At 47.9% G+C, this 70,444-nt stretch overlaps 1 pseudogene; it reads right to left on the reverse strand.

Moving 5' to 3' along the window:
• Positions 1-8,219: 8,219 nt before the first annotated feature.
• LOC116474337 (TBC1 domain family member 3I-like) lies at positions 8,220-21,804 on the reverse strand (annotated as a pseudogene).
• Between the last annotated feature and the right edge of the window lie 48,640 nt (positions 21,805-70,444).

The following is a 70,444-nucleotide window of genomic DNA, read 5'->3' on the forward strand; positions in this document are numbered from 1 at the left end:
GTTGGGAGGCTGAGGTGGGTGGATCTCTTGAGACCAGGAATTTGAGACCAGCCACGGCCAACATGGCAAACCCTGTCTCTACTAAAAATTCAAAAATTAGGCATGGCGGCACACGCCTGTAATCCCAGCCACTCAGGAGGCTGAGACACGAGAATTGCTTGAACCCAGGAAGTGGAGGTTGCAGTGAGCCAAGATCGCGCCATGGCACTCCAGCCTGGGTAACAGAGTGAGACTTTGTCCCAAAAAAAAAACCAAAAATTAAAATCAAATTTAAAAAAGAAGACTCCTAGGTGTCTGGCCTTGGCAACTGGGTGGACGGTGGCACTGTTTACTTAGACGAAGATTAGAACAAAAGCAGGTTGGCAGGGTGGCCAAAAGCCAGAGTTGAGTTTTTGACGTGCGATGTCTATCAGATGAAGGTGCCAAGGAGGCAGTTACATCCCCAAGTCTGTGCTCAGAGGGAGACCAAGCAGGAGAGAGGACATAGGAGGGGCACACAAAGATGCTTTATATAGCCAGGAGCATGGATGATGTCACAGGAGACAGCGTAGACAGAGAAGGGATGAGGAAGCAGGACTGACCCTCATCAGGATTGAGCCTGCGGGAATCCAGTTTTTCTCTGTAAATATTTATGTATTTATGTATGTATTTATTTATCTATTTGAGACACGGTCTTGTTGTGTTGCCCAGGCTGGAGTGCAGTGGCAAGATCTCAGCTCACTGCAGCCTTGACCTCGCAGGCTCAAGTGATCCTCCCACCTCAGCCTCCCAAGTAGCTGGGACCACAGGTGCGTGCCACCACACCTGACTAATTTTTTATTTTTTGCAGAGATGGGGTCTTGCTATGTTGTCCAGGCTGCTCTCCAACTCCTAGATGCAAGTGATCTGCCTGCCTCAGCCTCCCAAAGTACTAGGATTATAGGCGTGAGCCACCTCACTGGGCTTATAAATACTTATTGAGTGAATGAGACAATCTTCAGCACTAAGTAAAGTTGATGGCCTCCTAAAGGATTAGATTAGAAACTCCCACAGTCAAATGTGGGCAGAAGATGAGGAGGCAGCCTCAGAGACTGAGAGGAGCTGCCAGCGAGGACAAAGAAAACCTGCTGCACTGGGATGAACCCTACGCTCCTCAGCAGAGCGTGGGCTAACCTGGGCCATCTGCCTGCCGCCTTCCTCTCCAGTCTCACCTCTTCCTGCCATCCTTTTTGGGCCAATTTTAGTATTTCCCCAAATGCATCCTATTGCTTCAGACCTTCACACATGCTGTCCCCTCTCTAGGATTACAAAAGTCACGTGAGCTCATTATCAGTAAGTCGAACACAATGGAAACACATGACAGAGTAGAAGCTGGCCAGCACCCCGCTCTCCATTAGTAAACATTTGCGCTATGCGTTCCCAGATGTGTTTTCTGCGCATATCATAATGCACTCACTCTCACACGCATGCACACCAGATTTTCCTCCCTGCCTCCAAAATGGGAAATACCTACTTTACCGCATGATTTTTCCTCTTAATGCATTACGGACTCTTTCCGCATACATAGAGAGTACATACTTGCTTATGCTTATATTTCAGTACAAATGTACATGCAGCGCATTTCGGTACACAGAGAGGTGCCTTGTTCTTTAAGATAGATCTTTAGAGTTTGAGTGTATGGATTAATCACAATGTATTTAAACAATCTGCATTAATAAATCTTCCATCCCTTTTTTATTTCTTTCTTTTCTTTTCTTTTCTTTTCTTTTCTTTTGAGATGGGAGTCTTGCTCTGTTGCCCGGGCTGGAGTGCCATGGCACAATCTCAGCTCACTGTAACCTCCACCTCCCACGTTCGAGTGACCCTCTCACCTAAGCTTCCTGAGTAGCTGGGATTACAGGTGCCCTCCACCACGCCTAGCTATTTTTGTCTGTGTGTATTTTTTTTTTTAATAGAGATGGGGTTTCACCATGTTGGTCAGGCTGGTCTCAAACTCTTAACCTCAACTGATCCACCTTGGCTGCCTTGGCCTCCCCAAGTGCTGGGATTATAGGCGTGAGCCATTGCACCTGGCCACCCTTTCTTTTTTCTTCTTCTTTCTTTCTTTTTTTTTTTTTTGAGACAGAATCTCCCTCTGTTGCCCAGGCTAGAGTGCAGTGGTATGATGACAGTTCATTGCCACCTCAACCTCCTAGGCCCAAGTGATCCTTCTTTCTCAGCCTCCTGAATAGCTGGGATCACAGGTGAGCACCACCATGCCTGGCTATTTTTTTTTTTTTTTATAGAGACAGAGTCTCACTATGTTGCCCGGGCATCTTTTTTGCAATTATAAAAGTGGCAATGCTCTATGTTGTACAGACTGTACAAAAACATGACCTTAGACACATAAATTCCTAGAAGTAGGGTTGTGAGGTCAAAAACAGTGAATATTTTAATAGATATTGCCAAACTGCTCTCCAAAGAGTTCAGGACAACTTTTGCCAACAAGCGTGAATTAAATTTCTTGTTTATCTACACTCGTGCCAAGACTGGGTATGGTTAATCATTCAACTCAGTCAATTTTATAGAAAAAGTGATATTGTATTATTGTTTTAATTTGCATTTCATAGAATAGAAATAGGGTTTCCAATAGTTTTTCACATTCTTTGCCCATTTTTCTGTAGGCTTTTTAATCTTTTGATTTGCAAGGGTTCTTGGTATATTAGATGTCATATATAGGTATTGCAAACTCTTCATTTAAATTTTTTATTTTACTTTCTTTTTCTAGAGACAGGGTCTTGCTCTGTCACCTAGGCTGGAGTTCAGTGGCATGACCACAGCTCACTGCAGCCTGGGCCTCCAGGCTGAAGCAATTCTCCCTCCTCAGCCTCCTGAGTAGCTGGGACTACAAGCACACACTGCCACACCTGGCTAATTTTTGCATTTTTTGTAGAGCTGGGGTCTCGCTATGTTGCCTAAGCTGTTCTCAAACTCTTAGGCGCAAGCTATCCTCTCACCCTGGCCTCCTAACGTGCTGAGATTACAGGCATGAGCTACTGTGCCTAGCTGTTAATATTCCTTATTGGCTGCTTTTTCTTTACTTGTCTTATTTTTTCAAAATAAGGCTGAAGTGCAGTGGCTATTTATAAGTGTAACTATGATTCACTGCAGCCTTGAACTCCTGGCTTCAAGTTATCCCCCTGCCTTAGCCTCCAGAGTAGCTAGGACTACAGGTATGCACCACTGTGACCTGCTGATTTGTGTGTGTGTGTGTGTTTTGTAGAGACAGGGTCTCACTTTGTTGCCCCGTCTGGTCTCTCAAGCAATCCTCCTGCCTCAGTCTCCCAAAGTTCTAGCATTACAGGCATGAGCCACCATGCCTGGCCAGTTTATTCATCTTTTTTTTTTTCTTTTTGAGATGGAGTTTAGCTCTTGTTGCCCAGGCTGGAGTACAATGGCGCAATCTTGGCTCACTGCAACCTCCGCCTCCCGGGTTCAAGCGATTCTCCTGCCTCAGCCTCCTGAGTAGCTGGGATTACAGGCATGTGCCACCACGCCCTGCTAATTTTGTATTTTTATGTCCGGCTAATTTTGTATTTTTAGTAGAGACAAGTTTTTTCCATTTGATCAGTGTAGTCTCGAACTCCCGACCTCAGGTGATCCACCCGCCTCAGCCTCCCAAAGTGCTGGGATTATAAGCGTGAGCCACTGTGCCTGGCCCAGCTTATTAATCCTTATTTTTGCTTTATAAAGGTTTAGAATTTTATGTGGTCATGCTTATGAAGGCCCTTAATATTCCAAATTTTTTTTTTTTTTTTCCAAGATGAAGTCTTGCTCTGTCGCCCAGGCTGGAGTGCAGTGGCAGAATCTCAGCTCACTGCAACCTCCGCCTCCCAGGTTCAAGAGATTCTCCTGCCTCAGCCTCCTGAGTAGCTGGGATTATAGGCACACACCACCATGCCTGGCTAATTTTTGTATTCTTAGTAGAGACGGGGTTTCACCATGTTGGCCAGGCTGGTCTCGGACTCTTGACCTCATGATCTGCCCGTCTCGACCTCCCAAAGTGCTGGGACTATAGGCGTGAGCCACCACGCCCGGCCCACCAATTTTTTTTCTAAAACTTACTCATCTTTATTCTAGAAAGTTATTGGCTTCATTTTCTTACATATAACCATCTTTGAACCATCTGGAATTGTTTTGGTGTTGAGAGGTAGGAATCCAGCTTCTGCTTGTAAATATTTATTGAATGAATGAGTGAGACATTCTGCAGCCCTAAGTAAAGCTGATGGCCTCCTAAGGGATTAGATTAGATGGTTAATAAAATTGTTTGTTCACTCTACAAATATTTGTAAACTGCATGCCAGCAATGCAGAATGCAATGGTGAATAAAATCAGATAGAGCTCCCACTCTGTGGCTATTACAGTTGATGGGACAGGCAGACATTAGCCAGATAGCACAAATGGATGTAAAACTTACAAAGGAGATATGTGCCCTGGAAGAGTATATAGTCAAGGAATCTACCCTAGCCTGGGAGGTCAAGAAGGTGTCACCGGTTAAGGAAGTTCCTTGGGAAGTGCCCTCAGGACCAGCACCTGTGAGAGGGTGAAGCTGGCAGGCCTGGCCAGACAGAGTGACTGCACTCCAGTTGCAACAGAGGTCTCAGCCACTCCCACAGGGAGCTCTAGTGGGTAGATGACCTTCAAAGTTGCAGTGAATGGAGGCAAGGGGTCTGGGCTTTTATTGCCCACCCCATCTCCCTGCTCCAATGAACTAGGCAATGGATGTAGACTGTCCTCAGGCAGCTCCGTTCAGCCAGGGCATCCACCTCCAAGTCTCCTAGCAGCCAGGGAATGAGGGCCCTGGTCCTGAAGTGGACGTCTAGGTGGCAGGTCACAGCATCCACTACAGAAGTCTTCCATAAAGTAGTTGCGGGGACCTTGAGTACAGTACTGATGGGTAAGTGGAAGTTAACTAGGCATAGAGAACGGAGGCTTTTTCTAGGAGCAACCTGCTTTCTCTAGCACAATGCCAGGGAAGCCTTTGCACAGCAGGCACAGGCAGGAATGGGGGCAGAGACTAATGAGGAGGCTGCTAATGGAATTTAATAGAATACATTCAAATCTGGAGATGAGCATATACAAAATTAGACAGAAAAGCAAAGTTTCCTGATATCCCCAGCCCTCAGAGGCGACAATTATTAAGATTTTTTTGTTTTTGTCTTTTGAGACAGAGTCTTACTCTGTTGCCCAGGCCAGAGTGCAGTGGTGCAATCTTGGCTCACTGCAACCTCCACCTCCCAGGTTCAAGCAATTCTCTTGCCTCAGCCTCCCGAGTAGGTGGGATTACAGGTGCCCACCAACATGCCCTGCTAATTTTTTTTTTCATTAGAGGCAGGGTTTCACCATGTTGGCCAAGTTGGTCTCAAACTCCTGACCTCAAGCGATCCTCCCACTGTGGCCTCCCAAAGTGCTGGGATTACAGGCATGAGCCACCATGCCCAGCCCACTGCATTTCTTTTCCATCTTCTCTGCACATTTTATTTAAAAGCAAGGATTTTATTACAGATGTGATTTGTTTTTCTGCTTTTTCCTACACATTCTTTTCTATACCTTTACTGTTTCTGATCACAAAGGCAACACCTGCCAATTACATAAACTCAGAAAGTACAAATTTTAATAAAGAAATAAACAATACTTCCGACGAGGCGCGGCCTGTAACCTGGCACCCCACGGGCTCCAGAGCTCCTGTGTCCATGGTCCAGCCCAGCGCGTGGCATGCCGAGAATACCTGGAAAATGCCAGCTACGCACTGTCACCTTGGGAGGGTCTCCTCTTATTTCCAAAGCTGCCTTCTGCTTAATGAAATGCGTGAAGACACTGAGCAAGTATTTATTAAGCTTCTCATCTCCCAGACACCAGAGACACATCCATAGACTGACTGAGTTCGCTGCCCTTGTGCTGCACTCCGCTTGAGGAGACAGACGATGGTGTCATCTAAGGAGCTAAAATGTCCTGAGCTGTGAAGGTGGCAAGCGGGGGCCGAGGGGTGGAGGGGGCAGGGTTGAGGCAGGTGGGGGTGACTGGGATGTCTAGAGCCCAGGGCTGGGGCCGGACCCCTGCTTGGGGACCTCGCTGTGCTCTGAGTCCTGAGGGCAGACAGTGGCCAGGGTGAGGCTGGTACAGTGCAGCCCTTTCCCCATTGCTGAAGAGGCGCCTTCGTGGGGTGGGAGAACAGGCCGTGGGGATTCGAGAGTCATCCTGACCCCAGGGGTGGTTGTTTCTGGAAACAAAAATCCAGGGCTTATGATCTTGGGACAGGGGAGCCCTGGGGCCTCACGTCCTCCCCATGGCCTTCGCATTGGGCAGTGAAGGCGTCTTCCTGTTGAGTCCGAGGGAGAGAGAAGAGGTGTCACTCAGGGAGTCAGCTTTCATCTCACTTAGTCCTCACAGTGGCCCTGTGAGGTAAGGACCGCCAGCAGCCCAATTTACAGATGAGGACCCTGAGGCTCAGAGAAGTTACATGGTTTGCCCAAAGGGACACAGCTACTAAGTGGCTGAATGGGATTGAACCCAGGTCTTTCTGAGACAGCCCAAGCTGTGGATGGAACGCTCCAGCTCACAGATGAACAGGCGAAGTGGAACAGACACTTTAGAATGATTTGGCAATATTCACCAAAGCTAAATATTTGCCTCCCATGAGCTAGCAATTTCCTCCCTGCATGTGTACCTTACACAGATGTGTCTATATTTTCACTAAAATACAAGTAAAACAACCCTCATAGCAGCACAATTTGTAATAGCCTCATACTAGAAACTTCCCAAATACCCATCACAGAAGAATGAATAAAAAACCATAGGACATTCCAGACTAGAATACTGTACAGCAAAGAAAATGAATAAACTGTGGCTACAACATGAATGAATCTCACACAGCTTGTGTGTGAGCGACAGAAGTTATAGGTCTATAAGAATAGGTAAGAATAATATCTCTAAGAATAGATAATGTGTGATTCCATTTATATAAGTTATCATCAGGCAAACTAATCTCCAGTAAAGGAATTTACCTCAGGGTGGGGGTGCAGGAAATTGAGCCTTCTGTGGGGCCTGAAATGTTTACAGTTGCCCCTCAAGGTGTGTGGGGAATCAGTTTCCCCATCTCCCACAGATACCAAAGTCCTGATATAAAATGGTGCAGTATTTGTATATAACCTAAGTACATCTTCTTGTATACTTAAAATTATCTCTAGATTACTTATGCAATCACGTGTCAGATAATGACATTTCAGTCCATGCCAGAATGCATGTAGGATGGTGGTTCCCACGAGGTTATAATGGATCCACCCTATACAGGTGTACCATCTCTAAAAATTGATATTTAAGAAGAGATGGGGACTTGTTATGTTGCCCAGACTAGTCTTGAACTCCTGGGCCCAAGTGATCCTCCCATTATGGCTTCCCAGAGTGCTGGAATTATAGGCATGAACCACCACACCTGGCCAGGTGTACCATTTTTTATTGTTTATACTGTATTTTTATGATCCTTTTCTGTGTTTAGATACACGGATAGCCACCACTATGTTACCATTGCCTACAGTACTCGATATGGTAACATGCTGTAGAGGTTTGGAGCCCAGGAGCAATCAGCTCTACCACTCAGCCCAGGTGTGTGTTTGGCTGGACCATCTGGAGGAAGCTAAGGAGACATGACCTAAAAGCAGAGGGGAGTCAGAGGTGGGATCCCTGGACAGGTATGAGAAGCTAGGCAAAAATGGGTGAAGTCTGAATAAATTTCACCCTATTCATGTAATTACTGCATCAATAACCTTAGATAATAGTTTACATTATCATTTAGTTAATAGGATTGCACCCATGTTAAATTTATTATTTTGTTTTTTTAAGAGACAAAGTCTCACTCTGTCACTTAGGCTGGAGTGCAGTGCTGTGATCATAGCTCACTGCTTCCTGGAACTCAATTGCTCAAGCAATCTTCCCACCTCAGCCTCCTGACTAGGTGGGACTACAGGCACACGCCACCACGCCTGGCTATTTCTTTTACTTTTCTCTAGAGAAAGAGTCTACCTATGTTTCCCAGGCTGGTCTCAAACTCCTGGGCTCAAGTGAACCTGAACCTCCTGCCTCGACCTCTCAAATTGCTGGGATTACAGACATGAGCCACCACACCTGGCCTAAATTTCTTATGTGCCATGGTAATGCAAAACGTCCTTATTAAGGGCAGCTGGATGGAAGGTGTACCTGTAAAATCATTTCAACAGTAAACATTGATTTTACAACATGAAGGTGGTTATCCTTCCATGAGTGTAAAGTATGTAAAGTACAAAGGCAGGCTCATGGTGTCATCAGAAGTCAGTACACTGGTTTCGGGGCTGGGGGTGCTGGGAGGGGCTGGGCATGGTTGGCTTTGTGACCTGGGGGTTGGTGTGTTCCATCTCTGAATGTCTTTAGAGCTGTGCACTTACCAGGGATGTAAGTCATATCTTAATAAATTTTCATAAGTTTAACAAAAAATAAAACGAGGATGGGAAGCTTGTTTGGGATCTCAGGTGCTTATCTAGCCATGAGCCCTGGCACAGATGCTTCTAGAAGCCTGGAGGGAACTGAGAACATTCAAAGTAGAGGTGGCAGAGCCAAGGCCCCAAGGTGGAAGCACACTGCTGCTTGTCCCTAGCTGTGAATGGGGCGTCCTGCTCAGAGGCAGTGCTGTGTGCACCGCAGGGCCCACAAGTCCATGTCCACATTGTGGCTCAGTGCAGTGAAAGCCAATCTCAGCCCCTCCGCAGTGTGGTCAGCCTGCCAGCAGGTGGCCAGCTGATCCTCCTGGGAAATTGTGCCATCCCAGGAACTGGGTGTGAGTCTCTCATCCACAAATGTGGTGTCAGCCTGGTGAGCCTTGGTAAGGGCATGTGCAGGATGCTGAGCCTCTTCCATCCCCATGCCGGTCTCAAGGCCACTTGCTCCGTGGGCCCATCTAGCAAGTGTGGCGGCTTGGAAAGAAGCCGGCTCCATCCACAGGGCATGCTGTTTTGCTCAACTCAGGACCAACATCATCCTCCATAGTAATTCTCTTTGGTGGGAGTACTGGAAACATGAATAACAGATACCTTCAGAGTCTCAGCTGCTGAGGCTGGGGCTGCAGGGTGCTCTCCTGTCAGGAAAGCCTACACTGGCAGCTGGAAAGCACCTGGTGGTGGTGCCTGCAGGGGCTGCAGCAGTGGCTGCAAGGCTTCAGGACTCACCCGGCTTCTGTGAGGTGAATTGTGACAGTGGCAGAGCTCTGCAGCACCAGGGTCCCCTGCATGGTCATACTGACTGCAGCTGGGAGCCCACCATACCCCTGGTGCCCCTCTCTTCCCAGGGCTGGGGTCTAGGCCAGGCCCCTCTTGCCTGGGAATTGTGCGCTGGGAGGGGGACACGGGCCCACAGGTTGGGACAGAGGCCCCAGGGCATGCTGCTGGCTGGCCGGGGCTGCCATGCTCACCTCTCTCTCTCTCGTGGCCTTGGTGGGACCGGCCTCACCATTGAATGGGATTTTCCAAGGTGTCTGGGGCTGCAGGGCAGCTGGCAGGGTGCCACCCTGGCTTCTTCCAGACATGCCAGTCACTGGTCACCGAGGGGGCCAGATGCAGGTGCCCATGTTGCAGTGGGGTTATCTCCCGACCTCCCTCTTAGTCCTGATGGGCCTGGGCTGGGCCCGGTGTCAGGGTCCCCTTGGGCTTCCTGGGCTAGGCCTGTCCCATTGTCCCGGGGCTATCCAGGACACATTCAGAAGGGACATGGACCCAGCAGCTCTGTTTGAAATCATCATGGGGGGACCAAGGGCCCCCCACATCCAGGTCCGTCGGGAGCCAGGACATCGAGTTCCACTGCAGGAATCTCCAGGAACGCCGAAGTCCTCCCTGAGCTGGGGCCAGGCTGGGCATGCCCTGAGTCCCAGGTGCCCCCAGAGAGTGGTCTGCTGCCCTGGGCTCCCCAGAAGCCCCCTCATTTTCCTGGGCCTTGGCCTCATGTACAGCCCCACCAGGACAGGGTGTGGGACGAGGTGGGGAAGCTCACCAAATGGGCCGCTGGAACTGGGCTGGTGGGCCGGGAAGGCCTGCCTGTCCCCCTTGCAGAGGGTCGTCCTGCCACGTGATGCCGGCACAGACCTGGGTCCTGAGGACCCTTGCTTGGGTTTGGCTGAAAGGAAAACAGACGTGGTCAAGTGTCTCCAGTGAGCCCATGCAGGCCTTTCCGGGCTGGGCCCCACCTGCCTGGGTCTCTGGAGTCCTCAGGGTCTCTGTGTGGCCCCCGTGGTCTGACACTGATGACATGCCTGTAGTCTGCTGATCCCAAAGGAAGGGGTGTGTGCCGCCTGGCATGGGGAAGCTGTCGGGGCATGGCAGGTGGCTCCTGGGACTGCCCCCAGGGTTCAGCCTGGCTGGGGGCTTCCTGCCACACACCCTCGTCCCAGGGCTATTGGGCCTGGAATATGGCCCCCAGTCAGAACTCAGGTGGGAGGGGCCTCAGATGTCACCCAGCCCCTTGCCACCTCACATGGGGACCCGTCTCCACAGTGAGTGACTGGGCCTGAACGTGGGTCACCCTCTGCCCTCCTGGGCTGCCCCATCCATGCCAGGACTGACCGTTCCCACACCTGGCTAAACACTTGGCTCTGGCTCTGGGCCCAGGGTCCCACCTGTGCCCTCTCTCTGAATGCTCTGGGGGTCAGCGACACTGATTCCCTTGTCTCCCTGGCTCATGGCTTGTTGTCCTGGCATCCTTGGAGGAGTCTGCAGGAGTGAGGGGCCTCTGCTGCTCTCTGAGGCTGTCAGCGCTTGCAGGGAGGGGCAGAGGCTCTCATAAATGGGTCTGGCTCCTCCAGTGCCCTTGAGGGCCCTGTGAGGGGGAGAGCAGGCCACTGTGGGAAGTGGGTGGGGGCTTGTTAGAGGGTCTTGCCCACATCCCCCTCCTGCATGCACAGCACATCCAGTACCTACGCACGGAGCGCCTGCCCTGAGGAATGGTGGGCCTCCTGTACTTTCTTAGAGTCCAGGAGGAAGAGGAGGAAGAAAAGGTGAAGAGGAAGACCCAGGTAGTAGGGTTAGGGGTCCTGGGCACTCCCCCAGTATTGACTGCCCCAGAGGGTGACTCAGGAGGGGACCTGGTACTGGAGCCCACCTGGGGGTGGCAGGTCCCCATGCTTCCTTGTTAGTTTCTTCATAGAGGCCCAAAGATGATTAAGAACAGTGTCATCCACAAACAAATGGAAGAACATTCCATGCTCATGGATAGGAAAAATCAATATCGTGAAAATGGCCATACTGCCCAAGGTAATTTATAGATTCAATGCCATCCCCATCAAGCTACCAATGACTTTCTTCACAGAATTGGAAAAACTACTTTAAAGTTCATATGGAACCAAAAAAGGGCCCGCATTGCCAAGACAATCCTGAGCCAAAAGAACAAAGCTGGAGGCATCACGCTACCTGACTTCAAACTATACTACAAGGCTACAGTAACCAAAACAGCATGGTACTGGTACCAAAACAGAGATATAGACCAATGGAACAGAACAGAGCCCTCATAAATGATACCACACATCTACAACCATCTGATCTTTGACAAACCTGACAAAAACAAGAAATGGGGAAAGGATTCCCTATTTAATAAATGGTGCTGGGAAAACTGGCTAGCCATAGGTAGAAAGCTGAAACTGGATCCCTTCCTTACACCTTATACAAAAATTAATTCGAGATGGATTAAAGACTTAAACATTAGACCTAAAACCATAAAAACCCTAGAAGAAAACCTAGGCAATACCATTCACGACATAGGCATGGGCAAGGACTTCATGTCTAAAACACCAAAAGCAATGGCAACAAAAGCCAAAATTGACAAATGGGATCTAATTAAACTAAAGAGCTTCTGCACAGCAAAAGAAACTACCATCAGAGTGAACAGGCAACCTACAGAATGGGAGAACATTTTTGCAACTTACTCATCTGACAAAAGGCTAATATCCAGAATCTACAAAGAACTCAAACAAATTTATAAGAAAAAAACAAACAACCCAATCAAAAGTGGGCAAAGGATATGAACAGACACTTCTCAAAAGAAGACATTTATGCAGCCAACAGACACATGAAAAAATGTTCATCATCACTGGCCATCAGAGAAATGCAAATCAAACCATAATGAGATAGCATCTCACACCAGTTAGAATGGCGATCATTAAAAAGTCAGGAAACAACAGGTGCTGGAGAGGAGGTGGAGAAATAGGAACACTTTTACACTGTTGGTGGGACTGTAAACTAGTTCAACCATTGTGGAAGAAAGTGTGGTGATTCTTCAAGGATCTAGAACTAGCAATACTATTCGACCCAGCCATCCCATTACTGGGTATATACCCAAAGGATTATAAATCATGCTGCTATAAAGACACATGCACACATATGTTAATTGTGGCACTATTCACAATAGCAAAAACTTGGAACCAACCCAAATGTCCATCAATGATAGACTGGATTAAGAAAATGTGGCACATATACACCATGGAATACTATGCAGCCATAAAAAGGATGAGTTCATGTCCTTCGTAGGGACATGGATGAAGCTGGAAACCATCATTCTCAGCAAACTATCACAAGGACGAAAAACCAAACACTGCATGTTCTCACTCATAGGTGGAGATTGAACAATGAGAACACATGGACACAGGAAGGGGAACATCACACACCAGGGCCTGTCGTGGGGTGGGGGGAGGGAGGAGGATAGCATTTGGAGATATACCTAATGTAAATGATGAGTTAATGGGTGCAGCACACCAACATGGCACATGTATACATTATGTAACAAACCTGCATGTTGTGCACATGTACCCTAGAACTTAAAGTATAAAAAAAAAAAAAAAAACGGGGTCATCATGCGGGGCTCAAGTATGGAAGAGCTGGTCTTGAAAATGTGCCCCCAGGCCAGACCTGGACGTCTTCATGTGGTGCTCTAGGGACAAGGTGGGCATCAGGCCAGGAGAGTTCCCTGGGAAGGGTCAGAGCCCATACCTGGTGACCACTTCAGTCTCCCACTGGGCAGTGCTGGATCCTTTTGTGGCCACCCCAGGGGTCCAGATGTGCACAGAAGGCTGTGGCTGGGGGGGCGGCCTGGGCAGGGAAGTGCTCACCACACTCCTGACTTTCATCTGGGTCATGTGAGGGATGGGCTCGGTGTCACTGTGCCCTGCCCAGCCCATCTGGCCAGACTTCCCTCTGGGCCAGAACAGGGAATCACGAGAACAGTGTGAGGAAGCTGCCCTTCGGCTAGTCAGGGTCTGATCCCAGTGCTCCCCAGGCCCCACTGGGCACACGTGGACTTACTCCTCTGAACCTTAAAGGCAGCGCTTGTTATCAGCATCAACATCTGTTCCTCTTCCAGCAAATACACATCCCACAGGCGCAGGGTGAGCCCGAGAGAGACCTGTGGGGAAAGTAGGCATGGGAGGACCTGGCCCTTCCAGGCTGGGGCTGGTGGCTCAAGCTAGCCCATTGGGGCTTCAGTGACCTTCCCTATGAGGGTCACCCGACCCCTCCAGGAGGCTGGGTCATACAAGGTCTTGCAGCTCCTTATGGGGGGCACTCATTTCAGTGGAGAGAGGGGCTTCCCCAGGGCTTGAGGCTCCCCTGAGCCCTCCCAAGTCAGGTCCTGGCCCAGTCTGCCCTTAAGGCTGGGGCTGAGCCCTGCCCTCTGCCCTGGGATGACCCCTCTTGGGCAGAGGGTCTTGCTTGTGTGTCCTGTAGGGATCTGCCTGAGCCTTGTGGGCTGGGGGTGAGCCAGACCCCCGGGCTGGGGGAGCAGGGCACTGCAGGGCAAAGAGGGTCCCTGAGCTAGAGTCTCCCTGTGCCTCCTTACCCCATCATTCAGCATCCGGAGAAGCCAGCTGAACGAGGAACCCTCTGCGCATAGACCTTCCTTGTCCTGATGGGAGGAACAGAGGCGCTCAGGGCCCTATGGGCTGCCCTAAAAACCTCGCTCTTCCAGGGCCCTCTGAAGATCCCTCCCCAAGTGCAGAATACTGGGTGGTGTCCCGGGCTCCCCCCAGCATCTTCTCCTTCCAGCACTCCCGGTGGACACACTGCCCCTTAGCCCTGATCTGTGGGAGCTGGGCCCCCATCGCTGTGCCTCTATCTCCTCCAGGGCTGGAAAGGAAACCCAACTCCCAGCCCATGGGGAACCCAACATCCCAGGTTAGGCCCTGGCTGGGACTCAACCTGTCACCAGCCCCACGAGGGGCTCCAGCCCCTGCTGCTCCTCCAGCCCCCCAGGATGCAGGGCCTCTGGGGAAGAGCCGAGGGGACCACAAACTCACCAGATGCCACATGGTCTTGGGTTGTGACGTGGGTACCACATGCTCCTGATGGTCTTGGAGCCCCTGGACTGTCCCGCCATTTGGGCTGTGGAATCCTGAGAAGCCCCCAGCCCATCATGAAATCAGAGCCTTCCCCCAAGATGTGGAGCCATCAGCTGGAAGAGCTGGGCAGCTGCAGAGCCCCCCAACCCCGAGGCCTCCCACCCTCCCATCTGGTAACCCCACCATGTGGCCTTGGCCCTGGGGAGAAGGGGTGGGAACATCCCCTGGAGGCTGGCTGGAGGTGCTCCTGGAGGCCTCCTGGACCAGGGTGCCGGGAGGGCAAGCCTGACTTTGAGGCCATGACAGGGGTTGGCCAGAACAGGGTGGGTGCTGGGCTTCGTGGTCGTCTCCTGGAAGTGACGTTGGGCCAGGGGACATGGGATGGGGAGATGCTGCCATCTGGGCTTGGTTGGCCCATTTGTGGGTACCAAGGGAAGCTGGAGCCTGGGCAGCTGAAGGGCAGGAGGACTCTCGGGGAAGGGATAGTCAGCTGCACAGAATCAGAGCCGGAGGGCGTGGCTCCATGATACAGAGGGCGGCCTTGGGGAGGATGAGATGCCTTCTGCTGATGAAGATGAAAGGTGTCTGACTTGGGCTCTGGAGGTCAGCCCTGGGCTCCTGTGGGACCCTCAGCAGAGACATCCTGAAGGCTCCCAACAGTTAGCTGGTGACACGAGGAAGGTGTCTTCACTGAAAGCCGAGATCACCTGGCCAGGGTGGCTCTCCCCGGGTCTGATTGCGTGAGGCCCCGGGGGCAGCTGTCCACCTCCTGCAGGGAGTGCCTCTCACTGGCCAGCAGCTGCGCCAGTGCCTAGAATGCGTCCTCCTCAAGCAGATAAAGGAGGAACAAGGCAGCGACGTGGCTCGGGTCCCTGCAGTAGCCCACCTCCTGCAAGAGCCAGAGTCACCACGGAAGGACATCACCTGGGAGGGCTGAGGTCACCTGGGAGGACTCATGTCATCAGAGAGGGCAGAGGTGGCTGAGGAGGCTTCCTCTGAAGAAGAGGCTTCCTCAAGATGCAAATTCATTTTATGACAACAGCTATGTCCATTGGGCCTTTTAGCACCTTGTCCAAAATGTCTCCTGATAGCACCATCCTGCTTGTGACACCACCAAGCTCCTGAGCTTTGGGGCAGCCCCAGGAGGAGGGCATCATTTCTTGTTCCAAGAAGGGGTGGTCATGCCCAGGTGACACCAGGAGTCCAGGCCCGACACCTTTGTGTCTCAGTGTGACCCCTTGAGACCACCCTCCTTGCTTGGAGGTTTATGCCAGCGGTGGGCTGGAGTTCTACCTCCTATATCCCAGTGAGTCACAAGTACTAACTTTAAAAGAAGCAATGACACCCCCACCAGACACCCATGCCTGGGAATATGGAAATATGGACCAGAAATATAGCCGTGAATATGGGAATATGGTCACTGCCTGGAAATACTCACTGGGTTATACTCTGAATATGCCAGGAGGATGTAGAATAGTTCCCGCTGCCTAAAAAACAGATAAAGGGGGCTTTTGTTTCTTTTGTGCAGATGTTAGTTTCACTTTGTCTGCAAACCCTAATAACAAATCCAATTTCAGGTTCAGATGATTCACCAGATAAGCAGTGAGCTCTTCAGGGCCTTTGGCTATTTAAGAAATGTTTCAGTAAAATCCACATCTGTGAAATGCTAATAGCCCAGTTGTACAGTGAGTTGACTCATCATCTTTGCTCTGATTTTTTTTTTTTTTTTTTTTTTTTTTGTTTGCACGCACGCCAGTCCAGTCTTTGGGTATACAGTTCTTCCATGGTTCTAAACCAACGTGCAGAGGCTTCTGGCCACTGCTCCAGCCCCTCCTGGAGCAACTCCTTCATCCTCCAAGTCTCCAGGGTGGCCTCTATGCAGCCAGCCTCTCCCCGATCAGTCAGTTCCTGGCCACTCAGGCTGGTTCTCAGTCCCTATGGTTTGGCCTTTTCCAGAATGGCCTATGATTGGAATCCTACAGTGGTATTTTGTTGACTCTAGCTTCTTTCCCTTAGCGAAATACATCTAGGATCCACCCACATTTGTGCGGGCATCACTGGCTCATTCCCTTTTCTCACTGAGTCTTCTACCGTTGAAGGGAGGACCAGCCTTCCTCTCCGCATTCCCGTGTTGAAGGTCGTTCCTGAAGGCTCCATGTATGAGTGATGATGAATCAAGCAGCGAACGTGGCGGCATGCAGGTTTCATGTGGACGTCAGTTTTCAAATCAGTGGGTTCAATATATGTGACACTTTGGGGACGTGGAGTTCAAGTCCATTGAGCTTTGTAAGCCACTGCCTAACCAGCTGCCAACGTGGCTGTGCCATGTCACATTCCCAGCAGACCTGGATGACAGTTTCCAGGAAACTGAATCCCCCCAGCATTTGGTGCTGTCAGTGTTGCCTGGGGAGGCTCATGGGCCCTCCATCCTGCTGCCCTCCCGTAGGTCCTACCACGGGTCCCCGTGGGTCAGGGAGAGCACCTTTCACCGTTGTGCATGATTTTCTTTGCTGCCTTCTGTATCCGCAGGATCCTCCTGGGTTCTGGCCCCACATATTCCAGCCTGGCCCAGGGCTTGGAACCTGGGAGGGGCTCCGTCCATGGTGCCGGCTGCTCCCTGGGCCAGGAGAGCCCTTGGCAGCTCTGTCGTGCCTCCTGGGTGACCCTGGATTCTGCTCGGGGGAAGTCCCCATCCCTCTGGTTCACCCCATCTCTGCTGGCACCGTGTGGCTCCCATTGGCTTACTTGACTCCATATCGATCCCTGAAGATGTGGTTCCCTAGTGTCCAGCTCATGTCCAGGTAGACCTGGTGGATGTGTTCAGAGGATCTCTTGCCCTTCTCCTTCATGACCTGTAGGGCAGGGCCAAGAGGAGGAAACAGCCTCAGGACAGATGGAAGACTCCCTGCCCCATATGGCAGTCAGCCCACAGTCAGCACTTCTGGAAGGAAGGAAAGAAAGGCTTCCTTCTGCAGAAAGCTGCTTTTTGGCTTGTTTCTGAAGCTGGGGAGGGTCTGTGGTTCCTATGTCGCCTTCCGAGCTTAGGATGTGCATCTGACCATGGCACCCACTACCCCAGGCTGGGCAAGACATTCCCTCCAGCTGGAAAACTGGGCCCTGACCTGGCCTGGCCTGTTTGTTGTGCTCTAGCTTAGCATACCTGCTATTTTCTGGGGTTTTTCATCTTGATTTCCTGAATGTTCAGGAGGAGTGACCACACCTGGCCCTGGATGTTCATGGGAATGCCCTTATACGCTCGATCCATTAGCTGTGGGCAGAAAATGATCTGGTGTCACAGGCCACGGCGCGACCTCAGCCAGGACCAGAGCCTGAGGATCCTGGAAATCTTTGGTTTTGGCCCCATGATTCATCGGTAAAGGTGAGGTCAGGCTGGGACAGGGTCTCCCTTCCCAGGATTGAAAGAGTGGATGGGCACTCAGAGTCCTGAACTCTGATCTGGACCTTTTCCTTCCTTCGGGTCACCAGGAGGCATCCCTACCCCGAGCTCCAGGGGGCCCCAGCCCTAGATTCAGATTCGCTCTCAGCAAGGTGACGCTTGCATGAACGGGCAGTAAAGCTGGCAACCAGGCCTGCGGTCCTCTGGGTGAGGACAGTGTGCCACCTGTCCTCTGAGAGGCTGATGGTGCCAGGCCACAGCCATGGGTGCCTGTCCTCTGTCTCTGCAGAGAGTGGTTCTGGGGGCCTCTCCCTCCACACGTTAGTTTTTTGCCGTTCTGATATGTCTCCCATTCTCCCAGCATTTCCATCCACTTGCTCTTTCATCTCATCTCCTGCCGCATTTGCTGTCAAATGAGGAATGTTGGAGTTAGTGGAACCGCCAGGCTTCCCAGAGCCGCCCGTGGATGCTAGGTCTTGGGCTCTGGAGCTCCGGTGGGACCCAGCTGGAAGGAGCCAGGGAAGGGCAGACCCTAAGGGCTGAGGGCCTTTGAGAAAATGAGTGCCAGTGGGCTGGCTTTGGGACCCTGGGACATGTCATCCTCAGGCCACAGACACATCAGTCTTAGGTCAGGTCCCAGCCTCTAGGTGGGGTCCTGACACAAGCGGGCAGCCATCCCCAAGCCAGGACTGTGGTTCTCACTTTGGAATTTCATCAAACTGCCAGAGATACAGCAACCTGGGGTCAGGTCCAGCAGGGACAGCTGCCCCTCCGAGTGACAGCGTGTGACCCCCACCTGCTACCGCCCAAGACCGCTGCTTCCTCTGCCTCACTGACCACTTACCAAGTCCCCCCGTCCCTGGACCAGCTCCCCATGGATCAGGCTCTTACCTTCACCTCCCTGGCTCTGACGGGGCAGCTCCGTCTCACTGTAATGCAGCCCAGGCAGAGCTGAGGACTTGCACAGGGTCTGGAGCCATCTCGGTCTGGGAGCCGACCCCCAGAAAGGACTGGCTCTGTCCCTATCCAGCTCAGGGCTCAGCCCAAAAGAAGGCACAGGGAAGGGAGGACAAGAGCCTTTCTGTGGGGCTGACTCCCAGGAGGGGCCAGGACCTGGGAGAAGAGGGAGTGCAGGGCCAGCCTGGCGGAGGCTAATGGGGGCCCCTGGTGTGGGGGGGGTGGTCAGGGCACAAAATGGGGGCTGCCCCCCTGGACTGGAAGTAATGCTTTGTGCTTGAGCTGAGAAAGGTCAGGCTTGAGATGGGATGGGGTGACCGGGCCCTGACAGGAGTCCCTCTGGGAGTGACCACGTGATGTGGACCTGCTAGGGTCTAGGGTACACCGGGGCCCACCCCACCCGACACTCCCAAGGCCCTTGCAGGGTCTGACCTCCCAGGGGCCACCTTCCTCTCCCTGCACCCAAGCCACACACACCGCATTTCAGAAGTGGCACAGCTCATAAGCTTCCTCCCACCCTACCTGTCCCGGCATCTTCCATCTCTCCATCCTGTGATCCCTGAGGGATGGGCTCCAGCCTGGGCTCCTCTTACCTGGCCCCAGATCCCTTCCCAGCACCAGACCCAGGGTCATTAGCCGCAAGCTCTGCTGCCTCCCTGGCCTCTCTGTGAGATGCCCAGAACAGGGCCCTGCCCATCTTCTCCCCCATTGCCTTAAGGCCACAGCCCCTACTGTCCCCTTGCTTTTCCCCCTTCCCCATGGGGACAGTGAGGGCTGTAGCTCTAGGGAAATGGGGGAGAACAGGGGCAGGTGGGGCCTCAGAGACCAGAGACCTGCTGGACAACAGCCACAAGGCTGGACCAGATGTCTCCTTACCTTGTGGCCACAACCCTTGGATCTCACTGGGGTTGTCTCCAAGTGGACAGGGCCAGACCCTCAGGCTGCCCCCCTCCTCTTGTGCTAACTTGGAGACAGAACTGCTGAGAGCCCAGGGGCCTGACCTAGCCCCCTCTCCATTCCCACCCGCTCCCTAGATGGGCCCTGCACCTATGGCCTAACAACAACCTCGGGCTGGACCTGCAGGGGAGCCAGGGAGGAGTTCTGATCCTGGAAGGGAGTTTGGCCCGACCTAGAGAGACATGTCCTGTGTCAGAAAGTCCTTTCTAAAAGCAAATCCATCCCTAAGCTGAAATAAGTGCTTTAGGGGCTGAGGGGAGCACAGAGGACTCACTGCAGAATCCCAAAGTGATCAGTGCTGCTGTAGATTCCAACAGGCTTAGGCCCCATGTCTGCTGGCAGCCCAGCTCGGTGCCCCTGTAACCCAGAGGGAGCCTTGATGAGGGGTCCAAGGTAAAGGGTGCAAGGGTCTGGGGGTAGTGGCCACCCGTCCCTGCCCTGTGCTCCTAGGGAGCCCAGGACTCTTTGACCAGGGCACACTGGAAGAGGCCTCCCTCCAGGGAGCAGACGGACCTGTATGTTCTCATACTTCATAATGATGTCCTCTCGCTCCTGCAAAGTATCCGCATCCTCTACCATGTCCATCCTGTGAGACAAAATCATCTAAATATTACACTGTACCTGAGAGCTTCGGAGAACACCTGAACTGCTCCCACCTGGCTCCCAGATGCTGCCTGGCTGCATAACCCCCATTCCACCACTGCCCTCAGGTGAAAAGGGGCCAGACCCAGTGGCCCACACCTGCACGGGTCTCTGGAGTCTCAAGCCCCAAGCAGGGGTGGGCATCTTCCCAAGGACTTGAGAACAGTGGGACTTGGACAGAGAATTCTATTGTCCCCAAATGCCATGAAACAAGTACACACCTGCCCCAGCAGGTTGAATGGTGTCCACCTGCCAAAGTTGAAGGGCCCATGATGGGCTATTCCAGGGATGTGGAGGCAGACTGGGGTCAGGGACCAGAGGTCTCTGTACAATCGGCCTCCTGGGATGCTCAGGGACCACAGAGATGCCCAGTTTCCTACAGGGAACATGACCTCTCCGGACTGCTCGGTTCTACTCCGCTCATCACTTGGGCTACTGTGGCCCTTGAATCTCACCAGTGAAGCCACTTTAGGAACAACGCCAGTTGAGCAGGAGGGTTTTGGGCTTGGGGGATGAAAATAATCTACTGTCTCCAAAGCAGCCCCTGTGCTCATGGAAACCACATCTCTTGGGGAGGGATGGTGGACTCCACCATTCTGAGCTGTCCATACAGGAGGGGGCTTCATTTTCCTGGGTCACTGAGGAAGAACAGTGGGTCCTTGGTTCTGGAGAACACCTAGATGGACCATCCCTCCTGGGAACACTCGGGGCAAAAGGAGGGTGAGGCCTCGAGAGGACCAGAGAAAGAAATACTTGGGGAGAACCCCAGTACCTGGACCCCTTTTAACAGGAGGGAAGATAGTCTCCCTCCAGCCAGCTCTCCAGGGCTCCTTCATTTTCCACAGCTGCCCAAAGGCAGAAGGCTCCCCATCCCACTCCCGGACAAAGGACTGTGCGTGTTCAGTGGGTCCCACAGGGACCATCATGACCCAGCTTAGGCTACAGACGTGTTCTGAGGACCCTCCCCTCCACCTCACCCACAGTGGATCCATCTCAGTGACTCTGCCACGGCGAGGCTCTGCCCCATTGGGATCAGAAACCCTGGACAGATTTGGAATCTAGGGCAAGGAGGCCGCAGGGTTCAGGCCTGAAGTCCAGCACGGCACAGGGCAGGACCGAGAGCAAAACCCAGGGTCGTGTTGGGATTCCCGGGCTGGTTACCGCCTCTCTGACCCCAGATGTCTCACCTGTCAAATGGGTACATTCAGGAGCCACCATGAGGACGAAAGAGACAATTGTCTACACAGGCAGCATAGAACAGGCACCCGGTGAGTGCTCAGGGATGACCCTCCTCAGCAGGTGCCCGGAGGCCAGCACCACCCACACCGTTAGCCATTGTCCCCAGGTCAGCATGGAGGGAAGAGAGCAGGTCACACTTACCTGATTCTGATGAATCAGCTGGCCTGGGCTATGCCTCTCAGGGAGAAAACCTTTGAGTCCATAGAGCTGCTCACAGATACCATTGTGTGTGTGTAGCTGCTGTAGAACACAGAGGCAGGCCGGAGAGAGGATGGGTGCTAAGCACCAGTGATATTCTGTGATAAAGGCACGCATCACAATGGGGCCTTGCCCGGGTCAGCAGGGCCCAAAGTCAGCATCCTCCACTGCCTAAGGCGTCATCATGCTTGCGTGCCATGTGTTTGCGCATGTGTGTGCACACATGTATGTAGGTAAACACATCTGTGCACATGTCTGTTGCTTCTCGGGCCAGGCCTGGCAGCCTCACCCATGTGTGCACCCTGTTCCTCATCACTGTCACCCCCGGGGCTCAGGGCCAGCATCACAGCATCCATGGGTTCTCCCTAACCTCAGCCCTCCCCACCCAGGGTGGTCCTGGGATACACATAGGGGTGGAGGGAAGTGACTGCTGCTGTTGAATCTCAGAATACAAATGCTAATACTATTACCTAATGGTCTTTTTAGTATCTCTAATGGTATCTCTTTTTTTATTTCTGATATTTTAACTGGGTATTTCTCTCCATGACCCTTGGTTATTCCAGCTAGAGGATCCTGTGGGGAAAGTGCCGGGCACACAGTAGGGGCTCACTCTTCTAGACATGTTATCTAAAATCTGGCTTATCCGTCCTTCCACCCAAGGCATCCTACGGGATGCCAAATTCCAGGGGCCAGAAAGAGCTTGGGATAAAAAGAACATTCAAGCGGAGGGCTTTGACTTGGGCTGAGCCTGCCTGTGCCATCCAAACCTGGAGCCTCAAGTCCTGAGATAGGGCATCCAGATGCCCCAATGCAGGGCCCTCCTGATTGACACTTACTCCCTGTACTCATTAGCAACCTCATCCCTCCTACTCTCAAAGCACACTTGGCCCTCGTATCTGGGAGCTCTGCATCTGTGGATTCAGCCAACAGCGGATGGAAAATATTCAGAAAAGAAATTAGATGATTCTACTGAGCATGTGCAGACTTTGTTCTTGTCATCATTTCCTAAATAATGCAGTATCACAACCATTTACATAGCATCTGCATTGTATTGTGTATCATAAGTAATCTAGAGAAGGTCTAATGTATATGGGAGGATGTGCACAGGTTATATATAAATACTAGGCTGTGTTAGGCCAGGCGCGGTGGCTCACACCTGTAATCCCAGCAATTTGGGAGGCCGAGGTGGGCAGATTGCCTGAGGTCGGGAGTTAGACACCAGCCTGATCAACATGGAGAAACCCCATCTCTACTAAAAATACAAAATTAGCTGGACGTGGTGGCACATACCTGTAATCCCAGCTACTCTGGAGGCTGAGGCAGGAGAATTGCTTGAACCCAGGAGGTGGAGGTTGCAGTGAGCCAGGATTGCACCATTGCACTCCAGCCTTGGCAACAAGAGTGAAACTCCATCTCAAAAAATGAAAAATAAAAAATACTTGGCTACGTTATATCAGAGACTTGAGCATCTATGGATTTTTGTATCCCTGGGGACTCTAGAACTAATCCTCCATGGATACCAAGGGATGACTGTGTAAACTCACTTAGGAAGGCTTCTCACTGGAGGAAGGGCCCAGTTCAGGACAGACAGGGACATCCTCCCTGGACTACTGTCCATTCATTCATCCATTCATCCATTGCCCCACCACCCCACCCTGCCCCAGGACTGTCCCAGTGACAGCCCTAGCAAGTGGAGACAAGAAAAAAGACTGGCTCACATTGTCCAGCTTTGAGGTCTTGGAAGAAGTTGCACCAGTATGAGGATTGGGGGTCAGTTTCCTCCAGGATCCAGAAAGCATATCAGGCATCCTCAGGGTGAGGAAAGGAGCCCAGCCTCTCCAGCAGCCAACAGGTCTGCAGTAGGATGGGGCTGGGCCTGGCCGTGTGGATCACTTGGGCCTAATGAGGGGGAAAGAAAGACCAGGGGGCAGAGGAGGAGCATCGGGGCAGCTGGTGGCCTAAGGAGAAGGCATTTCAGGGAAGGGGTCTGTATTAATTTGTTTTCACACTGCTATAAATAAATACCTGAGACTGGGTAATTTATAAAGGAAAGAGGCTTAACTGACTCGCAGTTCAGGAAACTTACAATGATGGCAGAAGGTGAAAGGGAAGCAGGAGGCTTCTTCACAAGGTGACAGGAGGGAGTGAGTGGAGAACGAGGAAGTGCCACACTTTAAAACCATCAGCTCTCCTGAGAATTCATTCACTATTGGGTAACAGCACAGGGGAAACTGTCTCCAGATCCGGTCCCCTCCCACCAGGTTCCTCCCTTGATACCGAAGGATTACAATTCCAGATGAGATTTGAGTGGGGACAGATTCCAGATGAGATTTGATCAGGGTCTCCATCTGTCTTGCAGCTCCCTCGGGGCTGAGGTTGAGTGCAGATCTGCTGGCCCTGCTCTACAGCACACGGGGACTCTGCCTGTGTGCCCCTAATTGCTGCTTCCTGGGGGTGGTGGCTGCTTCCTCAAGAGGAGGGTGGATCTTCTCTCCTGCCAGCACACATCCCCCCTGCAACTCCAGGGCCTAGTGGAGCCCTCAGGCTTGAGGGCATAAAACCAGGTTCCTTGCTCTTCTTGCTGTTTAGGTGACAAGCCCCCAGTCATCCCTAGGTCCCGTCACTGCCCCTGCTTCTAAATAAAGAGTGTTTTGCCAAATCTTCCTGGGAAAAGCCGGGGCCTCATCCCTGTTATCTGTTCTATCTTGCTAAAGCCAGATTAAGACATCTGGACAAGCAGGCAATAGAGTGATTCATTGTGATTTAACAAGTATTTGTGTTCCTCTTGTGTGCCACACAATTTGCCTAGGTACTGTGAGTGCAAAGACGAAACAGATATGATTACTATTCTTATGGAGGCTCAGTCTAGTCACTGTTTTTTTAAACAGAATAGAACATATCAGAGTGGGACATTGTAAGGGTAAGAATGGTTTAATGAAGTTATTTCACATACTGTGTGTGTTTATACATATACAAAATGTTTCTTATTGCAGGTCTCATTCCAAAAAGTTTGATAGCCATTACTCTAGTGCAGCGGTTTCAATTGAGGTGATTTTGTCCTTCAGCGGACATTCGGCAATCTCAGGAGATATTTTTGATTGTCACAGCTTGGAAGGTACTACTGGCATCTAGTGGGTGGAGACTGAGATGATGCTAACCCTTCTACTGCACAGGACAGTCCCCACAGCAAAGAATGATTCTGCCCAAATTGTCAATAGCGCTGCTGTTGAGAAACTGATTCCAGTGGAAGAGACAGGCACGTAAACACATGAAAGAGAACAGGGAAAGGAATTATAGGGCAGGTAGAAAGTGAGCTTGCTAGGGAGAGGGCAAGGTGGGGGAACCACAGTTATTGACTTGCCAGCTCTACTGGGCACTGTTCTGAGTGGGGAAATAGTTTTATCATAGGTATTTGTGCAAGGTATTATATGAAATCTTTAAAATGGCACTGGAAGGGGTAGGTATTATCCCAACCTATGAATGCACAAGTCGGGGCTTTGAGTGTTTAAGTAACATACCTGAGGTCACATAGAAAGTTGTGAGCTGGAGCCTGGCATGGTGACTCATGGCTTGTAATCCCAGCACTTGGGGAGATGGAGACAGAAGGATCGCTTGAGCCCAGTAGTGGGCAAAAAAGTGAGACTCTGTATCTAAAAATAAAGTTGTAAGCTGGGACCGATGCTACCATTACCCTGAAATATGTTTGTTTGGTCAAAGGATTTGGATGATCAATAGACAAGTTTTGTGTCCCAGAGGAATAAGGAAATGAGAAAGTTGAAAGTGCAGAAGAAAAAAGCCCATGCACTCCATCGTGAGATTTGGGCTAGCTAGGAAAGGGAAGCAGGAAGCGAGAGAGCGGCTGGTAAATTGGGAGATGTGAGAAGTTCAAGAGTCTGGACGTCTTAGATGAGATACATGCATTAAAAGAAAAAAAGAGAAAACAACGAGGACAAAAAGAGTCTGGATGTCTTGATGACTTCCTAAGTAGAAATGACAGAGAAGAGGAACCGAAAAAGGAAGTCATGGGCCAAGAGTGGAGTATTACAATTTCAGACTTCTAGTACGGAGCAGCACAGTTACGGGTGTGGACAAGTGAATGGATTGGAGTAGAGGGCAAAGAACATTTTTTGCATGGAACATGGCCACACCATACCTTGGTGTGATCTCAGGTATTGGATAGGTTGGCTGTAGATACTCAGTGAATGTGGAAGAAGGGCCTAGAGATCTATCAATGATAGAAACTGAGAAACAGAATGTAGAATATCAGCTTGTGAGGAGGAAGGGTTTGGAGTAACAGGACAGCAGTCATTGAGTATGTGAGGAGCTAGGAGAACATGGGAATCTTCATTCTCCTAGAGCAGGCTCTATTTGAAAAGCCATCAGGGAGGTAGTTTATTCAGAAAATAGTTTTGCTTAGCTAAGATAAGGATGTGATTAAGGAAGAAATGTGAGAGAATGTTTTATAGTAGAAAGGAGGTTCCAGGGGAATGAGAGGAACCTAGAAAGTTTAACAGTAGTGTCATGAGTTAATAGAAAACAGGAATCAAGCTGGGTATGTGCGTTTTGAGGTGGTGTACATTTTCAGCATTATAAATGGATAGAGATGAGTGGCAATAGTTACTTTGGTCCATAGGTTTTTGGTGTCTTAACTAGTTATGGATCTCTACCACTAAAGGAATTGCCTGTTGAACGTTGTTAGGAATAAGAGTACCGAAGGCGTACTGCCTGGGTTTGAATTTTATTCTGTTCCTTGTGACCTGTCTGGGTTCAAATCCTAGCTCTGCGTATTAAGTTCTTTTAAGTTGATGATCTTTGAGCAAATGTCTCAGCTTCTGTTTGCCCATGTAAATGGACACAATAGTTGTTACCTTGAGAAAGAAGGTAATTCACTTAATTGACCAGCATTAACTAAGAAGCATCAGTGTACAATTTTAGTCAGTGGTAATTGACTAGCTGGACTGTGAGGCTGTGTGTGTGTGTGTGTGTGTGTATGTGTGTGTGTGTGTGTGTATGTGTGTGTGTGTGTGTGTGTGTAGCATGTAATAGAAGGAAGAAAGGAAAAGATACCTTTTATAACCTATGGGCAGCTTTTCTCTGCTTTTGTGTCAAGAGAGAAGAAGGAAGTTTGGAGGATATGAATTCTGTTTAATACTAAGCTCTCTTATTCAAAACCAGAGGTAGATAGAATGTGTAATAATTTACAGAATTTCTAGACTTAATCTGATTTTTTTAAATTTATTTTCATTTTTTAGGTTGAGGCTGAGCTAAAGTTAATTTGTTGTAACATTCTGGATGTACTGGACAAACACCTCATTCCAGCAGCTAACACTGGTGAGTCCAAGATTTTTTATTTGTTTGTTTGTTTGAGATAGAGTCTTGCTTTGTTGCCCAGGCTGGAGTGTGGTGGCACAATCTTGGCTCACTGCAACCTCCGCCTCCTGGGTTTAAGCGATTCTTCTTCCTCAACCTCCCGAGTAGCTGGGTCTACACGCCTGGCTAATTTTTGTATTTTTAGTAAAGACAGGGTTTTACCATATTGGTCAGGCTGGTCTCGAACTCCTGACCTCGTGATCTGCCCTCCTCAGCCTCCCACAGTGCTGGGATTACAGGTGTGAGCCACCACGCTCTGCCTGATTTTTTTGTTTTTTGTTTTTTTGGCAGAGTCTTACTTTATTGCCCAGGCTGGAGTGCAGTGGTGCAATGTCAGCTCACTGCGACCTCCGTCTCCCAGGTTCACCAATTATGCCTCAGCCTCCGAAGTAGCTGGGATTACAGTTGTGTGCCACCATGTCAGGCTAATTTTTGTATTTTTAGTAGAGATGGGATTTCACCATGTTGGCTGGGCTGGTCTCAAACTCCTGACCTCAGATAATCCACCTGCTTCGGCCTCCCAAAGCTGGATTACTGGCATGAGCCACCGCACCCAGCCAGAGTCCAAAGTTTTCTGTTATAGAATGTAGGTTTTATACTAGAAGGGAAAATGTAAGATTAAATGTTGACCTTTTTAGAATCATGACTTTTTTCTATGTCGGTTTTCAACTTTTATTTAAGAATAATTGTTTAATGTTAGAAGGATACTTAATGTTGGAATAAAAAGATGGTCAGGCTATTATAAAAATGCATTAGCTTTTGCTTTACTTATTTATATTATTTTGCTTTTGTGGGACCTATCCCCTTTCCCTCCCCGTAATGGCCATACATTTCACAGTGCTGTCTCAATGTTTTATGTAGAAATTTTATTTCATAATTAATAAACTCTCGTGCCATTCCTTGGAACCACCCGCTTGTTTAATTTTAGTCTGTGATCATTTTGTTGATTTTTAGAGGCTCCCCAGTTAATTTCTGTGGGATTTTTACTTATATTTTGAATATGAAATGTCTAAGGAAAAAAACGAAAGAAAGTCAAACATTCCTGAGAGTGTTTAAAATTATTGAAGTATACCTGCTAATTGTTACATACATTTTGTCACATATTTTAGAAAATATAGAACTATTTTAGCTTATTTTCCTTTAAAAATCATTGTTCCTAGTTAAAATTTTTTTTTTAATTTGGTTTTGTTTTAGGAAAGGGGATTACCACAGGTATCTGGCAGAATTTGCCATCACCACTATTTATTTGAAAACTTCTTCTTCACCTCACATGAAACAAACTATAGCCATTAAACAAAAACTCTTCATTTCCCCTCTCCCCAGCTGCTAGTAACCTCTATTTTACTTTGTCCCTATGAATTTGCCCATTCTAGATACCTCATGTAAGTGGGATAATATGATTTTTGTCCTTTGTGGCTGCCTTTATTTCACGTAGCATGATGTTTTCAAGGTTTCATCCATGTTGAAGCATGTATCAGTGCTTCAGTCCTTTCTATGACTGAATAATAATTTGTTTTATGTATTTTGCACACATTGTTTAGCCATTGAACTTTTGATGGAGAGTGGGTTTCTTTCCCCCTTTTTCTTATTGTGAGTAACGCTGCTGTGAACATTGGTGTGCTAAGTATTTGCCTAAACTGGAGTGCAGTGGTGCAGTCTCCGCTCACTGCAACCTCTGCCTCCCAGGTTCGAGCAATTCTCCTGCCTCAGCCTCCCGAGTAGCTGGCATGGTGTCATGCAGCTCTAGTGCTAGAAACTTGGGAGGCTCAGGCAGGCAGATTGCCTGAGCCCAGGAAGTCGAGGCTGCAGCGAGCTATGATTGCACCGCTGCAGAGACAGAATAAGATCCTGTCTGAAAAAAAAAAAAAAAAAGTTACACACAGAATTACCTGTCCCAATTCCACTCCTAGGTGGAGTTGAAAACAAGGACTCAAGGCCGGGTGCGGTGGCTCACACCTGTAATCCCAGCACTTTGGGAGGCCAAGGAGGGCAGATTGCTTGAGGTCAGGAGTTCGAGACCAGCCTGGCTAACATGGTGAAACCCTGTGTCTACCAAAAAAACAAACAAACAAAAGACACAGTGGCTCATGCTTGTAATCCCAGCACTTTGGGAGGCTTAGGCAGGCAGATCACTTGAGGCCAGGAGTTCGAAACCAGCCTGGCCAAAATGGTGAAACCCCGTCTCTACTAAAACAAAACAAAACAAAACAAAACAAAACGCCAGGTGTGGTGTCACGCACCTGTACTCTGGAGGCTGAAGCACGAGAATTGTTTGAACCCAGGAGGTGGAGTTGCTGTGAGCTGAGATTACGCTTCCAAAAACAAAAACAAATTAGCCAGGATTGGTGGCGCATGCCTGTAATGCCAGCTACTTGGGAGGCTGAGGCAGGAGAATTGCTTGAGCCCAGGAGACGGAGGTTGCAGTGAGCCAAGATTGCACCACTGCACTCCAGCCTAGGGGACAGAGTGAGACTTCGTCTCAAAAAAAAAAAAAAACAATATTTCCATGGCTAAGACCATTGTTGATATCTTGAAGCAACATCACTCAGATTCTTTGTCATGCATATCTGTCTGTATTTTGCTTTTCAAAGAACGGAACTTTAAACATCACTTATGAGTTTCCTTAGAGATCCATGGGCTGGGAGTCAGGGGTCCCGGACTCCAGTGCGAGGTGGCGCCTAATAACTCTTCTCTCCTCTCCAGGCTGAGTGCTGAATTGTGGGTAATGGCTGAGTCCTCCAGCCTGGACATAGTAACATCAGGAAGCATGGGCAGCCAGCGCAGCCTAGAGCTGCAGAGAAACATCACGGGGGAAAGGGAAGGCCCAGAAATGAGGTCTGGTGCCTCCATAAGGAAGGCTTTTCTTTCCCTGGCCTGAGCTGCTGTTGTTACCTGGAGTCTCCCACAACTCCCTGCAATTCCCCAGGTTTTGCACCAGGTTCTGTCTGGCCCAAGCCAATTTTCCACCGTCTCTTCCTTCCTACTGACCCAGTTTGGTTAATTCCTACTGATCTTCCAGGGAGTCTTGCCTGCTTCCCTAGGCTGAGGTAGCCTCCTCCTCTGGCCTCTCAGAAACCTTTCACCCTTGCAGCACTTATCACAGGACACCATGGACATCTGTTTGATCATCTCCCACCTGGATTCCCCCCTAAACTGTGAGCATCTTGACCAGAGGTGGAGTCCAGGGAAAGTAGACAAAAGCACATTGCACCCAGCACCCAGTCCATGAGCTTGCCACACTCTCTGCTCTGTGACTGCAAGAAATAGACAGTGCTTTATCCAGTTGGAAATTATAAGCAAAACTTCTAAGTGCCACCTCCTGGTGAGCGCTCCCACTTCCCATCGGAGTGCAGCCCTCGAACTATGTAAGTCCCATGGCCCCGGAATTAAGACCAATAGCCTTAGTGTGGCCTTCAGGCCCTACGTGATCTGGCCCCTGCCTGCCCCCAAGCCTGGCCTTGAGCAGCTCTCCCAAGTGCCTTGTTTCCTCCACACATGCTGGCCCTCTGTCTTGTTCTAGAAGGCATGGTGTCCCTTCCCTCTGGCCTCTCCATTACACTGTTTTTGCTGCAGGAACACCTGCCTCATTGAACTCCACAACCAGTGGAGACCTCCACCTATTCCCAAGTTTAGCTCAAAAGCCACTTCCTCCAGGAAGCTCTTCTGGATACCCCAGATCAGGCCAAATTTCTTTCTCCTAGCCCTGTGTGTTTCTCCTTTAGAGCATTCACTACAATTGTAGTTAAATGGCTGTCATTTAACATCCAAATCCCCTGCTAGACTGTAAGCTCTGTCGGGGCAGAGCTGTGTCCATCTTGTTCACCACCAGACCAGCCCACAGCCTGGTACAGAGTGAGTACTAGGGAATATTTGCAGGGAGAGACAGAGAGAGAGAGAGAAAGGAAGAAGGAGTGAGAGAGGAAAGGAAGGAAGGAGGGAGGGAGGGAGGGAGGAGGGAAGGAAGGAAGGAAGGAATGAAGGAACGAAGGAAGGAAGGAAGGAAGGAAGGAAGTCAGTCCCGGAGAAAAATATCATTCTTCATAATAGAAAGATGATGGAACATGAAATATGATTAATTAAATCATGCACATAAATAGAGGCCCATATGTCAAGGTTCTATTTGTTCTGTGACAGTGTAAAAACTGCACATTTTTTATCAAGATGGAAAAACAAATAAACAAAACACCTTGTGCTCCATCTCCTGGTAAGACCTCCTGCCTCTGCATCAGAGTGAGCTCCACTGCATTCTGCTCCATGAGGAGGAGCAGGTGGGCCTCCAAGTACAGGTAGACCTGGTCCCAGTTTCAGAGCTGGGACGCAGAAGCCAAGCTGGAGGTCAGGGACCAAAGGCAAAGAGATCAGAGGTAGATGAATTATTTCCTCCACACTGAGTCCTGGGCTTGGTGGTTGGCTTGTTTCATCTTCACAGTAAGTCTGTGAAGTAGGAATCACTATCCTTATTCCACAGGTGAGGAAATTGGGCTTCAACAGGATAAAGAATTTGGTTAGTGTCATACAGCTTAACAAGTGGCAGAACTACAGCTCGTCCCAGCTCCACTTGACCTCAACAATCATGTTCTTTTTTTCCTGTACCTTCTTTGAACAAGAGGCAGAGGTCTTGCTAACAGCTATGGGTGTAGTATTGAGGCTGTGGAAGTCAGGGCAGTGCTGGGCAACACCTGCTGTTTTTATCTGTGCCACAGCCATCCCCATTTCTGGCAGCACATCCCTCTGTCTGAGGGGCAACTCATTCTATGTGGTTCTGGTGAGCTGACCCTGTCTTTTTTTCTCCTCAGATTAGAAAGGTAGATAGATGCCCCTGTTCTTAATTTTTTTAATTAAAAAAATTTCTTTTTAGACACAGAGTCTTCCTTTGTCACCCAGGCTGGAGGACAGTGGTGCGATCTTGGCTCACTGCAGCCTCAAACTCCTGGGCTGAAGCAATCCTCTTGCTTCAGCCTCCTGAGTAGCTAGGACCCCAGGCACATGCCACCAGGCCTGGCTAATTTTAAAAATTTCTTTGTAGAGATGGGGGTCTTACTATGTTGCCCAGGCTGGTCTTGAACCCCAAGGCCTCAAGTGATCCTCCCAGCTTGGCCTCCCAAAATACTGAGATTACAGGTGTGAGCCATGGCAACTGGCCTAATCCACCTGTTAGAACACCTGTCCCCGGCCAGGTGTAGTGGCTCACGCCTGTAATCCCAGCACTTTGGGAGGCCAAGGCGAGCAGATCACCTGAGGTCAGGAGTTTGAGACCAGCCTGGCCAATATGGTGAAACCCCGTCTCTACTAAAAATACAAAATTAGCTAGGCATGGTGACACACACCTGTAATCCCAGCAGCTCAGGAGGCTGAGGTAGGAGAATCGTTTGACCCTGGGAGGTGGAGGTTGCAGTGAGCTGAGGTTGCAGTGAGCCAAGGTTGCACCACCGCATTCCAGCATGGGCGACAGAGAGAGACTCTGTGAAAAAAAAAAAAAAAAGACCAGACAGGGCCAATCAGAGGCCTTCTCTGGATTTTGTGCTGAATCTATTGGTCTTTTTCTGTGAGGTGCTAAGTAATTTGGAAACAGAATTGGGGCTGCCATGGGACATCCTTCTTGCCATGTGCAGAAGGCCAGTTATGGACTCAAACCATCAGACAGAGGGAAGGAGAAAGGGCGACATAAGATGGAGACCACTCTGAAGACCTTGTTTGAGCTCTGGATCCAATCATGTCTGAATTGCCCTTGCTTGGACTTCCCAGGTCCACGAGTTAATAAGTTCCTTTTTTTGTTTTTTTTGAGACAGTCTCATTCTGTTGCCCAGGCTGGAATGCAGTGGTGTGATCTCGCCTCACTGGAACCTCCACCTCCTGGGTTCAAGTGATTTTCTTGCCTCAGCCTCCCAAATAACTGGGATTACAGGTGCTCACAACCATGCCCAGATAATTTTTGTATTTTTAGTAGAGACGGGGTCTCACAATGTTGGACAACCTGGTCTCGAACTCCTGGCCTCACATGATCTGCCTGTCTTGGTCTCCGAAAGTGCTGGGATTACAGGCATGACCCACCGCGTCTGGCGAATAAGTTCTCTTTTTGCCTTGAGCAGATATAAGCTGGAGAAAAGTAAGTTCACCTGGATGGAGGAGATGAGAGGTTAGACTTGGAGCTTAGCAAGACTTAGAACTGCTCAAGTTACACCGAAGGGGACAGGAAGGTGAGGTGATCCCCTTTGGAAGATTTGGAGGTCGGTTTGTCTGTGTCCCAACCCAAATCTCAGCTTGAATTGTAGCTCCCATGATCCCCATATGTCATGGAAGGGACCCGGTGGGAGGTAATTGAATCATGGGGGTGCTCGTGATAGTGAGTTCTCGTGATAGTGAGTGAGCTCTCACGAGGTCTGACGGTTTTATAAGGGGCTTTTCCCCCTTTTGCTCGCCACTTCTCGCTGCCATCATGTGAAGAAGGATGCGTTTGCTTCCCCTTCTGCCATGATTTTAAGTTTCCTGAGGCTTCCCCCAGCCATCCTGAACTGTGAGTTGATTAAACCTCTTTCCTTTATAAGTTACACAGTCTTGGGTATTTCTTTATTAGCAGCATAAGAACGGATTAATATAGGAGGGGAAGCAGAGTCTATTGACTTGACAAGGGCCATCTTGTCAACCACCCACCAGCCTGCCATGTGACTTTGTACCCATGGTGTACTTCTCTGATCTCAGGCCTGCCATCTGCAGAGGGATGTACTAATTTGCAAAATACACCAGGGACTGCTTGTTCCTGGGAAACCACAGTGAAATGGGAAAATTTCCGGTGAAATAAATATAAAGAGATCTTTCCTGGTCTGGAGAGGGAAGAGGGGTCACACATTTACTGAGCACCTAATGTGCATCTGGAACACACACTAGGTGCCTTGCTGCTTCATTATAAGCCACTAAACTGAAAACAGGGTACACTGCTTGACACTCAATGAATCGCTCTCTCCAAAAGGAAATATTTTGGGGCTGAAAGAAACATCCCAAATAATCCTCACAAGAGTCCGATGAGAAGAGAGCCAGAGACAAGGAAACTGATGTTCAGAGAGGACCAGAGACCCCCCCACAAACCACAGAGTTGGTAAGTGGCTAAGGCAGAATTCAATACACATCTTTTTTTTTTTAATTTATTATACTTTAAGTTCTGGGATACATGTGCACAACATGCAGGTTTGTTACATAGGTATACATGTGCCATGGTGGTTTGCTGCACCCATCAACCCGTCATCTAGGTTTTAAGCCCCGCGTGCATTAGGTATTTGTCCTAATGCTCTCCCTTCCCTTGCCCCCCACTCCCCGACAGGCCCTGGTGTGTGATGTTCCCCTCCCTGTGTCCATGTGTCAACGCACATCTTTCAGGCCTGAGAACTTACACATTTTGCCCTTGGCCTGGACTAACTGAAGCCAACACCTTAGCAAGAAATACCCATGGGGAGAGCCTCCTCTGGGCACCTGGGGCAGAGGAGATGGAAAAAACAGGTTGAATTATATCACTTAGGAAAATAAGACCGAAAGCATTCGATGATGAGGGATGTGTAACTGATGCAACACCAGTGATATCAGGAATGGCTTGGAATGAAGGTCTTATCTAAACCCTTGGCCTTAAGGGTGGGAGATCTTGCTTGTGCGAGGACAGGGAAGCTGAGAGATGGCCATGGCTGTGGTCAGGAGGGCCTAACACTGTCAGAGGAAGGGGTGTTTCTGCACAAGGCAAAGGAAACAAGGCAAGAGGGATAGCGAGAGAGACTTAGGATAGATAAGGGAAACTTCCTTGGAGGCACCAGAAAGGAAGCTGTGGGCTGGTGGACTAGATGACTTTGCAGGATCTGTGGAGAGCAATTCATGGGGACTGCTAAGAGCTGTCGCTCTGGGGTCAGCCAGATCTGGGTTGGAATCCCAGCTCAGCCCGTCACTGACTGTGTGACCCTGGGTTTCTTTGTTCAGAGCCTCCATTGACATTGGGAAATCAGCATAGTCTTTCATCAGCGCCCGGCATAGTCTTCAGCTTGTGGAGCAGGGACAACAATAGAGATGCTCCAACCTTATGCTCTGGGGAGATGGGAGGCCTCTTCCACTCCCTCACCTTCCCCTCAAGCAAGGCAGGGTGGGGACAACTTTCTACTTGCAGAGGTCCGTAGAGTGCAAAGCGGGGGAAGGGGATGGGGGGCCCTGAGCCTGAGCCTTGTGGAAAACATTTATTAGCCAGGCGCTGTGTCTCACACCTATAATCCCAACACTTTGAGAAGCCAAGGCAGGCGGTTCGCTTGACTCAGGAGTTTGAGACCAGCCTGGGCAACATGGTAAAATCATGTCTCTACAAAAAGTACAAAAATTAGCCAGGTGTGATGGCATGTGCCTGTAGTTTCGGCTACTCTGGAGGCTGAGGTGGGAGGATTGCTCGAGCCCAGGGGGTCAAAGCTGTAGTGAGTGGTGTGATTGGGCCACTGCACTCCAGCAGCCTGGGTGACAGAGTGAGACCCTGTCTCAAAAAAAGGAAAAAGAGAAAGAAAAAGAGACAAAGAAAACATGTATCTGAGACTTTGGAAACTTTTTTTCTTAGGGGAAAAATATACTCAGTTTATCGTTTCCTCGTTTTCTGTGTGAGGGAGAGGAAAAGTCTTAAATAAACCTCTGCGGCACAGGCCCCTCTTGTTTTGGGAGAAACTCTTCTGTGGGTTTTGGCTGACTGTGGGTTAGACCAGACCTCATTCCGGAGTGGACAAGGCCCAGCAGGAAAGGCGGCCTCGAATGCTCACAGGGGAAGTTGTGTTGCACGGTGTTCCCAAATCTTTGGGAACAATTTTTTTTTATTTTTATTTTCTTTTCCTGATTTTTTTTTTTTTTTTTTTTTTTTTTTTGGTAACAGGGTGTCCGCTCTGTCACCCAGGCTAGAGTGTAGTGGCACAATCAGCTCACAGCAGCCTCAACTTCCTGGACTTCAGCAATTCTCCCACCTCAGCCTTCCAAGTAGCTGGGACCACAGGTGTGCACCACCACACCTGGCTAATTTTTGTATTTTTTGTAGAGATAGGGTTTCGCCACGTTGCCCAGGCTGGTCTCAAACTTCTGAGCTCAAGCAATCCAGCCACCTTGGCCTCCCAAAGTGCTGGGATTACAAGTATGAGCCACCGCACTAGGCCCAACATTTTTCTTCACCTCGGTATAGAGATATGGACTGCACTGCTTTGAAAATTGTCTGGGCCAGTCACAGTGGCTCACGCCTGTAATCCCAGCACATTGGGAGGCTGAGTTGGGAGAATCTCTGGAGCCCAGGAGTTTGAGACCAGCCTGGACAACATAGTGAGACTCACTCTCTACAAAACTGAACAAAATTAGCCAGATGCGATAGCACTCGCCTGTGGTCCTAGCTAGTCGGGAGGCTGAGGCAGGAGAATTGATTGAGCTCAGGACGTCAAGGCTGCAGTGAGCCGAGATTATACCACTGCACTCCAGCCTGGGTGACAGAGGGAAGCCCTGTCTCAAAAAAAAATTAATTAAATAATAATAATAATAATACCTTTTAAGCTGTCGTGGGAGTTTTTTAAAAAGAAAAAAAGAAAAAGAAAATGGTCTGTCCTCGGGAGAAAAGTGTATGTGTGTGTGTGCGTGTGTGTGTGCGTGTGTGAGTGTGTGGATGTGGTGTGGGGGTGGTACTAGCGACATGTATGTGTGTGTGTGCATGTGTGTGTGTGTGTTAGAGGGCTGTTTTCTGCCCAGGAGGCCCCCCAGGAGATCAGGCTGGTGTTGCAGGAAGGCTGCTGAGGTTTGTCTTCATTTTCTGTTGTTGATGGGTGCCTTCAGGGCTGGTTGGGGACTGCCGAGTCCCCTGGGGTCACTGTAGAAGGAAACCCGTAGGCTTTGGTTCCTGTGTGGTTGCAGACATCTGGATTATCTTATATTGTCATGGCAGAGGTAGAGCTTTGTTTCTTTGTTTCTTTTTTCAGACAGGGTTGGAGGGTGCGGTGGCATGATCGTAGTTCACTGCAGCCTCGAACTCCTAGGCTCAAGTGATCCACCTGTCTCAGCCTCCCAAGTAGCTAGAACTTCAGGCCACCACACCCAGCAAATTTAAAAAAAATTTTTTTGTAGAGATAGGGTCTTGCTGTGTTGCCCAGGCTGGTCTCCAACCCCTGGCCTCAAGTGATTCTCTAGCCTTGACTTCTCAAAGTGCTGGGATTATGGGTAGGAGTTACCACACCCAACCCGGCTTCCAGTTTTAAATCTGTTTCTCCAGCCTCTCAGTTCCCTTCTGCTATGGTTGAGCCTTCAGTAATGCTGGGTTGACCATTGCAGCCCTGTCTTTGCTTTGGGGTATTAAAAGGCAGCCAGCGCCCACACCTGGGGCAGACCCATGGAGGAGCTGATGGTCTTCCCCCACACCTTCTTCTCCAAGGCCTCTAAGGTGAGGCAGCACCATTTCATGAAAGACTAGCAGCAAAGTGGGCCAGGTCCCCGTAGAACCAAGTGACTCTAGGGAGCCCAGTACCGGCGCGGTTGCAGCCTCAAGCATTGACAGACTGGGAACCAGACAGAGGTAAACTCCCTCTGCCTCCAGTACTGGAAGGGAACAGACCTGATGGCTAGAGCCAGCATTCCATGGTAGAAAGGCAAACTAGTCACTTGCAAGCTATTTAGTGTATTGATCAGGACTCCGTCAATTGTGAGAGACCTAGTTTATATTAGCTTTAAACAAAAAAGAAATGCATTGGCTCATGTAGCAAGACATTCAAGGGACTCAGGCATGACTAGATCTAGTAGTATTCTGGGACCCTAGGTTTGTCCACCTCTCAGATCCACTTGCTTCTGCTTGACTCCATTCCCCAACAGGATCTTACTCAGCAGTGCTAAAATGTCTCCCAGTAGCTCCAGGTCTACATGAGCTTAGAAGTTATAATTCTAGAGAGAAACTCTCTGTTTCAGAGTCCATGATAAAACTTCCAAAAGGATGTAAACTCGTGGTGTTTAATATGGAGACATAGAGTGTGTTCCCCGTTCACAATGAGCACACTGGGGACATAGATACTTTTTTATTTTTATTTTTTGCCACCTGGCAGTGAGTTTGCATAGGGCATGGATCTTGACTTCTAAATACAGCTCTATGCTAAAAGGAATTAGAATGCCTTAGAGAAATGTCTAATTCCAAGGCCGAGCCTGGGAAAGTACTATATGAACCCGAAATATCTTATTAAACCAGAAAGCAAGGAAGCACTTAAATGAGGACACAGAAGCTGGCTTGAAGAAGCTCCCACTAGCCAAATCTGGGACAATTTGAGCATCAAAATGAATAATGAGAGTAATGGATTATAAACCCTTGGATAAAATAGGAAGCAATGAGTTCATACTAATATAAATAAATAAGCAAACAAATAAATGGGATGATTAAGGAGTAATGGGGCCAGGCACAGTGGCTCATGCCTGTAATCCCAGCACTTGGGAGGCCAAGGTGGGCGGATCACTTGAGCCCAGGAATTCAAGACCAGCCTGGGCAACATGGTGAACCCCGTCTCCCCAAAAATTACAAAAATTAGCCATGCATAGTGGCAAGTGCCTGTAGTTCCAGATACTTAAGAGGCTGAGGTGGGAGGATCGTTTGAGCCCAGGAGGCAGAGGCTGAAATGAGCCGTGATTGTCCCATTGCACTCCAGCCTGAGTGACAGAGCTAGACCCTGTCTCAAAAAAAAAAAAAAAAAAGGAAAAGTGGAATATTTACATTGTCTCAAAGTAACTGCCCCCAGATTTTATTAATAACTTCACAGTGGAGAAGGCTGGCCAACATTGCCTTAATCCAGTAACAAAGCATCACCAGCAATGGGGCAAACCAAAATGGCGCCACCTGATAGGATGCAATGAAAAGAATACAGCTGCACTTCTGTGATATTCATGCCAAAGATGCATCATCTAAATCTGATCAAAAGGAAACAACAGACAAACGCAGGCTGAGGTTCATGCTACGCAGTAACTGGTTGGTCATCTTTATGGGACCAAGGTCATGATAGTTAAGAAAAGATCAAGGAACTTTTTCAGACTGAAGGAGACTGAGTCTTGCCAAGTAAATGCAATGTGTGATTCTGAATGGATCCCTTTGCTATAAAGAATATTCTTGGGCCGGGCGTGGGCTCACACCTGTAATACCAGCACTTTGTGAGGCCAAGGCAGGAGGATCACTTGAGCCCAGGAGGTCGAGGCTGCAGTAAGCTGTGATGGTGCCACTGAAAAAAAAAAAAAAGAAAGAAAAAGAAAAAAAAAAAGAAAAAAGAATATTTTGGAATAGTTGGTGAAACCTGAATGAAATCTGAGGATTTAATGATAGTAATGTATCAGCATGAATTTCCTGATTTTAATAGTTAATGTAGTAGAAAGTCCCTGTTTTTAGGAAACACACACTAAAGTGTATTTGGAGGTGATGGGCATCATATCAGCAAATGTATTCTCACATGGTTTAGCAAAAAGGTTTTTTGTACCGTACTTATAATTTTCTACAAACCTAAAGTTGTTTTAAAAAAAATTTAAATATAGCCCTCCAAAAATTCTGATTGGCCCTGCTGGGGTCACATATTTACCCCAGGCCAATTGCTTTGCCCAAGGGTCTGAGGTCTTCTGAATGGCCATTTAGATGTGTGCCCACTCCTGAGACAGGGTACCCGGGTTGGGGGTGGGCAGTGGGAATGACAGCTTACCAGGATCAGATGGACTGAAAAACAGTCGTTTCCTGACACAGGGAATTCAGGACAGACCAAAAAAGGAACAGCTGTGTACTCCACTTAGATTAGACTATGATTATTAACTTTGGGAAAATGGTCATTTAAAAGCACATAACCTTTGACTGAGTAATTCCACTTCCTGGTAATCTATTTTAAGAAAATAACCCCAATACAGAGGAGGGGAAGCTCTATATTCAAAGATGTTGGCTCCAGTGTTATCTATGGTACTAAAAAACTAAAAGGCACTGATTAGTCCCCATATGGAAGAAAGGCTGAGGAATGTGGCTGGAGGGCTGACCATCTCTGAGGACATTTGCACGCAGCCGGTGGGCTTCTGGGCATCCTAACCACAGGCCTCCATTTTCCCCCATTCAAGTGAGACCATCTTGGTCCACCCGACTTGTCTGAGCCACCTCCTGGCATTAGGTTCCTGCTTCTCATGCCACTGTCACCTTTCCCTCATCCAGGGCAGGTGTCTCTCTAGGTTATAAAGAGGGCAAGGAGCCTTGGATGTGTACTCTTCATGGTCAGCCACTTAGGCTGGAGCCTAGCGCCTGTGGTCCCGACACGAAAGCAAGATACTATCACTATAATCGTGATCATGACAATGATGATGATGATTTTAAAATTCATTGAGTGTGAAACATGCCAGGCACAGCTCTAAAGGCTTTTCCTTGCTAACTCATTCAATCCTTACACCGTCTCTACAAAGTAGTTGCTAATTTCATCCCCTTTTTTCAGATGAGGAAACTGCGTACCACACAGCTAGAAAGGAGCACGCATCTAGACCGTTACTTGAGCTCCTGCCCTCAGAAGTTCTCCTGAACTGACTCAGCAATTCTCTTCAATCTTCTGGCACCTTCTTTGGCCCATCCTTTTTTTTTTTTTTGAGATGGAGTTTTGTTCTCGTTGCTCAGGCTGAAGTGCAATGGTGCGATCTCAATCTCGGCTCACCACAACCTCCACTTCCCAGATTCAAGCAATTCTCCTGCCTCAGCCTCCTGGGTAGCTGGGATTACAGGCATGTGCCACCATGCCAAGCTAATTTTGTATTTTTAATAGAGATGGGGTTTCTCCATGTTGGTCAGGCTGGTCTCGAACTCCTAACCTCAGGTATTCTGCCTTGGCCTCCCAAAGTGCTGGGATTACAGGCATGAGCCACCCCGCCCAGCCTCCATCTTTTCAATACTTAACATTTATTGAGGTAAGTTAGAGAGATATTGTGACAGGTACTTGGAATACTGAAGTAAAAGCTAACAGGTCCTGGCCTTGAGGTCTCGCAGTCTAACAGGGTATATGGACATGAAGGCAAACAATACAGTCCAGGAGATGTTGGAAATTGAGGTTTGGACAAAGGGCTGTGGAGGGACATACAGGGACACTCAATCTACCTCAGGAGCCAAAGAGGCATCAAAGAGGAGAAGCTGACTTTGCCAGGCAGTTGAGAGTACTTGAGAGTAGCACCTGGCAAAGCCAGCTTTGCAGGAGGAGGCTCCACATAGACAAATGTATGGCACTGTGCAAAAAGCTTGGCTGTTCTTTATACCATTTTGCACCATTCTTTTGTGGGTTGATTGAATCAATAAAGTCCAAAGGAATGTCCAAATGTTTTCACTTTGTTGAAATTCTTTGTACTAGATTGCATGCAATGTAAGCAAATCCTTGCCTTGGGCCTGAAATGCTCTTTGTTTCATAGGAATTTTAGGCTATTTTGGGAAAATGTGGAATAGGAAGTGGCCCACATGCGTCTCTTTTTTGCTTGCTTGCAAGTTTCTCAAGAGGGAAAGCCTGTGGTTACACAGTGGTCTGACTGGTTCAGCACCACGTGGTTTGGAAGGGCTGGATCACAGGGGAAATGAGAGGCAATGGAGAGGAAAGTGGAAAAGAGAATCCTAACTCACCACATGTAACTTATGGTGCTGGGAAGCATATTCAATCTCTTGGATCTTCAGTTTCCTCATCTGTAAAATTGAAGTAATAAGTATCTTTCTTCTAAGGTGGTAGGGCAAACTGAATGAATAAGACACCATGAGAAAGCTTCTGGATCACTGGTTGTGTGCTGCAGAGGGCAATTCTGGCCTTGTTGGAGGACAGTTTGGCCCACATCCCTCTTATCTGACTTGCGCCTTTGAGACTTAATATTCCCAGTCTCCACAAATCCCAGGAGAGAGACACAGAGAAGCTGCACAGTTAGATTCCTGCTGAGGACCTTCTTACTCTGTGCTGCTATAACAAAATACCTGAGACTGGGTAAGTTACAAATAACAAAATTTATTTTTTCACTGTTTTGGAGGCTGGAAATACCAAGATCAAGGCACCAACATTTGGTGTCTGGTGAGGGCCTTCTTGTTGTGTCCACACATAATGGATGCGGAAGGGCAAAAGGAGCCTAGCTAGTTCCCTCCAGCCCTTTTAAAGGGCACTAATCCCATCCATGATGATGGAGCCCTCGATGGCCTAATCACCTCATAAAGGCCTCACCTCTTATTACTGTTGCATTGGGAATTTAAGTTTTAACATGAATTGTGGAGGGGACACAAGCATTCGAATTATAGTAGGGCCCCAAAGAACCAGCCAGCTTCCAGGCCAGCTTGGCTCAGCCCTGTAGGGACTTTCTCAACACTTGCCCCTATTTTTGCCTCATCCTGCTCCATGTTTTGCTTCTCCTTCCCCTCTGCCCTCCTTGGCTCTGGCCATGGGAAGCCAAATGCAGCCTAGGCAACGCGGGAGGCTAAAGGCTAGATGATATCACAAATGGGCCATTGGTGTTTCTGCTGTTGTTTCTTTACTCAGTCTAAGTGTTGGTTTTTTCGCCATTATTATTTCATCTTCTAAGCCTATTCAAAGGCTACTAGAGGCAGCTGGAAAATCAGTTCTGGGAGACAGACTCTTAAAACAGGCATAATTTACCAGCAGAATTTATGTGTAGATTCAGCCAAAAAGATTTCCATGTTCTACAAATGGATGTCTGTATGGGGAAAAAAATGAACCTTCACTCCACCTTACCTCATACACATTTTTTAAGAGACTGGGTCTTACTCTGTCCCCCAGCCTATAGTGCAGTGGCACAGTCATAGCAAATTATAGCCTAGAACTCCTGGGCTCAAGCAACCCTTAGTCTCCCAAGTACCTGAGACTACAAAAGTGCACCATGCCCAGCTAGTCTTTTTAAAAACTTCTGTAGAGACAGGGTCTTGCTATGTTGCCCAGGCTGGTCTCAAACTTCTGGCCTCAAGCCATCCTTCTGCCTTGGCCTCCTAAAGTGCTGGGATTACAGACATGAGCCACCATACCTGGCCCATATATAAAAATTAATTCAAGATGAATCATGGATCTACATGTAAAAGATTAAACCATACAGTCTATTTTATCAGAGACTAGGATTGCTACCCCTGCCTTTTTGTTTTCCATTTGCTTGATAGATCTTCCTCCATCCCTTTATTTTGAGTCTATGTGTGTCTCTGCACGTGAGATGGGTTTCCTGAATACAGCACACTGATGGGTCTTGACTCCTTATCCAATTTGCCAGTCTGTGTCTTTTAATTGGAGCATTTAGCCCATTTACATTTAAAGTTAATATTGTTATGTGTGAATTTGATCCTGTCATTATGATGTTAGTTGGTTATTTTGCTCGTTAGTTGATGCAGTTTCTTCCTAGCCTCGATAGTCTTTACAATTTGGCATGTTTTTGCAGTGGCTGGTACCGGTTGTTCCTTTCCATGTTTAGTGCTTCCTTCAGAAGCTCTTTTAGGGCAGGCCTGGTGGTGACAAAATCACTCAGCATTTGCTTGTCTGTAAAGTATTTTATTTCTCCTTCACTTATGAAGCTTAGTTTGGCTGGATATGAAATTCTGGGTTGAAAATTCTTTTCTTTAAGAATGTTGAATATCAGCCCCCACTCTCTTCTGGCTTGTAGAGTTTCTGCTGAGAGATCAGCTGTTAGTCTGATGGGCTTCCTTTTGTGGGTAACCCGACCTTTCTCTCTGGCCACCCTTAACATTTTTTCCTTCATTTCAACTTTGGTGAATCTGACAATTATGTGTCTTGGAGTTGCTCTTCTCGAGGAGTATCTTTGTGGCGTTCTCTGTATTTCCTGAATCTGAATGTTGGCCTGCCTTGCTAGATTGGGGAAGTTCTCCTGGATAATATCCTGCAGATTGTTTTCCAACTTGGTTCCATTCTCCCTGTCACTTTCAGGTACACCAATCCTACAAAATGGGCGAAAATTTTCACAACCTACTCATCTGACAAAGGGCTAATATCCAGAATCTACAATGAACTCAAACAAATTTACAAGAAAAAAACAAACAACCCCATCAAAAAGTGGGCGAAGGACATGAACAGACACTTCTCAAAAGAAGACATTTATGCAGCCAAAAATCACATGAAAAAATGGTCATCATCACTGGCCATCAGAGAAATGCAAATCAAAACCACAATGAGATACCATCTCACACCAGTTAGAATGGCCATCATTAAAAAGTCAGGAAACAACAGGTGCTGGAGAGGATGTGGAGAAATAGGAACACTTTTACACTGTTGGTGGGACTGTAAACTAGTTCAACCATTGTGGAAGTCAGTGTGGCGATTCCTCAGGGATTTCGAACTAGAAATACCATTTGACCCAGCCATCCCATTACTGGGTATATACCCAAAGGACTATAAATCATGCTGCTATAAAGACACATGCACATGTATGTTTATTGTGGCACTATTCACAATAGCAAAGACTTGGAACCAACCCAAATGTCCAACAACAATATACTGGATTAAGAAAACGTGGCACATATACACCATGGAATACTATGCAGCCATAAAAAAGGATGAGTTCATGTCCTTTGTAGGGACATGGATGAAACTGGAAAACATCATTCTCAGTAAACTATTGCAAGGACAAAAAACCAAACACCACATGTTCTCACTCATAGGTGGGAATTGAACAATGAGAACTCATGGACACAGGAAGGGGAACATCACACTCCGGGGACTGTTGTGGGGTGGGGGGAGGGGGGAGGGACAGCATTAGGAGATATACCTAATGCTAAATGACGAGTTAATGGGTGCAGCAAACCAACATGGCACATGGATACATATGTAACAAACCTGCACATTGTGCACATGTACCCTAAAACCTAAAGTATAATAAAAAAAATCATTAAACAAACAAACAAACAAAAAGATTAAACCATACAGCTTCTAGAAGAAAACAGAGGAGAATACCTTCTTGACTTTGGGGTAACCAATAATTTTCTTAGACAGGACACTAAAGCATTACCCATTAAAAAGAAAGGATAAATTTGTCATCATTGAAAATAAAACCTCTGAAAGACAGAATTAGTGAGCAAAAAGACCCATCACTTTTTACTGGGAGATTGAGAGAAAATATTCACAAGGGGTATATCTGACAAAGGACTCACATCTAGGACATATACAGAACTCCTACAAATCCATAACAAGAAGACAGACAATCCACATTCAAAATGGGCAAAGGACTTAACCAGACATTTATCAAAAGAAGATACATAAATGGCCAATAAACAGATGAAAATTTAGTCATCGGGGAAAAGCAAATTGAACCACAGTGAGTTGCACTTCATATCCTTGCACATGACTAAAAGTAAAAGACTGACAATTTCAAGCATTGGGTAGATGGAATACTGCTCTATGACAAAAAGAAAGGAATTACAGCTAAATGTGATGAATGGATGACTCTCCAAAGCATTCCATGCTAAGCGAAAGAAACCTTACACAAGAGGAGGTGGAGCAAGATGACCACATAGACAGCTCCACCCATCATTCTCCCCATAGGAACACCAAATTTGAACAACTGTCCACACAAGAAAGCACCTTCATGAGAACCAGAAAAAAAACTCTCAAAAAACTTGGTATAGAAGGAACATACCTCAACACAATAAAAGCCATATATGATTAAACTACTGCTGGTATCACACTAAACGGGGAAAAACTGAAAAGCTTTCCTGAAAGATCTGCAACACGACAAAGATGCCCAATTTCACCACTGTTATTCAATATAGCCAGTCCTAGCTAGAGCCATCAGACAAGAGAAAGAAATAAAAGGCATCCCAATTGGAAAGGAAGATTGACTAATATCCTTGTTTGCAGATGATATGATCTATTTGGAAAAACTTAAAAGACTCCACAAAAACATGATTAGAACTGAAAAACAAATACAAATTCAGTAAAGTTGCGGGATACAAAAGTCATGTATCATATGCAACATACAAAAGTCAGTAGCATTTCTAGATGCCAACAACAAACAATCTGAAAAAGAAATCAAGAAAGTGATTCCAATTATAATAGCTACAAATGAAATACCTAGGAATAAACTTAACCAAAGGAGTGAAAAATCTCTGCAATGAAAACTTGAAACCATTGATGCAAGAAATTGAAGATGCCACAAAAAAATGGAAAGATGTTCATGGATTGGAAGAATCAATATCTTTAAACTGCCTATACTGCCCAAAGCAATCTATGGATTGAATGCAATCCCTACCAAAATGCCAATGACATTTTTCACAGAAATAGAAAAAACAATCCGAAAATTTATATGGAACCATAAAAGACCCTGAATACCCAAAGCTACCCTGAGCAAAAAGAACAAAACTGGATGAATCATGCTACCTGGCCTCAAATTATATTAGAGAGCTATAGTAACCCAAATAGCATAGTACTGGCATAAAAACAGATACATAGATCAGTGGAACAGAATAGAGACCCTGAAAACAAATCCATAAACCTATAGTGAACCCATTTTTGACAAAGTTGCCAAGAACATACATTGGGGAAAAGACAGTCTCTTCAATAAAAGATGCTGGGAAAAGTGGAAATCCACAGGCAGAAGAATGAAACTAGACCCCTATCTCTTGCCATATTAAAAAAATCAAATCAAAATGGATTAAAGACTTAACTCTAAGACCTCAAACTATGAAACTACTAAAAGAAAACATTGGGCAAACTCTCCACGACATTGAGCTGGGCAAAGATTTCTTGCCCACAAACACAGGCAACTAAAGCTAAATGGGATCATAACAAGTTAAAAAGTTTCGCCCTTCCTTCCTTCCTTCCTTCCTTCCTTCCTTCCTTCCTTCCTTCCTTCCTTCCTTCCCTCCTTCCTTCCCTCCCTCCCTCCCTCTCTTTCTTTCTTCCCTCTGTGGCCCAGGCTGGAGTACACTCGGCTCGCTGCAGACTCTCTGCGTCCGGCTCTCGTGATTCTCCTGCCCTGGCCTGCCGGCTGCCTGGGATCGCCGGCGCGCGCCACCACCCCTCCCTGGTTTTTCTCCTTTGGCTGGAGGCGCGGTTTCGCCATGTCGGCCAGGCTGGTCTCCAGCTCCTGACCTCCAGTGCTCTGCCCGCCTCGGCCTCCCGAGGTGCTGGGACTGCAGACGGAGGCTCGCTCATTCGGTGCCCGGTGTTGCCTGGGCTGGAGTGCGGTGGCGTGGTCTTGGCTCGCTGCAGCCTCCGCCTCCCAGCCGTCTGCCTTGGCCTCCCAGGGTGCTGGCATTGCAGCCTCTGCCCGGCCGCCGCCCCCGCCTGGGAGGTGGGGAGCGTCTCTGCCTGGCCGCCCATCGTCTGGGTTATGAGGAGCTCCTCTGCCTGGCCGCCCCGTCAGGGAGGTGAGGAGCGCCTCTGCCCGGCCGACACCCCGTCTAGGAAGTGAGGAACATCTCTGCCTGGCCGCCCATCGTCTGGGATGTGAGGAGCACCTCTGCCCGGCCGCCCATCGTCTGGGATGTGAGGAGCGCCTCTGCGTGGCCGCCCCGTCTGGGAAGTGAGGAGCGCCTCTGCCCGGCCACCCCGTCTGGGAAGTGAGGAGCGCCTCTGCCCGGCCGCCCCGTCTGGGAGGTGGGGAGCGCCTCTGCGCGCCGCCCCGTCTGGGAGGTGGGGAGCGCCTCTGCCCGGAGTCTGGGAAGTGAGGAGCGCCTCTGCCCGGCCGCCTCTGCCCGGCCGCCCCGTCTGGGAAGAAGTGAGGAGCGCCTCTGCCTGGCCACCCATCGTCTGGGATGTGGGGAGCACCTCTGCCCGGCCGCCCTGTCTGGGAAGTGAGGGGCGCCTCTGCCCGGCCCCCCCGTCTGGGAAGTGAGGGGCGCCTCTGCCCGGCCGCCCCGTCTGGGAAGTGAGGGGCGCCTCTGCCCGGCCGCCCCGTCTGGGAAGTGAGGGGCGCCTCTGCCCGGCCGCCCCGTCTGGGAGGTCTACCACAGAGGCCAGAAGCAATGTAGGGGCTGGACGTGGTGGCTCACGCCTGTAGTCCCAGTACTCTGGGAGGCTGAGGCGGGTTGATCACTTGAGGCTGGGAGCTCAAGACCAGCCTGGCCAACATGGCGAAACATATGAAAAATACAACTGTCAAACCAACCAACGAACCAAGCGACAACAAAACAGGTGTACCCTGGAGTCATACTCTAATTTTTTCTATTTTCCTCCCTTTCTGATCCTTTATCCCACTTTCTTTTTCCTCCTCTTCCTTCTCCTTCTTCTTTGTCAAATAGAGGATTGAGTTATTATCATTGATCCATACAAAGTCCCTCTCTCATTTATTTTCTTTAATTCCTACCCCCCATTTCTATTCCCCGTCTTCCCATGTGCAACCTTCCTAATATGTTTGATATGCATCTTTTTGTTCGTATGTACTTTTAGAAAATGTTTATTGTTTTGTGTGCAAAATAAAATAAAATAAAATAAAAGTTTCTTGCAAATTAAAAAGTAACTTGCATCATAACAAGTTAAAAAGTTTCTTGCACAAAGGATAGAATCAACAAAGTTGAGAAAACCCACAGAATCAGAGAAAATATCTGCAAATTATCCACTTATCATGGGATTGATAACCAGGATCTCTACAGGAAAAAAAAATCCAATAATCTGATTTAAAAATGAGCAAAAGGTCTGAATAGACATTTCTCAAAAAAAGACATACGAATGGCAAACAGGTATATGAAAAGGTGCTAAACAACATTAATAATCAGTGAAATGCAAATTAACACCACAATGAGATATTATCTCACCCCAGTTAAAATGGCTTATATCCAAAAATCAGGCAATAACAAATGTTGGTAAGGCTGTGGAGAAAATGGAACCCTCTTACACTGTTGGTGGGAAAGTAAATTAGTACAACCACTATGGAGAATAGTTTGGGGGTCCCTCAAAAACCAAAAATAGAACTACCATATGATCCAGCAATCCCACCACAAGGCATATATCCAAAAGAAAGGAAATCAGTATATTGAAGACATATCTGCACTCCCATGTTTATTGCAGCACTATTCACAATATCCAAGATTTGGAAGTAACCTAAGTGTCCATCAACAGATGAACATATAAAGAAAATGTGGTACATATACACAAAGGAGTATTATACAGTCATAAAAAAGAATGAGATCCTATCATTTGCAACCATATGAATGGAACTGGAGATCATTAGGTTAAGTTAAACAAGCCAGGCACAGAAAGACAAACTTTGTCTGTTCTTACTCATTTGTGGGGGCTAAAAATTAAAACAATTAAACTCATGGAGTTAGAGATTAGAATGAAGGTTACCAAAGGCTGGAAAGGATAGGGGGGTGGCGGGGAAGTGAGGATGGTTAATGAATACAAAAATATATTTTAATAGAATGAATAAGGTCTAGAATTCACTACAACGAACAATAATTTATTACACATTTTAAAATAAAAAAGAATAATTAGATTGTTTCTAATACAAATAAAGGATAAATGCTTGAGGTGATGGATACCACATTTACCCTGATGTGACTATTATGCATGGTATACCTGTGTCAAAATATCTCATGTACCCCATAAATATATACACCTACTATGTACCCACAAAATTAAAAACTTAAAAAACTGAGGAATAACATATAGTAAACAAAAGAAAAAAGCCTTCCACAAGAATATACACTGTATGATTCCATTTATACAAAGTTCAAGAACAGGGAAATAAATTAACCAGTGACAGAAATCAGAACAATGGTTGCCTCTGGGGAGTGGGATTGGGATAGCCACTGGAAAAGGACACCAGGGAAATTTCTGGGGCAATGGAAATGTTCTATATTTCAATTTAGCTGGTGGTCATATTGGATGTGTTAAAAATCCATAGCATTTTACTGTATATAATATATATCCTTATAAAGTATAATAGGCTGGGTGTGGTGGCTCATACCTGTAATCCCAGCCCTTTCGGAGGCCAAAGCAGGAAGATCCATTGAGTCCAGGGGTTTGAGACCAGCCTGGGCAACAAAGCAAGACTCTGTTTCTATTTTTAAAAAATAAAAATGAAAATGTATATGCTTTAAAAAAATTAAGACTCTCAAGTCCTGAAAGACAGATGAATGGAGAGATGCATCTATTATGCATAGTGCTTAACACTTGCAATACATGTTTGTATGCATGGTCCTAGCATCCAAAGCCCTTAATTGGGTCTTATTTTGTCCTGAATTCCTACCATTCTCTCACCTAGGTTCCTCTGCCCCAGCCCCACTGACCACTCATCATAAGCCAGACACATTCCCATCTCAAAATTTGTGCTTACAGTTTTCTGCCTGGAATTATCTTTTCCCAGAGGCTGGCTTGCTCCTTAACGTCTTCAGTTTGCTGCTTACATGTCACTCTGTCACAGAATAGCACACACATCCTGCCTTCTCTCATTCCTCTCCACTTTTCTTCATTCCCCTTATCCCACCCTTTGCCCTGACATTGTACATATTTATTTGCTTATTGTCTGTCTGCCCTGTTAGATTGTCAGCTCCACAAAGACAAGGACTTCGTCTGTTTTGCTCACTGCTGTATCCTCGGTACCTAGACAGTTGTTAAATATTTGTTCTCAGTGAGCTCTCATAGCAACTCTTGGAGACTCTTGGGGCTTGTAAAATTTGAAAAGGAAAATGATTACAAACAGAAGGCTTGATATACATTAGATGGTCAATAAATGTTAGTTCTTTTCTTTCCCAAACTCTTCGTTGGGTGTACAGGCACAGATTTATTAATCTGGAAATTAAAAAAAATTTAATTGGGAAAATTAAGTTCTGAATGGTTTGATGACCTTCCCAAGGTCATACTACAAATGGACAATCTCAAATTTGAGTTCTGGGCTTTTTGATCCCAAATGGCCCTTAAGACAGAGCAGCCATCGTATCGATGGTCAGACTATGCAATGGAAGGCAGAGGTGTTAGCACAGGGACTAATTTCCTGACCACTCTCGGACACTAGACAGGTAGACTCCCCCTCCCACAATTTCACACCCTATAGACTTATATATATATATGTCCATAAGCAGGATACATAGAACTTCATTAACCTTGAGGATTAGGAGGGACGCATGTTGGTGCTGTAGATCCACTAAAGGTTACAGGGATTTGACACCTGGACACATCACTTGTTTTCTTTTGACAGCGAACTTACCTTCCCAATTATGTATGACCTTAGCTGCATTCACATTAATCTTCATATCAAGACACCATGTGCTCTCCATTGTCTGCAGGACATGGGAGACTAGGGTGGTGGGATGAGGGAGCAGGAAGGAGCTCATTTGATTGAAGGCAACCAGCAGGAAAATAGACATGTGTCATAGAGTCTAAAGTACATGTTCTCCAGGATGGAAAATAGCCAATCACTGTGTGGAATAAGTAAAGGTGAGTGGAGGGACCAGCACTCCTTAGCCCTTTAAACACTGCTCTTGGACCCATTTGGTGTCTGATCTAGCTGTTGGCACATCTCAGCTGGCCTCTCACTTCCTCTTCCTACCCTTTTTATCCTGCATCACTGGCCCTGGCCCATCTGACCTATCCCTCATGTTCCACTGATGATGTCACTACCCTCCAGGCAAATGGAATGCTCCAGGTCTCTCTCCCCAACTTGATCACATCTGCCTGGGATTCTCCGCCCAGCAGTGCAGTGTCAGCACACCCAGCTGGACCTTTTCCCCAGGGAAATGCACAGTCACACAAGAACTAAGGGGGTTTCTGCACTCCATGAAACTCATCCACAGAAACAGGGTTAAGAACACCTGCATTAAGTCTTTAAAGCATCCCATGTTCAGACTCTTCATTATATTCCTTAAAACATTTCAATAACCCAATGCTTTTCAACCTTGGGGGAGTTTCTCCTCTTAATTACAGAGGAGTTTGTATTGGATGTAGGCAGATCTAGCGGTAAATGAAGCTTAGGGCTTGTCTGGGAGAATGAAGATGAAAAGAATAGCTCAAGTCTCGTGTCTTGCCAGAAGGAAAAGGAACACAGCGTCCTCACGCTCAAGGCTTGTTCTAAACTTAGCTGGCTCCCATGGTTCCAGAGTTGGCAAAATGAGCTCCCGCTGTCCTAATGAACATGCCGTTGTGCAGTGACTCACGGAGACAGCAGCCATGTGCGGGATGTGAGTGCTTCTAGCCAGATGGGGACCATGGTGGGCTGAGACCCTTGACATATCGGGAAAGGCCAAGGCAGGACGGGGGTGAGGATGGCCTGGGTGCCAGGCTGGAGATCTAAGGAGGCCCAACAGTGACAGAACCCAACTTCTGGGAAACACAAGAAGGGACCAGAGGAGGCCACACAGTGAGGGAGAGATCAGCCTTGGAGATTTTGTCTGATAGGACTTCATACCCATCAGGGCATGGAACAAGAGAGACAATAGTGCCACATGGGTACACAAGGCCACCTAAGAAGAATGGCGGTCCAAGATGACAAGTGATTTCTCTCTCCATGACCTTAGACAGGTGGGCGTTAATAAAACGTGGCTCCTAGAAGGAGAGAGAGGCAATGCTCCTCTGTCCTGCCTGGCCTTGCTATAGTCAGGCTGCCCTGGTCAGGCTGGCTGGGGCCTGTAAGCAGCTTGAGGTGCTGCACCCATGGAGGATGTGGATGGACTTGGGGTTCACCATTAGATGGGGACACAGAGAGGAATGGGTACAGTCAGTGTCTCTAAGGAGCTGGTGGGCTGTCCAGGGTGCCACTCCTTCCGCAGAGGCTGGGACTACCCCAAAGGAATGTCAGCACAGTGGGGTGGGAAGGGGCCTCCTGGGGCCTGGTGGAGGTTGAACTCCTTATGGAAGTCAGGATAAGTGTTCATCTGAGCAGCAAGTAGAAGTCACAACTGGGAAGTGGAGCAGACTGGGGCATCATAGAGCAGCAGGCCTGAGAGGTGATGGGAGGCTGGGCAGATGTCCCAGCTCAGGGAGGTGAGGGACAGGCCAGGAGGCTGGAGGCTGGAATGCCACAGGACATTGACTCTGAACAAGGCAGGAATGTGCCATCTTGCTCTGAGTGCAGTGGCCTCCTGGCACCAGGAGAGTCAGAGGGCTGAGTGAAGTGGGCCCTGTGGGGCATCATGGCAGGGGGGTTAGTCCCATTTCATGAGGCCCAAGGGGAGAATCAAGGCTATGGGAAGAGCTCACAGAAATCAGAAATCAGTACAATAGAAGGAAGGGCTTCCTGAGTGCCGCATTGTCTAGCAATAAAATGGGAGGTAGTGGCCAGGCATGGTGACTCACACCTGTAATACCAGCACTTTGGGGGGCCAAGGCCAGTGGATCACTTGAGGTCAGGAGTTTGAGACCAACCTGGCCAACATGGTGAAATCCCATCCCTACTAAAAATACAAAAATTAGCCAGGCGTTACAGCACATGCCTGTAGTCCTAGCTACTTGGGAGGCTAGGAGGGAGAATCGCTTGAACCCAGGAGGCAGAGGTTACAGTGAGCTGAGATTGTGCCACTTCGCTCCCACTTGGGCAACAGAGTGAGACTCTATCTCAAAAGAAAGAAAAGGAAGGAAGGAAGGAAGGAAGGAAGGAAGGAAGGAAGGAAGGAAGGAAGGAAGGAAGGGGAGGTAGTACTCTCTCTGGCACTGGACAGCATCCCTCAGATCACCTGAAGAGAGTGAGAACAGATTCAACCATCAGAGTCCCTTCTAACCTTGCCAGTCTTCAGTTTGGATTTCTCCACCAGCCTTGTTGAGGGAGAAGAGCAGGATTCACTTCTTTTCCACAGGGGGAAAGCTGAGGTCCAGAAAGACTGAACACTGCACCCAAGGTCACGCAGAAAAGGAGCAGAATTGGGAACAAAACCCATGTCTGCTGTTCCCCAAGCTCCAGAGTTTCCCATCTGGTTTCCCAACTGGCTTCCCAGCCTGTGCTATTTTTGACTGGCTCCCTTGGCCAGGACAGAGGGTAACTACAGGACGGGCACAGTACCGCCTGCTGCTTCCCAGGTGAGGCTGGTATGTGAAAGGCCTGTCCTCACTGCCCAGGTGCTCAGCATGGCCATCAGGTCACTGTCGGCCACATGCACAGATAAATGGGGGTGAAGATTTGCTACACACTTACCCAGCCCTGGCTCTGTGCCTGTCAGGAGGGAATGTCATTGTGCAGGACACTGACCCTGACTATGGTGCTCTTGACAAAAAAAACCCTTTGGCTTCACTGTTGAGGGGTAGTTCTTCAGGGTCCACTGCAGAACCTTGTCCTCCAGGCCACCAGAGGGACCAAGTTGGCCTGGTTTACATCTTTGTTTTCGAAAGTTTCTTAAAACACCAATCCTTCCAAAAACTCCTTGAGGAAAGGCTTTTTTTTTTTTTGGTAACAGTTCAATTGAGATAAATTTACAAACCATACAATTTACACATTTAAAGTGTGCAATTCAATGGTCTTTAGTATAGTTACAGAGTTACGCAACCATCAGCACAATTAATTTTAGAACATTTTCATTACCCACAAAAGGAGCCTATATCCTCCATGCTCATGGGTAGGAAGAATCAATATCGTGAAAATGGCCATACTGCCCAAGGTAATTTATAGATTCAATGCCATCCCCATCAAGCTACCAATGACTTTCTTCACAGAATTGGAAAAAACTACTTTAAGGTTCATATGGAACCAAAAAAGACCCTGCATTGCCAAGTCAATCCTAAGCCAAAAGAACAAAGCCAGAGGCATCAGGCTACCTGACTTCAAACTATACTACAAGGCTACAGTAACCAAAACAGCATGGTACTGGTACCAAAACAGAGATATAGATCAATGGAACAGAACAGAGCCCTCGGAAACAATGCCGTGTATCTACAACCATCTGATCTTTGACAAACCTGATGAAAACAAGAAATGGGGAAAGGATTCCCTATTTAATAAATGGTGCTGGGAAAACTGGCTAGCCATAGGTAGAAAGCTGAAACTGGATCCCTTCCTTACACCTCATACAAAAATTAATTCAAGATGGATTAAAGACTTAAATGTTAGACCTACAACCATAAAAACCCTAGAAGAAAACCTAGGCAATACCATTCATGACATAGGCATGGGCAAGGACTTCATGTCTAAAACACCAAAAGCAATGGCAACAAAAGCCAAAATTGACAAATGGGATCTAATTAAACTAAAGAGCTTCCGCACAGCAAAAGAAACTACCATCAGAGTGAACAGGCAACCTACAGAATGGGAGAGCATTTTTGCAACCTACTCATCTGACAAAGGGCTAATATCCAGAATCTACAATGAACTCAAACAAATTTACAAGAAAAAAACAAACAACCCAATCAAAAGTGGACAAAAGATATGAACAGACACTTCTCAAAAGAAGACATTTATGCAGGCAAAAAACACATGAAAAAATGCTCATCATCACTGGCCATCAGAGAAATGCAAATCAAAACCACAATGAGATGCCATCTCACACCAGTTAGAATGGTGATCATTAAAAAGTCAGGAAACAACAGGTGCTGGAGAGGCTGTGGAGAAATAGGAACACTTTTAAACTGTTGGTGGGATTGTAAACTAGTTCAACCATTGTGGAAGTCAGTGTGGCGATTCCTCAGGGATCTAGAACTAGAAATACCATTTGACCCAGCCATCCCATTACTGGGTATATATCCAAAGGATTATAAATCATGCTGCTATAAAGACACATGCACATGTATGTTTACTGCGGCACTATTCACAATAGCAAAGACTTGGAACCAACCCAAATGTCCAACAACGATAGACTGGATTAAGAAAATGTGGCACATATACACCATGGAATACTATGCAGCCATAAAAAATGATGAGTTCATGTCCTTTGTAGGGACATGGATGAAACTGGAAACCATCATTCTCAGCAAACTCGCAAGGACAAAAAACCAAACACTGCATGTTCTCACTCATAGGCGGGAATTGAACAATGAGAACACATGGACACAGGAAGGGGAACATCACACTCCGGGGACTGTTGTGGGGTGGGGGGAGGGGGGAGGGATAGCATTAGGAGATATACGTAATGCTAAATGACGAGTTAATGGGTGCGGCACACCAACATGGCACATGTATACATACGTAACAAACCTGCACGTTGTGCACACGTACCCTAAAACTTAAAGTATAATAATAAAGTTAAAAAAAAAAAAAGAATAGCATACCATAAGGTCTCACCTTACACTAAAACATAAGAAACTAGCAAATAAAATAAAGCATTCATATTATTCCTATTAAAAAAAAAAGAGCCCATATCCTGTAGCTGTCATCCTCCAAAACCCTCTCATCCCTTCCTCTCAGCCAGCCCCCAGGCAACCACAGTTCTACTTTCTGTTTCTATAGATTTTTGTATTCTGTGTATTTCTCTTTTTTTTTTTTTTTTGAGATGGAGTCTTGCACTGTTTGCCCAGGCTGGAGTGCAGTGGTGTGATCTTGGTTCACTGCAAGCTCCGCCTTGCAGGTTCACGCCATTCTCCTGCCTCAGCCTCCCAAGTAGCTGGGACTACAGGCGTCCGCCACCACGCCCGGCTAATTTTTTGTATTTTTAGTAGAGACGGGGTTTCACCATGTTAGCCAGGATGCTCTCGATCTCCTGATCTTGTGTTCCGCCCACCTTGGCCTCCCAAAGTGCTGGGATTACAGGCGTGAACCACCACGCCCAGCTGTGCGTTTCATATCAATAGAATCCTATGTGATATTCTGTGTGTGGCTTCTTCCCCTCAGGGTAATGTTTGCAGAGTTCACTCATATTGTAGCATGTGTCAGTACTTTGTTCTTTTTTATAATCAAAGACTATTTCAGGGCTGAGCACAGTGGCTCACGCCTGTAATCTCAGCACTTTGGGAGGCCAAAGCAGGGAAATCACTTGAAGGCAGGAGTTCGAGGCCAGCTTGGTCAACATGGTGAAACCCCGTCTCTACTAAAAATACACATTAAAAAAAAGTCAGCCTGGCGTGGTGGCACACGCCTGTAATTCCAGCTACTCAGAAGGCTGAGGCAGGAGAATCGCTTGAACCTGGGAGGCAGAGGTTGCAGTGAGCCGAGATCAGGCCATTGCACTCCAGCCTGGGCAACAGAGTGAGACTCTGTCTCCAAAAAAAAAAAAAAAGAAAGAAAGAAAAAGAAGCAATACTCTATCTCAAAAAAATAAAAATAAATAAATAAAGTGTCCAGGTTAGGTCAGGTGCAGTGGCTCATGCCTGTAATCCCAAATCTTTGGGTGGCGGAGGCAAGAGGATCATTTGAGTCCAGTAGTTTGAGAGCAGCCTGGGCAACATAGTGAGACCTCATCTCTACAAAAAAGTAAGAGAATTAGCTAGGCACGGTTGTGCTTGCTTGTAGTCCCAGGTATTTGAGAGGATGAGGCAGGAGGATCACTTGAGCCCAAGAGTTGGAGGCTGCAGTGAGCCCTGATTGCACTACTGCACCCTAGCCTGGGTAACAGAGAGAAACCCTGTCTCAAAAATGAAATAAAATAATAAAATATAAAATAAAATAAAATAAAAATAAAATAAAATAAGTGTCCATGTTACACAACTAATAACAGGTTCAACCCAGGCTGGCTGACTGCAGAGTCGTGCTCTAAACTCTGAGCTGGAGCACAAGGAACCCTCAGTAGAGTGGCCATGCCTCCTTGTCCCTGTTGCCCAGGCTGACTGCCCCAGTTGGCTGTAGTCAGAATCTGCTCCCAGTCAGTGAACCTGTGCAAGAGCAGGGCTGGCCTACCTGGAGGGGTGATGTGGCCGACAGAGGATGCCCTCGGCGGGTGAGTGACAGTGGCCTACACCCTGCATCTCTTCTGGGTCTCCTCCCTACATCCCCTCTGCTTTGGCAGCACTAAGAGCTTTCAACCTCTTCTTCATCACTTGCTTCCTGTGGACAGGGACAGGCCAGATCACATGCCATCTGGTATCCAGGCTGCCAGAGCCAGAGAAGGCCTCCTCCATCCTCACCAGGCTGGAAGGTACAAACAAAAACCTCCCTTCCACTCAGGGCCACTCTGGGGCTGTGCTTTCTGTGGTGGCCAAGCCTGAGTCTAACTATTACTGAGACCAATCATTAATAGCAAACATTTAGTGGGACTTCACTGAGTGGTAGGCATCGTGCTCAGTGGGCTCCACATAGCATGTCTGTTAGCCCTTACCACAGTGCGCTCACCACAGCACGTCTGCATTTGCAGACAAAACACTGAGACTTGATGCGCCGAGCGAGTCACCCAAGATCACCTGGTTAGCACCGAGCAAGAGCAGGCCCATCTCTTGACTATTGGGCAGTTCCCCAGACTCCCCCTCAGGGGAGCTTCCTGGCCCCGAATCCCCAGGGGCTTAGGTAAGGATGGGAGGGGCTCTTCCCTCTGATGGGGGCACATCAAGAGAGATAGAGCCCAGCAGAGAATCTCAGGGCTCTTCCCACCCACATGAATGGGAAGGACACTGTCTCTGTGCCTGGCAAGGTGGCAGGCACTTAATATATCTAACCCCATCATTCAATAGTAGCAATAACCCTGCTGGAAGGAATATAGACTTTGGTTGGGGTCCTGAGCAAATTGACCCAACATCCTCTGGCGGGGTGGTGCTAACATGGCTGAAAGCCAGGTGGTGAGAGGCACAGCAGCCAATGGAGTCAGAGTCAGGTGCAGCTCCAAGCACTGTTCTGTTTACTGATCCAGCATCCCTCTTCCCTTTCTCCTTCAACACACCCCATCCTCTTAGCCACAGGGAGGTCATGTGACCCAAGTTGAGTCAATCAAAGGGCCTCATTTTCTAGCTTCAGTGTCACCAAGGCAGGGGCACATGACCCAAGCTGAGCCAATCAGAGTTCTTCCCCATGAGTTTTCAAATTGAAGCAGGGGGAGACACTCCTTTTCCCCTTTGGCTATAAAGCCCTGAGGAAGTAAGCCCAGAGCTGCTGGAGACATATTTTCTTCCAGTGAAGAAGCCAGTCCCAAGGAATGAAGGTGTATCAGCTGGAAACTGAATTGAGCCATGAGTAACAGAAGCCTGACCACAGTGTCTTTTCACATGAAGAGAATTCCAGAAACAGGCAGTTGCTCGTGTTGGTTCAGTGTCAGGGCTAAGTTCTTTGGGATTCTCTTAGCCCAAGATGATTCTCTTAGTCTCAAAATGGCTGCCCCAGCACCAGTCCTCAAGCCTACCTTCCAGGCAGAAAGATGAGGGAAGAGGCAGGGCCCAGCCCTTTAAAGAGCATCCTGGAAGCCCCACTCAAAGATTTCCATTTCTAGGCCGGGCGCGGTGGCTCACGCCTGTAATCCCAGCACTTTGGGAGGCCAAGGCGGGCGGATCACGAGGTCAGGAGATCGAGACCATCCTGGCTAACATGGTGAAACCCCGTCTCTACTAAAAATACAAAAAATTAGCTGGGCGAGGTGGCGGGCGCCTGTAGTCCCAGCTACTCGGGAGGCTGAGGCAGGAGAATGGCGTGAACCCCAGGGGGCGGAGCCTGCAGTGAGCCGAGATCGCGCCACTGCACTCCAGCCTGGGCGACAGTGAGACTCTGTCTCAAAAAAAAAAAAAAAAAAAAAGATTTCCATTTCTAGCTCATTGGCCATTCCCATGTGCAGGGAAATCTGTGAAACATACCTCACCATCCCTTAACAATAGAGGGGTTCTGTTGTTAAGGAGGAAGGGGAGAGTGGTTGCTGGGTGGTGTTTAAATCTTGCCTATTCTTCATAGTTCTATGAGCCAACAAATGCGTCTTTTTTCAAGCTGGCTTGAATTGGGTTTCTGTCACCTGCCACCAGGGAACTCCTGATCAGCAGCAGATAACCTATGTCAGAGACCTCCCTGCCTCCTCTGGCTTTCAGCTCAGGATTTCTCTCACAAATCCCCTCGCTGCTTCAAGCAGAAACTTTTGGCATCAATTTCACCCTTACTCATGATTGGATTCACAGCAGTCTCTAATTTCCCAGCTGACTCATTTCCCACCCTGGTAGAAGGTCCAAACTGGGCCCTGTTCTGAGCAAGAGTGAGGCTGGGGGAACTGCACAATGTCACAGGCAGGCTCATTAGAGAAGAGCCCAGGAAACAGAGTGCAGACCTGGAGGACCAGCTCACCCAATCCCCCATTTGGGAGATAAGTAAAAACTGAGATCCGGAGAAGGGACTTCAATTTGCCCAAGGCCACAAAACTGTCTCCACACTCTCATATTGACCCTCGGTGGAAGCCCCAGGAGGCTTGGATAGGGAGGTCCAAGGTGCCTGGCCAGCCTTGAGGCCCCAGGGGATACCTACTCACCCAGCAGGAACTCTGAGATTCCTCCTGCTGGAAGGACTTAGAGAAAAAGGGACAGAGAATGAAATGACTCTCCGGTGACTAGCTGGCAGTTGCCATTGATAACTTGCCTGGGGATTGGCAGGACCCAGTGCTGGGCCTCCTGCCCAGCTCTCTGAAGGGTAGGAAATGAGTCGGCATGCAAATCGGGAGTCCACTGTTATCCCAGGCATGAGTAAGGGCAAAACAGCTGCCAAAACAAAGTTGCTTCTGCTCAAAGTAGCAAGGAGGTTTTTGAGGAAAGCCTGCACTGAGACCAGAGCCAGGACTCCTTATTTACCTCACTGCTGTCTGGCTCTGCGAACTTCAGCAACCTGCTTAACCTCCTGGGGCTTGGAAATTCCACGCATCACCTCGGACAGCTGAGTTTCTTTGCTTGTTCATTCGTTCAGCCAATGATCATTTCTTAGCATCTGCTACCTTAGGCAGGGGCATATGGTGGGAAGAGTTAAGGCTTTGGAGTCAGAGACCTGAATTCAAAGTTAAATGATTTTGGGCAAGTCATTTAACCTCTGTGTGCCTCAGTTTCCTCATCTGCAAAATGGGGGTAAGAATACTTCCTTCACATGGTGGATTTAAGAATTAAGTTAAACTAGACAACATAAGGGTCTCTAATAAGTGCCAAACACAGCAGTTGTCAGTAATCTGATGGTGATGGTGATGATGGTAATAATGATCTGTAAAGCCCAAGCCAGTGCCTAAAGCATAAAAGATGTTCAAGAAGTTGTAGCTACTGACTGGGCATGGTGGCTCACACCTGTAATCCCAGCACTTTGGGAGGCTGAGGCAGGTGAATCACTTTAGGCCAGGAGTTTGAGACCAGCCTGGCCAAAATGGAGAAACCCCATCTCTACTGAAAATAAAAAAAAATTAGCTGGGCGTGGTGGTGCATACTTGTAATTTCAGCTGCTCCGGAGTCTGAGGCAGGAGAATCACTTGAACCCAGAAGGTGGAGGTTGCAGTGAGCCGAGATTGTGCCACTGCATTCCAGCCTGGGCAACAAAGTAAGACCCTGTCTTTATTTAAAAAAAAAAAAAAAAAAAAAAAAAGCCGGACACAGTGGCTCATGACTGTAATCCCTGCACTTTGGGAGGCCAAGGTGTGCTGATCACCTGAGGTTGGGAGTTTGAGACCAGCCTGACCAACATGGAGAAACCCTGTCTCTACTAAAAATACAAAATTAGCTGGGCGTGGTGGTGCATGCCTGTAACCCCAGCTACTCGGGAGGCTGAGGCAGGAGAATTGCTTAGACCTGGGAGGCGGAGGTTGCGGTGAGCCGAGATTGCGCCATTGAACTCCAGCCTCGGCAACAAGAGCGAAAGTCCATCTCAAAAAAAAAAAAAAAAAAAAAAGCAAGAAAGAAAAAAAAAAGAAGTTGTAGCTATGGTTACTGTGTTACTGTTGATGTTAGCAATCATAACACAACAAAGTGCTTAACATGCTTCCTGATGTAGCAGATGCTCAAGACGTGGTGGCTACTGATGCCTTTATTTCAGTGACGGCATCATGACCTGCCCAGTGCCCAACACGGAGTCGATGCTCAATGTGAGTTTCCTTCCCTTCAGCAGAGGTCTCAGAGCACCCTAACCTTTGCAAAGGGTCCATTGACATCTAGAATGGAGTTAGGTACCCTTGGATACACACAGCAGGGCGCGTGTGAATCCCAGGGTCCCATGGAGGCTTCCCCTCCAGGGTAGTTCACAACACAGCTCTCACAGCTGTTGTTGGAGGAGACAGATCTTTCCAGCAAACCATAAGCCTGGTACCAGACCAGCTACTATCCCCCCACCCCCACTCCATGTTTCCCAGCCCAGGACTAAGCTGGATTCTGCTATCCCTGCCCAACTTTTATATTCCCAGCTACTTATAACCCTGGCCAAAAGCAGCCTGTGTCTGAGGCTAAATGGGTGGTGAGAAATCTGGCCTCCCAATCACATGCGAAGCCCCTGGCACCCATCAGAGCATCTCATCTTCCAAAGCATCCCTCTAGCTTTTTTTCTCTGTGCCTAGCTCTCTCTCGAGCAGCTGTAGCCCATCTCTGGTATGGAGCTCGGGCCATGAGGTTCAGGGAGAGGTCATTTCATCTATCCAGATAGCTCTGTTTTGTAGTCTCCTGGACCACAGAGTCCTAGCCTGTTGGTGGCCCCAATGTGCTGTGCTTCTCTTTCAAACCCTCACTAGTACTAAGGGGGAAGGTGGCCCTGACTGTCTGCAGGGAAGTGGAGGAGAAGATGAGGAGGAATGTCCAATGGCATGGAGACAGGGAGGAGGAGGGCACTGTGCTGTCTGTAGAGTGCAGAGAGTGGGATGGGAGAACCAGAAACCACTGCAATGTGGTGAGGGGCAGGAGCTGATGCTGGAATCCCCCATCTGCCACTTCCTAGCTGTGTGCCCTTGGGCAAGTTACTTAACCTCTCTGAGTTTCCATTTATTCCTCCGTAAAAGACAAAATAAGTCCCACTGTAGAGTTACTGTCAGGACTGAGAAACCGTTTGAGGAGCTCCAGCAGCACAGTGCCTGGCATGCAATTGCTGCGTCTGTCTTCCTTTTACCTCCCCTAAACTCGGATCCCTGGACCACAGAAGGCTAAAAGATCCAAATCCATTGCTCCCTTGCCTTCCCCAGGGTTTGCCATTCAGAAAAGAGATCAACTTGAGGAAGAGAGCCTTGGCTTCAAGTTCAGCTGACTGGCAGTTGACTCTCACCTAAACTGCCTGATTTTTAAAATTTGTCTATTTTTTTGAGATAGGATCTTGCTTTGTTGCCCAAGCTGGTGTGCAGCAGTGCAATCTCGGCTAACTGCAGCCTCCAACTCCCAGGCTCCAGCAATCCTCCCATCTCAACTTCCCGAGTAGCTGGAACTACAGGTGCTGGCCACCACGCCTGGCTAATATTTTTATTTTCATTTTTGTAGGACAGGGTCTCCCCATGTTGCCCAGGCTAGTTGAACTACTGGGCTCTAGCAATCCTCCTGCCTGGGCCTCCCAAAGTGCTAGGACTACAGGCGCAGGCCACCACGCCTGGCTCTAAATTGCCTGATTTACAGCTGGTCTCTGTCCAGGGCAGCGGCAGTCCCAGCTTGAGCTTGCATGGCGCAGAACCTTTGGCTCTTCAGAGGCGGGGACGGGGGAGAGGCTGGCGAGAGGATCACAGCAGAGAATGTGTCTGAGGCCCAGGCGTGATGCAGGGACCTCCTGCTGGCTGTTGAGATACGGCCTCCAAGGCGCTTTGTGGCAACACCAGGGCATGGCCTAGGTGAAGGCCAACAGGCCCTCCCCACAGGGTTGGAACAGGAGGGGAGAGAAGTGGTGACCCAAGAGGTCCCCAGGAAGCTCAACCCGGGGGCGCGGGGGGAGCCGCAGAAATCACCGAGGGGCGTGGTGAGCAGAGCAGGAGCCGCTGCCACCACCAGGGGGCGAGAGCCTAGGGAATCCTGCTCGCTGCCCTCACAGCGCCCCCTTGCGGCTGGGCGGCTGCCAGTGCTGCTGGGCACCGCCGAGGGCTAGAAGTCCCCGTTCCCATGTCACTCAGAAGATGAAGGGACTGTTTGTGTGGGTGCGTGTGTGTGCGTGTAAATCGGGGAGAGGAACTGGATTTAACATTTACTCCCAACCCGCAGGTTTGAAGTTCCCGGCTCTCCTTAGGGACCCCCATTAGCCTCGAGCTCTTCGCAGGAAGGGTGGTATCTAGCTTGTTCACTGTGGTCCCCCAGGGTTCAGCACGCAGCCTCGATTGCTCAGGAATGAATGGATGAATGGCTGAATAAATGATGAAAGAGGACAGCTTTGAGGGACAGCCTGCCAGGTGTGGGCAGAGAAACAAACCTGAGAATTCTGCCATCCCCCTGGCTCCCCACGTCAGGGCAAGCAACAGCTTAGGATGCTACAGGCAGCTCCGTGCAGGGTGAGGAGCATCCCCGCTCTGCTACCTACAAGCTGGGTGACCTCGGGCTCTTCATTTACCCTCTCTGAGCCTGTGACACCATCTAAAAAAAAGAGACCATAAGACTGTCTAGAAGGAGGTTGTTTTTCTGTTTTTTTTTTTTTTAATTAAACACGTGAGGCAGGTGAAAGGGCATCACGTGGTCAGTGCTCACTACACGGACATTTCCTTGGCCTGGCGGGGTTGCGCCGGCAGGGGGTCCCGTCCCCCAGCACCCTGACCGGCGTCCTCTTTCTGTCGCAGCGACCTGCCAGCTCTCCAAGCCCGTCGTGCTGTGCTGGCCGCTGCCTGCTGGCCCACGGCCAGACCCGAACCAGAGACGCCCGCCCCGGCCAGCGGCAGCCACTCCCCTCTTCCTACTTTGCATTCCCCACGCCGCCCCCTGCTCCCAGCCTCTATTCCTTTCTTTCTTCAGTGGCTTCTCCGCCTCTCTTTGTGTTCCTTCTAGAAATCGTTCCAACCCGCTGGAGAAAAATAAAACAGAAATCTCCTCCTCATCCACCTTCTGTGACTCACAGCTCCTCCTCTTGGGCCCCCTGGACTCTGAGAGCCACCCACACCCACCCCGCGCCCACCCCCTGCACCCGAAGCTCCCCCGGTGAGGGGTATGGGCATTCAACAGAAGAAAAATACCATTGATTGAGGAAGCAGAGCTCAGGGAAGCTGGGCTGCACTCCCAGCTCTGCACAGATCTCAGATGGGAGCTGAATCTTTCTGGGCTTGGGTTTCTTTCCCAGAAAAACATGGACCCGTTCACACCACTCTAGGCTCCTGTGCTACTCCAGTTGACATGACAGCAGCCCCAGCTTAATAGGGCTGACATCCCAAGAGGACCGGCCTCTCAAACAGTGTCCTGGGCTCAGGCCCCTGATGTACCCTCCTCTTGGAAAAATGACTGATGGAGCATCCCACTGTGAGCACCCCCTACCTCAGAGAAGGAAAAACCCCATGAGGTCTCATTTAATGACTGCTTACTGTGGGTCAGTCACCGTTCTTTGAGCTTCATGTGAAATATCTCATTTAATCTTCATCACAATTTTTTGAGGTCAATACTATTGTTTCCCCCATTTTACAGATAAGGAAACTGGAACGACCTGTCCAAGATCACAGATATATCAGAGGCAGGATTTGAACACAGGTATTTCTAACTTCAAAGCCGAGGCACTTTAATCAGCATCCTTTCACAGGAGAGAAAATGCACACAAGGCAATAAATAAAACTTCCTAAATCTGGATGGATTTTATGCAAAGGGAAAAGTCAGAGGCCTGGAAGGCCCACTATTGTCACTTGAAGAGTAAGTAGTTCTGGGACTTTTGACAAATAAGAGATGGAAGACAGATCCACATAATAAAAAGTATGTGGGGTCAGGGGTGGAGGAGACTGGTGTTGCTGAGTCCTGGGTTTGAATACCTGTTCTGCAGTTTGCTAGCTGAGTGGCCACAGGTCAGTGACGTTACCTTTCTATGACTTGGGTTGGGGGATTTCTCTTCCAGAAGAACTAAGATCCTACTGAATTGACCTTCCCACAGAGAGCAAGTGTTGACAAAATACAAAAACAAAACAAAACGAAAAAGCAAAACAAACCCAAAAACCACCGCGAGGCACTGAAGAGTGAATAAAAGCAAGTAGACCCTGACTGGGAGTCAACACTTGGAAGAAGGGCATGACATGTGGTGAGTTATCTGTTTTTCTGGCTTTGATCTTGAAGGTGAGCTACAGTCAGCAGAGCACACTTAGGGAATCTGCGGTCTTTCTGGCCTGAAGAATCAGAGTACAAAGTTTAGAGCAACCACAGCCACTGGAAAGTGAAGTGGGGAGGGCAATAAAGGAAAGCCTCGGAAAGGGGGTGGCTCCAGATCCATCTGTAAACTCTGCCCAAATCTCTCACTGCTCCCTGAACCACACATGCATGAAAAACACTTCAGCAGAGGAAAATAACTGAACTGAGGTTTGACCTGCCACCGAAGAGCAGAGTTTGAAGTTAATTGCCTAATTAAAAAAAAAAAAGAAATCAACATGTTTCGGAGGACTAACAGAAACCAGAGCCTCTACAGCGTAACATGCACAACGTCCAGGATAGAATCCTGTTCCTGTATAAATATGTTCTCAAAACACAACGGAACTAAACTAGAAATCAGTAACACCAAGATAGCTGGAAAATCCCAAAATGTTTGGAGATTAAACAACACACTTCTAAGTAACACATAGGTCAAAGAAGTCTCAGGAGAAATTTTTAAATATTTTTAATATATGAAAATGAGGCTGGGCATGGTGCTTCATGCCTATAATCCCAGCAATTTGGGAGGCTGAGGAAGGCGAAGTGCTTGAGCCCAGGCGTTCGAGACCAGCCTGGACAACAAAGTGAGACCTATCTCTACGAAAAACATAGAAAAAATTAGCCAAGTGTGGTGGTGAAAGCCTATAGTCCCAGCTACTCGGGAGGCTGAGCTGGGAGGATCACTTGAGCCCGGGAGTTTGAGGTTACTACAGTGAGCCATGATTGTGCTGATGTACTCCAGCCTGTGTGACAGAGCATGACACTGTTTCAAAAAAAAAGAAAATGAAAATGAAAATACAAATCTTCAAAATTTGTTGAATGCCATGAAAGCAGTTCTTAGGGGAAATTTATACCATTAAATGCATATATTTTAAAAAAGAAAGATCTAAAATTAATAACCTATGTTTTCCGCTTAAAAAAACTAGAGAAAAGGGGCAATTTAATCTCAGAGCAAGCAGAGGAAAAGGAATAATAAAAATTAGAGCAGAAACCAACAAAACTGTCAACAGGAAATAAATAGAGAAAATAAATAAAATCTAAATCTTGTTCTTTTAAAAGATCAATAAAAATGATGAGCCAACATCCAGGCTAACTAAGAAAGACAGAAGACACAAATTACAAATACAGTAGTCCCCTCTTAATGGCAAGGGATATGTTCCAAGAACCCTGAAGGGTACCTAAAATAGGCAGTAGTATCAAACCCTACATATACTCTGTCCTTCCCTGTATGTACCTACTTATGACAAAGTTTTATTTATAAATTAGGCACAGTAAGAATAATATAATAATAATAATAAAATAGAACTAATAATAAAATAGGACAATTATAACAATATACTGGAATAAAAATTATGTGAATATGTTCTCTCTTTCTCTCTCTTTTCCTCTCAAAATATCTTATTGTACTGTGCCCATCCTTTTTCTTCTTGTGATGATGTGACATGATAAAATGCCTACACAACGAGATGAAGTGAGGCGAATGATGTAGGCATTGTAACTGCCCAGTGAGCTCACCTTACCTGCTGCCTACAGAGAGCCAATTTATCAAGACAGAGGAATTGCAATAGAGAAAGAGTAATTCACAGAGCCAGCTGTGCTGGAAACTGGAGTTTTATTATCACTCTAATCGGTCTTCCTGAGCATTCAGGGATCAGAGTTTTTAAGGATAATTTGGTGGGTGGAGAACCAGTGAGTTGGGAGTGCTGATTGGTTGGGTCAGAGATGAAATCATAGGGCCAGGCAATGGTGGTTCATGCCTATAATCCCAGCACTTTGGAAGGCTGAGGCGGACTGACTGATTGAACTCAGAAGTTTGAGACCAGCTTAGGCAACATGGCAAAACCCCATCTCTACAAAAAATGCAAAAATTAGCCAGGCGTGTTGGCTCACACCTATAGTCCCAGCTACTCCAGAGGCTGAGGCAGGAGGATCCCTTTAGCCTGGGAGGTAGAGGCAGCAGTGAGCTGAGATCGTGTCACTGCATTCCAGCCTGGGTGACAGAGCGAGACCCTGTCTCAAAAAAACAAAACAAAACAAAAAAACAAAAAAAAACAGGGCCAAAGCTGTCCTCTTACGCTGAGTCAGTTCCTGGGTTGGGGCCACAAGATCAGATGATTCAGTTTATGCATCTGGGTGGTGCCAGCTGATCTGCAAAATATCTCAAGCACTGATCTCAGGTTTTACAATGGTGATAATTTCCCCAGTAGTTCTTTGGAGATGGTCAGAATCTTGTAGCCTCCGGCTGCATGTCTCCTAAACCATAATTTCTAATCTTTTGGCTAATTTATTAGTCCTACAAAGGCAGTCTAGCCCCCAGCCAAAAAGAGGCTTTGTTTTGGGAAAAGGCTGTTACCATCTTTGTTTTAAACTGTAAACTAAGTTCCTCCCAAAGTTATTAATAAAGTTATTAATAGTTTGTCCTATGGTCAGGAATGAACAAGGATAGCTTGGAGGTTAAAAGTAAGATGGAATCGGCTAGGTCAGATCTCTTTCTTTTTTTTTGAGATGGAGTTTCACTTTGTTGCCCAGGCTGGAGTGCAGTGGCAGGATCTCAGCTCACTGCAACTTCAGCCTTCTTGGTTCAAGCGATTATCCTGCCTCAGCCTTCTGAGTAGCTGGGACTACCGGCATGCACCACTACACCCGGCTAGTTTTTGTATTTTTACTAGAGACGGGGTTTCACTATGTTGGCCAGGCTGGTCTTGAACCCCTGACCTTAGGTGATTCCCTCACCTCGGCCTCCCAGAGTGCTGGGATTACAGGCATGAGCCACAGCACCCAGCCAGGTCAGATCTCTTTTCACTGCCTCAGTTATAATTTTGCAGTGGCCATTTCAACATTGGCGTATGTCGTTAGGCCATGATACATCAGAAGGAGGATCATCTACTTCAGATGATCCTGGATCATCAAACCATGCTGACGTTGATGACAGCATGTCAGGAGCAGATGATGCCGATGACTAACAGGCAGGCGGCATACATAGCATGCATATGTTGGACAAAAGGGATGATTTAGATCCTGGGGTGGATGGAGCAGGACAATGCAAAATTTAATTATGATACTAAAAAGGGTGCATAAATTCATAATTTAAAACTTATGAATTGTTTATTTCTGGAATTTTCCATTTAATATTTTTAGACTCTTACTGACTACAGATAACTAAAGTTCACAGAAATTGAGCCACTAATAATGGGGGACTACCGTATCAGAAGTTAAAGAAAGGTCATCAATACTGATCCCATGGATATTAAAAGGATAATAAAGGAATATCACGAACAACTGTTTCCATAAATTTGATAACCTAGATGAAATAGGCCAGTTCCTTGAAAGATATAAACTACCAAAACTCACACAAGAAACAATAATCTTGATAAGCCTATATCTATTAAAGAAATTGAGTCAATAATTAATAACCTTCCAAAAATGAAAGCATTAAACAACTATAAAGCTGAAGGACTGACACCCCCTGACTCCAAGACTTACTACAAAGCCATAGAAATCAAGACAGCATGGAATTGACAAAACAACAGACACATAGATCAATGGAACAGAATGAAGAGCCCAGAAATAGACCCACACAAAAAGAACAAAGCAATTCAATGGAGAAAGGATAGCCTGTTCAACAAATGATGCTGGAACAACTGGATGTGCATATGCAAAAAAAAAAAAAAAAAAAAAAAGAATCTACATGCAAATCTTACTTCTATAAATACTAACTGAAAATGGATCATACATCTAAATGTACAATGCAAAAACTATAAAACTTCTAGAAGCTAACTGTATTAGTCTGTATTCATGCTGCTGATAAAGATAAAAACTGGACAGCTTACAAAAGAAAGAGGTTTAATTGGACTTATAGTTCCACATGGCTGGGGAAGCCTCAGAATCATGACAGAAGGCGAGGAGGAGCAAGTCACATGTTATGTGGATGGTGGCAGGCAAAGAGAGAGAGCTTGTGCAGGGGAATTCCTCTTCTTAAAACCATCAGATCTCATGAGATTTATTCACTATCATGAGAACAGCACAGGAAAGGCTTGCCGCCATGATTCAGTTACCTCTGACTGGGTCCCTCCCACAACACACGGGAATTCAATATGAGATTTGGGTGGGGACACAGCCAAACCATATCATTCTGCCCCGGGCCATTCCCAAATATTGCATCCTCACATTTCAAAACCAATCATGCCTTTCCAACAGTCCCCCAAAGTCTTAACTCATTTCAGCATTAACTCAGAAGCCCACAGTCCAAAGTTCATTGGAGACAAGTCCCTTCCACCTATAAGCCTGTAAAATCAAAAGCAAGTTAGTTACTTCCTAGATACAATGGGGGTACAGGCATTGGGTAAATACAGCCACTCCACATGAAAGAAATTGGCC

This window comes from Hylobates moloch, unplaced genomic scaffold (genome assembly GCF_009828535.3).
Source record: "Hylobates moloch isolate HMO894 unplaced genomic scaffold, HMol_V3 SCAFFOLD_10, whole genome shotgun sequence".
NCBI classification, from domain to species: domain Eukaryota; kingdom Metazoa; phylum Chordata; class Mammalia; order Primates; family Hylobatidae; genus Hylobates; species Hylobates moloch.